Source organism: Physcomitrium patens, chromosome 11 (assembly GCF_059467195.1).
Source record: "Physcomitrium patens ecotype Gransden chromosome 11, ASM5946719v1, whole genome shotgun sequence".
NCBI classification, from domain to species: domain Eukaryota; kingdom Viridiplantae; phylum Streptophyta; class Bryopsida; order Funariales; family Funariaceae; genus Physcomitrium; species Physcomitrium patens.
In genome coordinates, this window is record NC_143420.1 from 15,390,211 (window position 1) to 15,460,550 (window position 70,340).

Here is a 70,340-nt window from a genome sequence, read left to right on the forward strand (position 1 = left end):
GGCAAGCCTTGTTCAATCTACTAGGCATATGACTTGCTATTTCTATAGCCTTCCATCCTCAAATAAATGGATAAATAAAGTATGAAAATTAGACCTTAGAAGATATGTTGTGGATATTTGTAGTGATTCATGATAATGATTGGGATGAATATTTGACGTACTTAAAGTTTTCTTATAATAATAGTATTCAAGTAAATATCGATCATTCACCATTTTTTTAATACGGATCAACATTTGATTATGCCAATAAGTCTCTATCATGCCATTGACACGAACAACGTGACAATGGAGGAATTTATACAATGGCTTACAATGGCCTTATAAGATACTTGGCATTGCCTCCTTATTGCATTGAATCGACAGAAGGAGTGTATGCGGATAACCATTGGTAATACAAGATCTTCTCAGAAGGCTGATCACGTATTACTCTCCAATGCCAACTTGCCACTTGCTACATCAATCCAAATCCGTAAATTAGTACCTTAGTAGCTTGGACCTTTCCATATTTTTGCAGTGATTTTTCATGTTGCATACCGCCTTGAGCTTTTGCCATATATTTAGATCCATCCAATCTTTCATGTTTTGTAACTCAAAGAATTTTATATTGAGCCAAAGCACTTTTCAGATCGATATCAACCACCACCACCAGTTGTAGTTGATGACTAACAAGGATATGAAGTGGATAATATTTTGGAGCATTGTTACATTTTTTGTGGCATTGGATGTCCACAACTTTAATACAAAGTTCTTTGGAAAGGTTATCCTATTCACAATACAATGTGGGAACCTACACAAAATCTCATCCATTGCCAAGAGACAATTTGGAGATACCATTAGGAGCAAAACAAGGACGTTTTGCATTAGTAGAGGGAGATTAACTATAATAAGATATAGATAAGGTAATTATATAGATATTCAAAACCATGGAAGTTTTTAGAATTGAAGTTAGGTTAATAAACAAGGTAGGATCCACTATAGAATATTCTAGAAAGAATTTAGAATGATTATTTAGATAGATCCCACTATAAAATCTTTTAAAAAAAGAATTTAAGATGGTTATCTAAGTAGGGTCCTCTATCTATGAACCTTCTAGAAAGTCTAGGATAATAAGACAAGGTATAAATAGGATTAACTAGGGCCTTTTGGAGCATTTGTCAAGTACAGCTTTAGATCTTTTTTTTTTTTTAATAAAGATTGGTTTTACATCTTTATGTTCAGATTTATTCTACTCTATTTTTATTTGCTCAATTTTGACTTCCATGTCTTATTTTGATTAATTTTGTTTAATTTTGTTCTAGTTTATTTTATCCTATTTTGTGATAAGGCTTTATATTGCTATGAATTAGAAGGATCTTGGATTTTTTGAGATAGTTTAGTCATGTTTTACTGTTGCTAAAAGAAAAAAAAATTAGAGACCCTTGAAAGTAGACTAAATGCAAGAAAAGAATTGATAAGAGTGAAGAAGGCTTCATTCTTGCTTCTATATATACTATGTATCTAAGAGTTGTATAGCAACATTCAATAGGCTCTCTAATACATGTCTAATTTGCAAGATACATGTCTTAACTTATAAGGAAAGTTTCTTATATGTATACCACAAGCTACCAATATAAGAAATATGTGACTAATTTATTGGCTAAATTTCTAACCTGTCAATCACCTACAAACATGTATAAAGATGAAATTGCATCTATAAAGCTTCTGGAAAGCTTTTCTAAAAGATATCATAGAATTGATTTATTTATATTTATTTATATTATTTAAATAATCATTTAAAAAAAAATATGAATCTCTAACATTACCTCATTTTTTAGAAACAAGTTATACAAAGAAAGATAATCACATGTTAATGAAGTCTAAGATGCCAGAAATTGTATTTGCCACATACTCTGATCATTGTTTCCTTTGAAGATAGTTGATAGGTCTTCTTAACCATTAATAATGTACCATTCTTGGACACAAAAGATCACCTTCTTATTTAATCATTGTTGAAGCCTTTAAAACTTCTTTTATAAAAAATATTTATTATACTATCAAGAATTATTCTTATCTCTAATAAAACCATCAAATAATAGGAATCTCTTCTAAGGTTGTGATATAAAATATATTATGTTTCATCATTTATTCAAGAAAGAATATGTTGTTCTTGAGGATCTTCATTTCAACTACATCATCTTGAAGGCTATAAAAATTACAATGTCTCATTTAGTAAGCCAATAAACAATGGCTCTTAAGTTGAACTTGTTAATTGTAGATTTTTTATCTTGTTAACATTATAAAATATAAAGAATTTATAATAAATTATAGAAGATAGAATGTAATCTTTATTGAACATCTTTTATTTTATAACAAGAAATTGCTTGCTTTTTATCTTGGTTTTGATAGATGTTAATGAAAAAAATTAACCTTCTCAACTACATTTGCAAGATTCATTGCTAATTCTCATATATATTCAATAATATCATAGTTTCACCAATGAACAAGATATTTCAACCTATTTTTGTATTGCCTTGAGTCAAAGACTTCTTCTACCTCAAATTCTTCATTATTATCCATTTCTATAGGAGGTTGTGGTATTTATCTTCTTCCCAAGATATTCACTATCTTATATGGTTCAAAAAGAGATATATAGAACATGAGATAGATCTTCATAGACTTTAATAGATGTAATCAATAAGCAACTAAATTGACTTATTTATAAATAGGAAATAGTCTAAGTCTATGATAATCTAATTTGTCAAAATAACAAATAGTCTTGATATTACAACAAAGTAATCATATCTTTTTGCCAACATGGAATTGAGATTGTTTCTCACTACTTAGTACTATCCAAAAAAATATCTATTGTAAAGCAAAATAAGAGATTTGAGTAGAAAATATAAACTTTATCAAATGTTGCACAAAATTCCAACCACACAGTTTTTATTGTAACAAGACAAAATTATTTTCTAATAAATTATCTTTTTTAGTAAATATGATTTATATTTTATAATTACATTGCTTCTTTGGATAATATTAAGCAATGTATATAGATTTTTTATAATATAAGCATAATCTTTTTTGACAATATTTAGTCTTTTTTTGTTTAGGAAGAGATTTGAATTATATTATGTTAATTTTTTTAAGCTTAAGTCTTTATAAATAATTTTTTGAAAACCTAAGAATTACGATTAGGACTCAATATAATCTTCTTCATTTAAATATTTATTCTTAATGACTTTCAAAAAGTCAATTATTGCATGAATGTCTTAAAGAATAAATTATTTAAATAAGTCTACTTTTGGCATTGTTAGTAATAAATCTTTGACATTATCTTTTAATCTACATTAAAACTGATTGATAAGGGCTTTATAATTCCAATCCATATTACAAAAAAGATTTTGAAATTTAGCAACATATATAATATTTGAATTTTATCTTTGCTATAAAGATAAGAGTTTTGTCTTTATTATCTTTTCTTGATTATTTTCTCCATATGTAGCCATAAACATTTTTTTAAATGAATTTACATCATACAAGAGTCATAAATCTTTTTTTATTACATGTAAAATTTAAAAGAGAATATTTCTAAATAGAAATTTACCTGTGAATCCAACTTGAATAAACCCATTAAGATATTGAAAAAGATGCAACTTTTGATAGAATTTGACTTGTTGTAGAAATCTTTAAAATTTTGATCTTTTTCCGTCTAATTTCTTTGACATATTAATCCTTATCTCTTTTGTAGCTATAGAAAGAAGACTTTTTGAATTCAATTGAGATATTGATCCATTTGCTTCTCTAAACTGCACAACTTCTTGGCATAAACATTAGACCTAATTCTTGATTTCTTTCATATGCATAAGAATAGTACTTCTATGATTGATAATAATAATATATAAAGTTTCTATCCTAAGAATTTTAACAAGCTTGTAAAGATTTACAATAATTGTAAACCTTTGTTCATTTTTGTTTAATGCAAAATCTATAATTTTCTTTTTATATTTATAACAAATAACTTTTACAAATCTATAAGTCAAATTTAAGGAGGATAATGTATAATTCCAAATATTTGTCACGGACATACATATAATTACCTATATGAATAGATAAAAGTATGTAAAAGTAGGTTAATTGTGTAATATCTTCTAGAGAAGCTTCTTAGAAGCTTCATAGACGCTGCATTGACTTTATAGGAGTCTATAGTTGACTTTTAGGTTAGAAACTTGGTCAACAAGTTAGCCATGTGCCACGCATGTTGGAAGCTTAAAGAATAAGCTAACTACGTGGTCTATCCATAGAAAACTTGCCTTGCAAGCAAAGGCATGTGGCCTAGAAAGTCAACATATATTGGAGGTCTTATAGAACATCGCCACGTGGCTTCTAGTTAGATAGTATATATAGAGGCAAGAGTGAAGCCCTCTTCACTCTTGTCAACTCCTTTCTTGCTTCTAGTCTAGTTTCAAGGGTCTCTAGTTTTCTTGTATTTTGGCAATAGCCATTCCAGTTTCTTTCTTAATATACATATTTCTATTTTGTCCTATTTCTTTTTGAGAAAAGTCTGACTTACTCTTTAGCTTTCATCGAGTTCTTGTCCCTGACAGATTGACAAGAGTACACTTACAATATCAGAGCTTTGTCTTTTCTTGATTAAGAGTGGATTACCCCTTTTTCTTGATAAGACATAAGCGCATTAGAAGTTGCGGATTACCCTCTTTTAAATTGATATTGTTCTTAGTATTTTCTTTGTTATCAATTCCTCTCTTCTATTTGTTTTGAGCGTTGTTAGACATCTTCTCTTTTCTAAGTGCTACTATGGCAGAGCTTGTTGAAATGAAGAGTGCAATGGCACAGATGCAAGAACAATTCAGGGAGTTAATGCTTGCGATGCATCAACTCAATTTACCACCACAAGGAGCAACAAGAATGGTAGGAAGTGAAGATATAGAGATGATTGGGGCTGCTTCAACATCTGCACCAAACCATGTCCCTTCTCCCAGAATGGAACACCCTTCGAGTGTTAGAGAACCGAGAGTTGCCTTGCCCGAGAAGTTTGATGGTACCAGATCCAAGTTTCGAGGATTCATCAATCAGGTCCAACCAGTGATTGAACTTCAACCCCAAAGCTATCCAACTCCAGGGTCACAAGTAAGATTCATTGGTACACTTCTTTCAGGTTCAGCATTGTCATGGTTTTCATCTTTTCTTGAACGACGAGATCCAATATTGGATAATCTGGAGGCTTTTTTGGCGGAGTTTCGATCCATGTTTGGAGAACATGATGCAATTCGTGTTGCAACCAACAAGATCCGTATTTTGCGACAAGGCAATCGATCAATAACATTATATGCTTCGCAATTTCGACAACTTGCAACTGATATCAAGTGGGATGATGACGCACTTGTGAGTCAATTTCTCTACGGATTACAATATGAGGTAAAGAAATTGATGCTTAATTTACCTGATCCTCAAACATTGAGTCAAGCAATTGACTTTGCTGTGAAGTGCGACAATCGACTTTTTGAATTTCGATCCGAGAGTCGCACAAGTGGGCCTCAACGTTACTACAATTCAATGGCAACACCGACGTCTCCTCAACACATACCTTCGGAAGTAGAGGATATGCAAATTGATGCGGTACGTTTCAAACCTCTTACTGAGCAAGAAAAGTCTCGTCGTCGACAAGAAGGATTGTGCTTATATTGTGGAGAACCTAAGCACACTGCTCAACATTGTCCAAAGAAGCGACGTAACTACAAAATAAGGAGTACGGCTGTCAAAGAAGACAGTATGTCAGAAAACGAGTACGTCCAGCTACAATAGGGACCGTGCGGCTGGAATCTTGTACAACTTCTAATAAAGGTCCTATCCTCTCCTCAAAACCATCTCCTTGTTTTATAATAGATGTGCGTTTAGGACCTAATAATTACAAAGCCTCTGCCTTGGTAGATTCAGGAGCCTCATCTTGTTTTTTAGATGAAGAATTTGCTAGATGTCATAGAATATCATTAATACAAAAAACTAAACTTGTACACGTAGAAGTCATAGATGGTCGTCCGTTGTCTTCTGGAGATGTAACTCACGAAACACTTCCTGTAGATGTAGTAATAAATGGTCATAGTAGTTGCGTAATTTTTAATATAATTAGATCTCCCTCTAATCCAGTAATTTTAGGCTTATCATGGTTAGAAAAGTATAATCCTCGAATAGATTGGATTTCTCGTAAACTTGATTTTCCTCAGAGCATTAGTAACAGTTCTATTAACCAAGTAAAAAACCATGAGTCTAGTATAGTAAAACTCACACCTATAGGTGCAAAAGCATTTATACACGCAGCAAAAGAAGGATCAACTTTTGCTATTTATGCTGCACCTATTTCTGGAAGCGTAAAGACTTCAAGTGGCATTCCAAGTCAATATCAGGATTATCAAGACGTTTTTGAGAAAAAGAATGCAGATATTCTTCCTGAGCATCGCCCATACGATTGTTCAATCGATCTCAAGGAAGGAACTCAGCCACCATTTGGACCAATTTACAGTTTATCGCAAGATGAGTTGGCTGAACTCAAGACATATATTGACGAGAATTTAGCGAAGAATTTCATACGCCATTCAAAATCTCCAGCAGGAGCTCCAATTTTATTTGTAAAGAAAAAAGATGGATCTTTACGAATGTGTGTTGACTATCGAGGACTCAACAAGATCACAATCAAGAACAGGTATCCATTACCTTTGATATCAGGACTCCTTGATCAGTTGAATCAAACTAAGATCTATACAAAAATAGATCTAAGAGGAGCATATAATCTAGTACGGATCAAAGAAGGAGATGAATGGAAGACTGCGTTTCGAACCAAGTACGGGCATTTTGAATATAATATCATGCCTTTTGGACTCACGAATGCACCAGCTGCTTTTCAACATCTCATGAATGATGTATTTCGTGAATTCTTAGACAATTTTGTCGTCTGCTACCTAGACGATATCCTGATTTATTCTAAGAATGTTGAAGAACATGAAATACATGTTCGTCAAGTATTACAAAAACTCAGAGATGCAGGATTGTACGCCAAGATGGAAAAGTGTGTATTTCACACTACTCAAGTTGACTTTTTAGGATACATCATTTCAAATGATGGTCTTATGATGGATTCTAAGAAAGTCCAAACAATCATGGATTGGAAGATTCCAAAGACTGTGAGAGATGTCCAATGTTTCTTGGGATTTGCCAATTACTATCGGATCTTCATCAAAGACTTCTCACGAGTTGCAGCTCCACTTACACGCTTGACTAGTAAAGATAAATTCCAATGGAATCAAAAAGCGGAAGCAGCATTTGAAGCCTTGAAGACATCGTTTGTCTCTGCACCAGTCTTATATCGTGTTGATTTTTCCAAGGCATTTTTTATGGAAACAGACGCATCGGATTTTGCCTTGGGTGCAGTTTTATCACAAATGGGAACAGATGACAAACTTCATCCGATAGCTTTTCATTCAAGAAAATTCTCAGCAGCCGAGATCAATTATGAAATCCACGATAAAGAACTTCTTGCGATCGTGGATTCTTTTCAAGAATGGCGTCATTATCTAGAAGGTGCTTCTAGTCCAGTCACTGTGTATACATATCACAAGAACCTCGAGTATTTCATGTCAGCACGCGTGTTGAATCGTCGTCAAGCTCATTGGAGTATGTCTTTGTTAAGATTCGAGTTCATTATCACTTATCGGCCAGGAAAACAACAAGGTTTGTCTGATGCCCTATCTAGACGTTCTTATTTTGCACCAAAAGAAGGAGATGCAGCTTTTGAGCAATAAAGAACGGTCCTCTTGAAACCAGAGCAATTTCATCTCCGAGCAATGAAATCAACATTGACTGTTAATTCAACTTTTCTCAAGCAAATCCAGTCCAGTATGTCCTCAGACCCTCTTGTTTATGATATCGAGAATAATTCTTCCAAGTCTCATGATCCTTCTAAGTTCGAGTTCAAGAATAATCTATTATATTTTGAAGGACGCCTATATGTTCCAGAAGGAGAAGCACGTTTACGTGTTCTTCAAGCACGTCATGACTTTCCAGCAGCAGGGCACTTTGGATATAATAAGACTTTGGAACTCATATCAAGAGATTTTTGGTGGCCACAAATGTGGAAGTCAGTCAAAGACTTTGTACAATCATGTGATATTTGTTCAAGATCAAAAATTCTTGTCATCGACCTTACGGACTTCTTCAGCCATTACCTATACCAGAACAACCATAGTCTTCTGTTTCTATGGATTTCATCACAGATCTTCCAAGCTCAAGATCTTATGATTCTATATTTCTGATAGTAGATCGTTTCACCAAGATGGCACATTTTGTGCCATGTACAAAATCTATCACAGGTGAAGAAACAGCTAAGCTTTTCATTGATAATATCTATCGCTATCATGGATTACCTAAAGATATCATATCGGATAGGGGAACTCAATTTGTGTCAAGATTTTGGAGGACCCTTTTCAAGATTTTAAAAGTGGACATAAAGCTATCTTCGGCTTTCCATTCTCAAACTAATGGACAAACAGAGCGCGTAAACCAAGTCTTGGAGCAATATTTAAGGTGTACTATCAACTACCAACAAGATGATTGGACAACCCTTCTGCCATTGGCAGAGTTTGCTTATAATAATACGGTACATTCTTCCACGCAACAAACACCTTTCTTTGCCAATTATGGCTATCATCCACGACTTGATACTTTTGATTTTTCAAAAGTTGATAATCCTGCAGCAGAAGATATGGCAAATCGGTTGTCAGAGTTACATGCAGTAATGAAGGCGCAGTTGAAGAAAGCTCAAGAACGACAAAAGATAAATGCAGATGTATATCGTAAAGAGCAACCACAACTCAACGTGGGTGATAAGGTATGGCTACTTCGTCGCAATATCAAGACCACTCGACCTTGTGACAAATTGGACTATCGTAGGCTTGGCTCCTTTTCTGTTTCTGAACAGATCAACCTAGTTGCATATCGGTTACATCTACCGGAGTCAATGAAGATCCATCCTGTATTCCACGTGTCTCTTCTTGAACCATATAAGACAGTGGATATACAAGGAAGAAGACAAATACCACCGCCTCCTATAGAAGTAGATAATAATGAAGAATTTGAGGTGGAAGAGATATTAGACTCAAGGCGGCGCCAAAATAAGCTGGAATATCTTGTTCATTGGTGCGGATATGATATTAGTGAGCGCACATAGGAGCCATCCAGGAATCTAGCAAATGCATCAGCTAAAGTCAAAGTTTTTCATCAACGACATCCATCAAAACCAAGATGAAAACCTCTCTTATAAAAGAGACAAGATTGAGGCAAGATAACATTCAATTTCCTATCCTTGTTTGTAACTTCTTTGCATTTTGTGACGCTAATTAGATGGAGAGCCAACAACCAGCGGATTCAACTCAAGAACCTTCGTTTGCTGACTTACCGGATGAAACATTGTGATTGTCACAACCTTCAAGACGACGCAACCGAAATGAAGACCCTCAAGAACGACATGTTCTTCCTCGAATAGATGGTGAGATACAACGCGTTTGGTATCACGACCTTGGAAGAGATTCTCGATGTTTGGTGATATTATTGGAGATAGGAACGACTCCTGATGGTGTTTCAAATGTATTATTTGAAGGAAGTTATGAAGGCCTCAACAGTGATCAAATAACAGGGTGGTCTTCTCGCCCTGGAATGGGACACTATCGATGGCTAAGAGGACCCATCAACTATCTTCGAAGAGAACAAAGATCAGAGTATGTAGCAAATACAATTCGCCGCATATTAGATTTTCTCAATATATAATCACCGCTCCTCGTGGAACTCGTCCCTAGAAGGGGGGGTAATGTCACGGACATACATATAATTACCTATATGAATAGATAAAAGTATGTAAAAGTAGGTTAATTGTGTAATATCTTCTAGAGAAGCTTCTTAGAAGCTTCATAGACGCTGCTTTGACTTTATAGGAGTCTATAGTTGACTTTTAGGTTAGAAACTTGGTCAACAAGTTAGCCATGTGCCACGCATGTTGGAAGCTTAAAGAACAAGCTAACTACGTGGTCTATCCATAGAAAACTTGCCTTGCAAGCAAAGGCATGTGGCCTAGAAAGTCAACATATATTGGAGGTCTTATAGAACATCGCCACGTGGCTTCTAGTTAGATAGTATATATAGAGGCAAGAGTGAAGCCCTCTTCACTCTTGTCAACTCCTTTCTTGCTTCTAGTCTAGTTTCAAGGGTCTCTAGTTTTCTTGTATTTTGGCAATAGCCATTCCAGTTTCTTTCTTAATATACATATTTCTATTTTGTCCTATTTCTTTTTGAGAAAAGTCTGACTTACTCTTTAGCTTTCATCGAGTTCTTGTCCCTGACAATATTGAATAAAAATTTCTACAAAGAAGGGTAGTCCACTTTCTTTAAAAGAAGAATTAATGTTAAAAAAACTAAAAAATGTTAGTTTAAAGGTGGATTGTCTACAACTTTTAAAGTACAACAAAAAAAAGTAGAATGATTCAATAATTTTTAAAACAAAATAAGAATGATGAATTTGCACATTTATAAAATCGTCAAGGACATAAATAATAAGAAATCAAAGAATTAATATATCCTTTTGCTATTAAAAAAATAGATATTCTTTCAAAAATATTATAATATTTAAAATAATATGGCTATTGCTAAAGACAAAAAGACTAGAAACTATTGAAATAAGACTAAGAACAAGAAAAGCATTGATAAGAATGAAGAAGATGTCACTTTTACCTCTATATATACTAACTAACTAGGAGCTACTTAATAACATTATATAAGACCTCCAACATGTGTCTAACTTGCAAGATAAGTTTTTATATGTGTGCTATATGGCCAACTTGTTGGCCAAGTTTTCAACCTATTAATGACCTATAGACATGTATAAAGTTAAATGTGTGTCTATGAAGCTTCTAACAAGCTCTTCCATAAAATATTAATAAATTTACATACTTTTACTTAATTCTATTTAATTCCTCTTATTTAAGTAATTGATAGTATTGATTATGTCCATGACAATTATTGGACATATGTGATTGTAATTTCTTTATTTAGCTTAATTTTTGTCTTTATTAGTTTTTAATATTTTTCATCTTCTTATAATTAGACTTAATTTTTTATATATTTATGTATACTATATATTTTTTAAATAAAATTATATCTTATTCTATAATGACTTCATGTCTAATATATGTTTAATTATATTTTCTACTTAGTTGTGTCATTTATTTTGTATAAAGAAGTAATAGATTTTTCTTTAGTAATATATATATATATATTTCAAAATAACTTTCTTTAAAATTTTCTTATTTTATTTATATTATTTATTTTAAAATAATTTTAATTTATTATAAAATTTGAATAATTCTCTTAAATAAGCATAATATATTTTTATGTATTTTTTTCTAATCTCTATATTTTATAAGATTAACATTGTTGCTTTCATTTTTGCAAATCTTTTGGAATTGAAAAAAAATCTTTTTTTCAATACTAATCATTATCTTTCAATTATTTGTAGATAAAATTTTCTACAAAATTCTTATTATATTTCATGTATATATATTTATTTTTATATTTAACTATAAATTTTTAGATAATGAAGTTAATCAAATTTTTGTGATATTTTTATTGTTACAATAAATAAAAATTACATTTTATAAATTTTACTAATCTTTCTATTTTATTACTCAATCTTTTTACTTATATTTAGATCAATATGTAAATAAATTGTATATATCAGTATAGTTAAATATACACATATATGTATATACCAATCCGAATTCTTAAAATATTTCTAAACTTGAGTGTTGCTAACTCAATCTTTTTGCATTTTGGTGCAAGTCAGTTTTTCATACTTGCTTTATAACTGCAGTTATAAAGATTATATTTTTACAAGTCTTTCTTGTATGTGATATTTTTATGTAATTACTACACCTACTAAACATGTGTTACAATAATTCTTATAAATAGTATCTTCTCAAAAGAAATTCATATATTTTTAAAGTGTTTTCACTCCTAACAATAAATCTAAGACATGCTGCATCTATAAAGCTTTTTATGGTCTTAACCATGCATCGAATATTTGGTATTCATTTTTGTAATACTGTTTTTTTTAATTTCATATTCTTTTATTTTGTAAATTTAAGTATTCTTGCTTTTCACATGAATTATCGTTTATGTATTTTTAATAACACAACTTAAACAGATATTATAAATCTTGATATTTTCTTTAAATTTTATTCTAAAATTTAGTAGTCGTTTGTGGTACCTTACACTTCACATGAATACCATATATCATTACATTTGATTAAAAATAAAATACCAATATTTCGAAGATGCTGTATTTACCTACAACCAAAATGAGTTTTTGCAAATGTAGTTCATGTTTTCACGTCTTCCTACATACAACTTGGCGAAGGCTTTGATGAATAACAACAAACACAAATAACAACAAAGGATGACAAGTCCTCTCCCTCAGCTATATTACCCACCAGGAGGAGAGTTGTGGAATATTACCATGTTTCCAATCAAAGCTGTTATGGGCCACAACACAACTCCAACTCAGTCAACCCATGCTTTTCTCACATTTTAGGATTATGTTTCAACTTTCTCCCTTGCTTATTGTTACATCCTCAGGATAATGATCACACACCACCTTGATAGTATTCTACGTATCACATATTGTTATCAACCTGAAAATTCTTCTAATTGAACTGGACCAGGAGCACAGAGTGGTTTCACAATATTTTGAAGAGTTCCGGCAGTAGCTGCGGAAGGACTTCCCCAAGTGTACGATGTAATTGAGAAATTTGAGTGTCTTGGTCTATACAGAGTCCACTTCATCATGTACGTTCGAAATGCGCGTTGGTTGCGGCTTGCGGTGGATTCTGGAACTCTTGACTGCAAGATGATTGTCGCTAGTCACAGTGGAGTGCAGAGACCTCGCTGAGCAGTAAAGACTGTAGAAATATACTGGTTGTGGCCAAAAGCAGGTGCGAAAGAAAGTAGGTAAAAAGTGGATTTATTCAAGAAAAAGATAATCACAGATGGATATGTACAAATTATTGAGCACCAACCACAATTGATTGAGCACCTTAAGAAATGAACAAAATACTGGACAGGATAGGCGGGTGGGCAAAGAATCCTATACAACAGCATTACAAGGTCTCAGCACGGCCATCAGCTATACTAACCTCCATTCGAGCTAAAAACTGAGTGTCATGGTGACACCAAAATCGTGAAAATTGAATTCACTAAATGCTTAAACGTCAAACCATTCTGTCCTGAACTACATAAAATGACTGCTCATACAAGCGGTCCAATAACGACACAACCGCAACTAGCGGAATACAAGCCAGTGAGATGATATGCAGTCGAAAATGATCCTACTACATTCCCATCAAAGCATTTGCCAATCATCTTCGGATGAAGGGTCTTTGGGGATCGATTCTTCCAGATCCAAGTTGCAGCTGTCTGCTGGCTTTGGAGGAGCAGACTTCTCAGCAACAGTAAACATGGGTGCGCCATTGGATTGCTTGGCCAACTCTGATGAACGTGCGCACAGGTCATCGAACTCGGCTGTTGCCGAAGGCCAACAAATTCACTTGTTTAGTACAAATCCTTCATAATGAGCAGATCGATGAAGTAGCTCTCAATTTTCTTATCACCTGAACAAAATGCTACAAAGACTAATGCAGCCCGAGGCACAAGATAACATCTTGGAAATCTAAAGTCGAAAGATCCACTTGCAATCTAACATTTGTACATCCAGAAGGAAGTCGCAGCCTTACCTCGATCCCTACAATAGAAACCAATAGCAAGAGACGGATCAATCGTATCCAATGGGAGACGCCGCACAGTACTGCACAAGAATCCACCCAAAAAACGTTGTCAAGAAATACTGTGCTGTTGCACCAAAAAGGCACAAGAGGCAGGTTCACTCCTTGGTAGATCTTACTCAGAGTAGGCATTGCGTATCTATCATCTTCAGATTTGCTTCAATGTAGGAGAATACGACTTCGGGTACTCTTCGCAAACCTTCCAATCATTCATCTTAAACTACAGATAGCAGTTTTTCATGGGATGTTGATGAATTCTCTGTGTGGGCTTCCAATCAGACGCTACTGGAATGGGTATACGAATATGCATGACTTACCTGCAATGATAGGAGCTAGTATCCAGCTCCAAATTCTCTGGTGTTACTGGCACAACCTGAAACATTACCACCGCAATCATCAGTTTCTCAATGCTTTATATCAATGCCTACACTACCTTGTGATGTTCATCAACATGCACCTACTGTGTGTTACTGTTGCCAAGGCTACTGAGTAATACCGTGTGAGGCCTACACATTTTACACGTTAAACGTTTACCTGCTGATTCTCATGGGGGTCCAAGTACATCGCCTGTTCATCTTGGACGCCTATTAAGTAAGTTGAAGCTCCTGGCTTACCACCTGCAATTCCAAGGCTTTGAGGGAAGGTAAATGTTGCCCTCAATGACGGCAAATACCTGCATAGAGTAAGGCAACTCATTAGGACTTCAAAGGATCCTAATGCAATCAGTTTCATAAACAACAGAATAAAATTCTTCAACTTGAGCTATAGGACACTTGAGCACTGGTTATGTCTACTATCCCTTGATTAATTTTATCAATATAAGTTCTTGCGAGAGTGGGAGAAAATCTCCGAATCACGAAAGTTTCCAGAAAGGTAATCCAAGGACAAGGATTAAAATTTCGCATCCCCATTGAACCGTCCGGCATACATCTAAATATTCAGAAAACCTGACAAAGCTGAGACACAAAAACTGCAAGTACCAAGCAGAATAGAGCAATGAGACAAACCTAGGGTTCACCTTGTCAAGGCCAAGGACAAGAGGCACGAGCACCAACAGGGGAGTCCATTCTTCAGTTGGCTCTCTCCACTTGGAGCACAATGTCGCAACATCTTCTACACATAGAACTGGTGCACCACCTCTCTCACCCTCTGCTTCTCCAGAAACTACATATACAGCGAAAGGCAAAGCTCGCTTGCCACCCTTCTTTTGACTCTGCTCCCTGTCTGCCCTTGCAAGCGCTTCTAGTGTCCTACAAAGAGCGTAAGGCCCAAGCCAAGATCCAGCAGCCAGACCAAAAGGATGACCTGCCTCCAGCAAATTATGTATCGAGAAGGGGCACGACTCAGAGTCACCGAAGGTTTGCAGAATTTGCAGATATGCTTGCGAACATGGCTGTACAACACACAAAATGGGTTTAAAAACAGCTTCACAGCCTGCCATACGGATAAAGATAAAAACCCAAAATAGAGCAAGAAATTAACACCCAACATCAATACAAGAAAAGCACTAAGTGAACATGTATGCAATCGTGGAAAAAGAATGTCCACCAACCTGGCCAGGCTCCCGTCGCCATGACCTGCCCAAATAGTGGCAAACAAGTGCCTGCATCACACGCCCAATTCCAGAACCCAGTTACTTGAAGAAAAACAAAAACTAAGTATAACCCAAAAGAAATTAAGTTACAAACCTCCACCTTAAGAAAAGAGATGCAAGGGTTCCTCGATACAATCATCATAAGGGCAAAGAGAACAACCTGAGCTAGAAGCATTTGACCACTGCGTAACATGCATCCCCATCCCACATCGCTAGTCAACTTTGACTGGCCCACACATTCAAAACCTGCAGGGGCAAATCACCAAAAAGAAATGATGAAATATATTTGACAAAGTAGCAGGGATGGGTCAGTCCCAAAGGTACACAATCTGTGGTTTCATTGAAATTTCGACTGATGAAGCAGCTGAAGATATGCCTCGTCAAAACTCTGAGGTCTGCCATGTGCTGTTGATGAGAGACAAAAGAAAAAACAAACCTTTTCGATAGGTGATCCAGATGCGAGAAGTGAAATCGCTGATAAACTCTTCGAAGGCTTGAACCGAAAGAGTTTCATTGTTAGGGTCTGCAGACACCTTATAACATAGTCCCAAAACCCAAATCTCACTTCCTGACGATGCGTTCGCTGCTGTGAACCTGGGCCCCAGCAGCAGCTCCTGCAGACGCCGCATGGAGCCGCACCTCACAGCTCTCCTTACTACCTCCAGCGCCCCTGCTTTCTTTACAACCAGAAAATGAAAAAGAACCCCCACTGGAGCTCCACTGCCTCACTTACTATGCCTCACTCAATATCGTGCCTGCAGACCAATAGATCCACCCATTCCAGCTGCCTCTTCAGCATTAACGTACTTGAAAACCTCCTCCAACCAAGTCAAAACACAAGAAGATACGTATGTGAATGCCTCCTGCATCAAGACATAAAGATTTCCTCAGAACATAAAAACCTAATTTATGGGTTGAAAGTAGAAAAGAAATGCGTCAGATTCGGTTTTGAATATTCCATTCGTTATTCCAACCCTATTTTGGTATATTCAAAGAGAATTTTCGCCATAATTATCCAAAGATTGAAGGGACAGCAGTTATTTCTAACAGAAAAAGAATATATGCTTGTGATAACGAAGTATTAAAATAATTTGGTTATTCAAAACACAGCTATTTCTTCAAGCCCGCAACAAAAATCCTTAGCGAGAGCCTGTACCACCCAAAATCTTGATCGCAAGCACTGAAGTAGAGGGTAGGGCGGTCTACGAAATTGTCCGCACAGAGCTCCGGGAGAAGGAGAGAGAGAGAGAGAGAGAGAGAGAGAAAAAAAAAAAAAAAAAAAAAAAAAAAAAAAAAAAATCACAGATAGCAAACCGCCTGATTAATAAATACAGATTGATAATGCGAGCGCTAAAAGATTTCGATTCAAAAGCATCAACACATCCTCACAATACGTTGTTCTCCATACTCACGTGTACGAAGAACTCCGATTCGATTCAGATCCGCTTCAGTTCACAAGCTTCAAGGTTGCTCTATTTGAATTTGCAGTCCAATAAATCCAGAATCGCTTCAACGCAAACTGCGGAAAGTAGTTTTTTCCACCTTCAGCTCTGATAAATCACTGATTCCTTTCCCGCAAAGCAAATAACCCACACAGCGACAATGCTTACGCAATGAGCCCTAAATCAAATCCTCTGCAACGAAATGCCATCGACTTCCGCTGGCCAATCTACCTTTTTCTCCCAGCCGTCCCGTTGGAGAACTGTGTTTGTCAACGCTTGGTGACCCCGACCTCTCCCCACACCTTGCCCTGGTCAAGGACCGATCCACCAATCCACACTCAATCGAAACTACAAGCTAATAAGGAAATCGGCTAGATCGATCCTACCTAAACCGATAAAAAAAGGCGCAATCATACGGAACCGAAGCCAAGCTAAACTAAACTAAACTAACCCCACCCGCTCCCGACCTCAAACCCTAGACAACTCAATTCTCCCAATCAAACCCGCTCCACTCCTCACACCAAAACGAACTCTCACAATCTTCACAAAACCACCCCAAAATTCAATTCAAACCACATTAGAAACACTTTATAAAATCCTCAAGCCCTCGGACCAAGACCACAACAACCCACGCACAATCGAACCACCACCACCACCACAAACAGAGAGAACGCCAAACCTAGCGATTCCGATCAATCGATGACAAATTCTTCAGCGGATACCTTCGGACGAAGAGCGCTGTCCGCCCGAGCAGACAGAGACGAAGGGAATCCAAACCCCTCACACCGATAGCGTGTTGAATCGATTGTGTGTAGACGAATTCCTTTAGATTGAAAACGACGCTTGCAGGATTGACGAAGAGTCAAGCTTCGTTTCGACGCCGAGAGTGACGACTCTCCCATACGATTCGTATTAGTATGTATTAGTATCTGTATTCTTGTATGCATATCTCTTGTGTGGATACAGAGACTGCCCCTACGCGATCGCGCCGTCACGCGAAGACATCTGGCAGGAACACGTGGAGGAATCTGCCAGGGTGTCATATACGGCCGAGATTCTGATCCGAAGGTGGACAGGACTCCTACTCCTTGTGCTTAAATTGGTCTTAAATTGACTTAAACTCCCCAATTAACGATGTTTGTAATTTTCTCTTGAAATTCTGGTCTTTTGCGCGTCGTGATTTTTGTTTATTTATTTATAATTGGATGTGCATATGAACACAGTATACATTCTTTTTCTGTGGAGTAAAACAGTTCAAAGAAGAGTACATTTAATCTAACATAGATTACAAAAGTTGTGTGTGAAGGGAATATAAATGTTAGATAAGTAATAGTAAATTAGTTTGTATATTTGGTCATATTCTTAGAGAAATTGAAAAAAATTAAGTGGTATTCGAGGATCTTATCTCATTAAGTAATTTATGATTAGGCAATCTATATACTTCGAAGCCCACTCTAAAAAGGAGGTCATGATCCAAAAGCTTTCTGAAAAGTCTTTTGCTTAATGAAAAAAAGTTGTTCATAAAAGCCTCATTTTTTGGAGATAGTGTTCAATATGAAGAGATCATGAAATGGACCAAATCAGTTTTTTTTTATTGTGATTTTAAACAAGACATCTAATATGTTATTTCTAAAAATTCTTAAGACAATATATAGAATTATTTATCTTTAAACTAAAATGGGTATTATGAGCAATTGTACGACACAACTACTTTAGTTTTTGTAGAAACCTGCTCTTGAGGAGGGGTCTAATGCAAGTCTTGGGAGACCATTCATGAAATGTAGATAAAAAGGAAGTATATTCCACCTCATATATATATATATATATATATATATACATCACCTGACATGTTTGTTGATTTTTTTAAGTACAAAGCCAATCACAAAACGCTTCTGGATTACAACTATCTTCATCTTCTCTCCTAATCATAAAGGCCTTTTTAATTTATGGGTTATTAACTTCACAATTTTATTTGATGTAAGTAATACAATCTTTATATTTTATGAAAGTTAAAAACAACCAAAATGAATCTTATTGTTTTAGTTTGTGGCGTGTTTTAAAATTTTGCATGCACGGAAAATATTTTATTATTGAATCAATGTTTATTAGTTTTTGATTAAATAACCAGCAAATAATTTCAATTATGCTGTCAATACACACACACACACACACAGATATATGTATATAGGATTGCATTTAAGTTAACAAGATAAATTTTAAAATGAAAATATTTCATTGAATGCAACGAGATAATAATTTTCGACTCAATCCATCAATTGAGCATCTCCAAATGATAGCAACTTAGTCCATCCGTTTCCCCAAGAAAAAAACAAATTACAGTCAACAAAAAACGTTTATTGGCCAGGCAGTAGTTGAGCACAGAAGAAGGGTCGTAGAAATCTCCTCAAAACTGTTGCAGAAACTCCACAACCTCAAATCATGCTAAAATTAAACGACAAATTGTCAATGACACACAATCAAAAACCCACGTCTTCAATTATTCTGATACTAGTTCAACACAACAAAACCGGTCGGTTTCCATCACATTTCACTCTACTCCCGTTACCAAAGATAAACACACACACACACACACACACACACATATAAATAAAGAAAATTAAGTTCGACTTACGCGTAAAACGACATAGAAACCGAACACTGAAACGGACACAGCAGAAAGAGGAGAAAAATGCGCAGGAAGAAGGAATCAAGGGTGAAAGGAGAGGCCCGAAGTTTCAACCACACCAATATTTCGGCTCAGATTCAAACACTATATTTGCCCCTCTTGCCACAGCCCCCACCCCCCACTTCCTTCCTTACTTGGCTTCGGTGTTGACTTTCATGAGATGGGGCCCCACTAGAAAAAAAAAAAAAAGGAAGGAAGGAAGGAAGGAAGGAAGTAGTTAGACGTTGGAGTTGTAGCAGTGGTGGTAGTAGTAGTAGTACAAAACACGAGGTGTATTGCTGAGAGGGCATTAACAACAACAACAACGTGGTGATGATAGTAGTAGTACAAAACACTAGTAGCATTGCTGAGAGGGCATTAACAACAACAACATCACCACCACCTTCACCACCACTACCTTCACCACCACCCCAGCACAATTGGGGCTTTTCTTTTTTCTTGCTCTGCTGCTGCTGTTACTGCGGCTGCCTTTCTGAAAGTGCTGCTCCTCTCCCTCTCGGCGCCCCCATCCTCGGAGCTTTGCTGCAACCATCGCCTTCATTTCTCTCACCCCCCCTCCCCCCCCCCCCTCCCCCGACAGCCTATATTTGTGTTGCTCTCCCCCTCCTCCTCCTCTCCCCCTCCCCCCTTTGCACCCACTCTAGACAGAACCTTGCGGTTTCGGATTCTACTTCGTTGTTGTTGGCTGTTGGTTGTTACTATCCCTGGCTCTTTGTACAGATCGAAGTGTTGAGGGTGTTTTGGAAGGATGAGAAGGAACTGCTACTAGCACCGATCAACTAGAGGCAAGCTACTAATTCCAGGTGACTGCTTCGTTGATGTCCTGGATCTATTTGGAAGGTTTGGGTGGGAGAGAGAGAGAGACGCTGGGTCGCTGTGTACTCGCTCAGGTTGGCGGAGTTTGGATTTGAGTCGGTCTTGTGCGGTGCCATGTGGGCGTGAGTTTGCGTGGGCGTGAGTTCGCTAGGGGTTTTGTCGTGTAGGCGTCTTGTTTGTTTTGTTTTGTTTTGTTTTACTTCTGATTTTTCTTTTGAGAGGTTGTTCAGTCAGTGTTGTGAATTCTGGAGGTGAGCAGGTTCTGCACTCGCCGGCAGATTCTGATGTTGTCAACATGGTCGTTTTAGGTTGTGATTACGGCATCTAGTCACTCTGAGAAGTGGCATTTTTCTTACAGCCACTGGATTGTGGCGTTTGCAGTAAGATCTTATCGGTGGATCTTGTGATTGAAATCCACTGGGAGTCGATATGATTCCCACAGTTGATGCAATATTTGTCTAAAAGTGTCGTCGTAGTTGTCCAGTTCCTTCTCTCGAACGGCGTTCGGAATCATAAATTTTCTGCTTTGTCGGTAACATGGTTACCACGTCACCCCACATGTTTGTAATTCTAACGGTGTACTGTTCATTCCTCGCAACGGACTTCTCAGGAGCTTTATCAACACAGCTAGACATTTTCAAAAATTGTACACTATGGTGTTCGACTCGGAAGGGCTCATGAGCCTGTCGGATGCGCTGCGTCAAGCGGAGAAAGTAGCCAAGAAGACGGGCGAGCCCCCTAATCTCGATTCCGCACTCATTCTCGCGAGGACGGAATCTGAGCATCCATCCGTGGCAGAAGTGTGGCGAGACTTGGAAACCAGAGGAAGCAAAGAGGATCCCTTGTACCCGAGCCACAAGCTTGCGTCGCTGGTTTTGGAGGATTCTTTTCAATCCCACGCCGTGGGGCATGCGATGGTGCAAGCGTGCCGCGGGGGCCACATTCTCTGCATTCGTCGGCTCCGGGAGATTCAGAATCAGCATCTGAGCGGAAGCATGCTCGTCGGGCTTTTCTCTGCGTTCGGAATCTTAAAAGCTGCCGAAGCTGGGCATGATGAGGTTGTGGAGGAGCTCTTGCAGCCAACGATGTCAGCGAGCACAGCGATGATGGGGTTCATGGTGGCCACCCGATGGAAAGATCAGAAAGGATCTGAGAGCTACCCATTTGTAGAAAAGCCGGGAAACACTCCAAACTCGGATTGGTTGCGCAAGATGATGAACTGCAAGTCCATGCTTCCACCTGGGAGCACTCACTTCCAGTCCGGGGGCTGGGATATCCGGGGCTTACCAGGATTGCATGAGAAGCTGCACGAATTGGTTCGCGCCTCATACCGAACTTTCTTGGTGTGGCGAACCGCCGTGATTGCAGCATCACAGTGCCACACAGACGTATTCAGGGTTTTGCTGAATAGGAGGCAAGCGGATAACGCTGCACTTGCGGAAGTGCTCCAGTCCCTCGAAACGCCTCGCGGAGATAAAAAGGGATCCAGTGGACTGGACAGCGAAGCGAAAAAAATTATGCAGGATAGAGCGAAAATGGACTCAGTTATGAATCAATTGGTGGAAGACTATAGCACGAAAAATTACCATGACGCCATGTTGTATACATTGTGGGGCCATGTCCAGCGAGGAGGGAGGGATGCTTCGGTTGGGTTGGGTGCGGGGAAGCCGAAATGTGTGGCTCAAGCGCAGAATGGGGTTTGGGAGATGCAATTAGAAGTCCCGATCCTGATGATGCCGGTGGAGTATGCTTTGGTGGATGAAGAGCCGCATCGAAGATACAAGCAATTGATGCTCTTGTATCCTCAGAGAGCGAAAGTGAATATTCAGCTTATTGCGGCGGTTGAAGCCCAGGCAAATTTCTTGCAGGTAGCTATTTTGGTTCCTCACACGTCGAACACGTCTGTTTCGATCTGCGTCGGTGATGAAAATGGCGTTTACTAATAGCGTGTTGGTTTGTGCAACCAGGTTACAGTGGGGGTGAAGCATGTGAGATTCAAAGTGGAGAATTCTAAGTGGCACGAGTCGTGCATGGGGCATTTTCCGACGGTGGTAATGTTGTCGCTGACGCCGCAGACGAAGGAAGGAACGAGCGTGACAATGACGAACTCGTCCTCCAACACGGTGTTCAAGATCGGTCATGCGGAAAATATCACCGTAGGGAGTGGGGCTGGCGATGGAGCGACGAGAGGCATAGCCGCGGGACTAAGAGCTAGTGCAGCTGTGACGATGAACTCCACAATGAAGTCGACGCCATGGAGGTTTGAGCAGCTCCCGAAGCAGGACACGGCTGATCGAGGGGGTAGCTTTGTGTGGACACTGCAGTCAATGAAAGGAATTCCTTTTGAGAGGTCTAATCCCCATCGCATGGCGGATACGAGCTCCAAGTGGAACTGGGCGCGAAGAGTCCCGGGCAACCCCTTGGACCAGCTTCCCTTCACCAGCGAAGGCGGGGTGATCTTCACTGGCGGCGACTATAGCGACACCATGATGTGGCGATTCCCAAAGACGATGGAAGGCAGGAAGTTAAGATGGAGCATTGAGGGGCAGATTCATTCCACGTTCACAACAAGCCGCTACTTCGAGACTCGCATTGCTAGCTTCTGCGGCGACATTGAGGAAAGATTGAAACTCCTGGAAGAAAAGAAGGACAAGGACAAGGGCGTCGAGAATGCGGACAAACCTCCGAAAAAGGAGAAGCCAGAGAAAGCAGAGAAAGACGAGAAGAGCAAAAACGAGGAGAAAGGTGAGAAAAGCAAAAACAAGGAGACAGGTGGGGTTCCCAGTCTGGATGAAGCCAGTAGGTCTGAGTTTGAGGAGTGGTTGGAGTTCAAGAGGTTCAAGGAAGAACGGATGCGAATGATGAGTGAAGGTCAGAGCACATAGGGAGTCAGACATGAAGCAGAAGAAGAAGAAGTAGAAGAAGATTTCAAGAGAAAGACTGGATGGGGAAGAGTTGATTGACGAAATGCGATTTGTAGAATATGGGAAGCACTAACACTGGGTGCAGAGAACAACACTACGCGCTTGAAACTCGGTCCTGAGGAAGGGCAAGGCTCCCCTCAATCTCCCGCATCAAACCCAGATAGGGGATTTGTGAGGCACAACATAGGAAGACGACTTGCACCAAGTGCCTAAGTACATTAGTAGGTCGCAGAATTGAGAGTCTTTCGGTGATTTCTGTGCAGTTGATAAGGTCGTGTGATCAGCAAAGATATCAGAAGCAAAAGATATCATCGACAGGATATCACAAGATCAATTCTTAGTTACCCTTCGATTATTTTAATTCAATCGCGATCTTCAAATTGAAGATTGCATCGTGTTGTTCCATCACACACAAGCTTTTCACAGTATTTCATTCATTTGGTGCCTTCAGTTCCTGGCTCATGTTTTCGAGTTCAGTCCCGCGAGTCTCTATCTGTCGCTTGGAAGAATGTTTTTCTTTTTTCTTTTTGACACAATAAGATCCTTCAAGTCCACCGTTCAGAGTTTGCCTTTATTGTTGTCGTCTCTCTGCGTGTGTAGTGATTGGTCGTGAAGCGGCACATGTCCCGCCCCTACAACTCCGGCCTGTTTATTTTAAACCGACACCTGTTTCTAGCTGATAGATTTAGAGCTGAGTGTCCTTCCTCGGGCATTGTATATGCTTTTAGAGTCGATGAGTTGAGTTGTTGCTGCAAGTAGGCAGTGGGTGAAGTGGAAGGTATTGATTAAATTCGCCGTGATGGATGAAGAAAGGAGAGAGAACGAAGGTGGGGATGGAGTGAGGAGAGAGTTAGTGGAGGGGAATTCCGATTCAACTGCCGATGAATCTGATGAAAGGATAGATGAGAAGATCGATGGCGATGGGACTCGCAGGCGCGGAAGTGATAATTCCATTGTCGAGGGTTCGCAATTTTCTCAGCGCAAAGCCCAAGAGTCGGCACAGAGAGTGGTCGTCCGGAATGAGAATCCCTTCTTTTTCTGGCTCTGGTTCATGGGAATCATGTCGACGATCATGCTAGTTTTCGTGGTGGGAACGAGTATTTTGAACAGTAATGTCAAGATTGAGATCCTGTCAATGCCTACGGGAGTGCGGGAGCACTTCGAGGCTGGGAAACAAGTCAAAGTAGAAGTGGGTAGGGACCGTAGCCCAGTCAAGATGTTTGTGCGAGCGTCTGTGGACCCGCATGCTGGTGCTGAAACTGTACTTCTGCTTCACGGATTGGGATCAAGCTCCTTCCTTTATCGGCAGCTCCTCCCTCTTCTTGCTGCAAAGCAGCTTGCCGCGGTAGCTGTAGACCTCCCAGGGGCTGGGCTATCGGAGAAATCCTATGTCGCAAGCGAGGCGACAGATAATCTCTCCGAAGACGATCACCGAAAGGGATTCCTCCAAATTCGATTGGAGGCATTGAAGGAGCTTCTGGTTGAAGGATTTTTCCCCAAAAGTTCCGATGAGAGCTCCGAGCATGAATTTCTTAGAAAGTTGAAGGGCTCTACAAATCTCAAGGGAAAGAAGTTACTAGCGCTGGGTTCTGACGAACTTGGACATGCATTGGATCAAATCGTTGCGTCCTTAGAAGTCGCTCCTGTGCATCTTGTAATGCACGACACGGGAGTGGAAGTTGGGTTAGCTTGGGCTTCACAAAACCCGTCCAAAGTGGCGAGTCTAACCCTTGTTGATTCCGTACCTCGTCTACCTTCTTTGCCGTTTTGGCTTTTCACGATTCCGCTCGTTGGACCTGTCATAGCCCATTCTGACCTTGCATTCAGGTTCGTCACCGTTAGAATTGATCCAGTTCATACTCAATTGAGAGACATGAGAATTTCGACCATCAAAGTTTTAGGGTTTAGGGTTATTATTGGTTTTATGTTGTTAATGGGCACGAAGTCACTTGCAGGTGGGTGTTGAGGTCTTGCTGCTTACACTACGTGACTGCCGAAACCGCTAAAGATTACATATACTTGCTGCGGAGCAGCAACGGCCTGCGAGCCTTAATGAAATCCTGGACTGCGTCGAACTCCAGTATGGATGTGGCAGAGTGGGCGGGGAACTCCAATTTGGAAGACGTTCCGAAGCAGATCCTCTGGGCTAGTGGATGGTCGAAAGAGTGGCAGAAGGAGGGTGAGCAGCTTGCAAAGAATCTTCCTGGTGCGGCGTTTCGTTCTCATCATGGCAGCCGATGGCCTCAGGTATGTATGGTCCATTTCTTCTTTCGTTGAGTGTCCTTAAATGCATCACTTGTTTTCATCATCAGACTGTACTCTCTGCCATTTATGCTGCACTGGTTACATTGAGAGCAGGAGGATGCAGCTCCCGAAATAGCAGAAATGATCGCAGAGCTCGTCAAGAGTTTGCCTCCCAGCGCGGCGCAGCCCGAGATGGGTGAACTGTTAGAGGATGTGGCCCGAAAGAATGGCAACCCAGCTCCTCACCAGAGCTATTCTTCTCAAGGAGGACTTGGACATAACCATGGACATCTTCAACACAGCCATGATCATGACCTTGGCTACACGGAAAGCCTGGGGGGATCTTATGGAGCAAGTCACGGTGGGTGGGTGTTATAATATGCTTTCCTTCAGAAAAAAATGTACTGACAGTTTTGAGGAATGTGATGAGTGAGCAAATTAGTGTTTTACTTCTTAAGCTTGATGTTCATCACGTTAAGGAGAGCGCCCAGGCCCGAACGACATCAAATTTTGCATCATTGAGAAAGCATCGAAAATGATGGTTGCTAGTTTTCGAATATCATAAGCACCTACTTTGGTCATTTGACTCTCCAATGGCCAAATTCACCACGATCTTATATCATTGATAGTCCAGAGACGCACATCATCATAGGAATAGCAACCCCGAGGTGCTGACAGGTCAGGAACTACTTAAAACCTTTGAACTTCAATTTATGTTCGGATTTTTATGGTTGTGATAAATTACTCCCATCCGGGTTGTGGCTTGTATCTACCCAAGGAGCTTTTGTTCCCAACGTTAGATTTTGTCCCCGAGTTGTTCTCATCAGACCCTGCACTTATCGTTCAATTCTACGAGTATTGGAGATACTATGCAAGGACATTATGTCTGCACACTTTCGACAGTATCGGTGGTCAATGGAGGTGACATAGTCGAGGAAGTCCATACAGACTTCACAGGCGTCTCGAATGCGGATGAGCAAACTGGTAGAAAGCGGTTTAGAGCAGCGTCGCCTCTCATACTCGACATTATCAGCGATTTTCCAGGCCGTAGCATATGTCTGGCCAAAACCGTAGCCTGAGAATGATCTAAACCTCTCCTTCAGCGTTTTTTCGAAGTTTTTTTTCTCACTTTTCCAGGTTCGAGATGATCCATTGCTGCATATGGCAACTCAGAACGCAGCGACACATGCAACATCTGGTCGTTGTAAAACTCTACCTCAGGTGCTTTGTAGTGTAGCATCTCCAAGCACAGGCGATGGAAACTCCTTCAATGACAGCCGATCTCAGTGCTGCGAAAAGGCTTCGTTCGTTACAGTCCTTTGATGGAATAGTCGAGTAAACATTCCAGCACCTAGTATGAACTGACAATTAATCAAGTTTGAGCAAATACAAGTTGAGATTAGCTAAAGGAATGCGAAAACTCGTACATTCGCGGAATCGGGAGGTAAAATCATATTCAGAAAATTATGGAACACAAGGTCTTCCAAAACACATCACGGAAATAAGTGTCAATGAGCACGAATGATTATCAGAAGGTGCAAGGGATGTGTTACCTGCCCACTGCACAAAGAGCCAGCATCAATCCTTACGGCGAGAATGCCAACAGCGGATACACATCAGATCCCTGATACGATGCGGGGAATTGCACAGGCAAAGTTATAAACGCACGGAAGGCATACAGAGTAGAGCAGTAAGGATTGTGCAGTGTGAAAAAGAGAAGCATTTCTGTACAAAAGCAGGGAGATGATACGCTGATGAAGTACCTGCAGCGCGCAGTGCACATTGCAGCCTTGAGGGGACGAGAGCCGCAAAAAGCATTTTTAGCTTTTGAGAGCGAGACCCACATGGCCCAGACGCACACTGCATGCCTCAGCGATTGCTTACGCCGCTTAAACGCGGGACCCTTCACTCCCCTCCAAGTTTCATTGCATCCTTAACCTCTTCCTGGAGCATGTTCCGCTGGTTACCCAACCCTGATCATTCTATCATTGCCACCTTCTGAGCACTGGAAGCCAAATATCTTCCAGAACTCTCAGAAAATCTAGCTCAAACTATAATAAGAGACTATGCTTGCAGATTGTCCTGCACACGTACCTGCTGAGTGCTCTGCTCGTGGCATCCGGAAGGGAAACTTCTCACCAGAAAAAGGTGAGCGCCACTGGACATCGGTGTACATTGCAGCAGCATATTATTCACGGCAACTGAATCTCACACAAGGTACACACATCTATTCCTGCTCGATCTGCATCTCCTAAACAACGTCGTTAGGCACAGTACATTGACAGCGCCACAGCAGGCATATTGGTTTTAGAGAATCTTGCAATAAAAGAACAGGGAGTTCCATACGGCTGCTACTAGAAATCGTCAAGCATCGTTCATTAGAGGGATGATCGTAACCTGTTGCCGTCGTGGTGTGCTGATTCGTTTGATGCTTGGATCCACGGCGCCACAACGTCTCCCGTTTCCAAGTCGATTTGGACTTGGCACCCAATAAACCATGTTCTCTTCTAAATTTCACATGCGCCGTCTTACCGCGCATTTCGACAACTGATTATACGCACCCCTCAAATTCCTCGAATTCCTCGTCATGGTTCCGAAGATGTACTGGATACCGCGAACCTTAAACCCTGAAACAGCTCACAAATAGAATTGCTCTGCGGTCAGAAGGTGATTCAAAACGGTACAGGAAATGGTTCACTCACAGCTCGAGAAGAACCAGGAAGGCATTAAGGAATTATCCTCTAGAATAATGCCCCTGACACAACTCCTTCCTACCGAATTCTACGGCGCACCAAAACAAATCGAACTGAAGAACCTTCTGAACCCAATCCCCCTAATCAAAGCCCATCTAAAAATGTTACTAGCGAATGCATAAACGAACGCTTCGATCAAACCCACAGAAGCCTCTCTGCTACCGATTCAGCAATCTCAACCTACCAGCTCGAACGAGGGCCACGGAGACTCGAACGAAGCTCGAGGCAGAAAGGTTTAAGATGAAAATTGAGGAGCCGTTAGTCTCTTCAGCAACTTAATTGTTTGTAAATGTTTCCTACTCCACGAGGATCCGATCCGGACTGATTTAAGTCAAAAAGAGAGGGAGGATCTGCTTCTTCTTAAGCACTCCCGAAATTGACGAAGCATCACTGGAACATGCAGCCTTCAAGAAATTATTGGGATTCAGTTGCGTGATCGTTCTGGAGCTAATGGACATCGAAGAATTTTTCTCCAAGAGTTGATCATTCTCAGAGTAGAAGGACTGCATCGTCGACAAATCTGGTCTGCAGCTGCCAGCGTCGGACACTATGTCAAAATTTTGTGCGGCCGCTTCACACTAGGAATCAAAGTGGGTCTGAGGTTGAGTGAAAGATACTCCGGAGTATCTATCTGGTGACGTGAGTGGAGAAAAGCACGATACTGGAATCGATACCGTCGAAATCGCAGTCGCAAGTTTCAAGAATCGACACGGAGCATGTGTAGCTGATGTAAGTTTACTGTATGGGTGTGGAAAACTTCGTGGCTGATCCTGTAAATTAATCTTTCAGGGGAAACATTAACATGGATCAACACCAGCATTATCCTCTTAAACGCCGAGCAACTCGACATCCCACCAATGGTACTGCATGGCATGGACAGTTGAACCGCATCAAGTTTCCAACACAACACTTGGGATTAAAAGCAGAGACATTATAAAAATTTGTGCTCTACAAAAGCCCCAAGAAATATCAAGGCAAGGTGAGGATAATAGGCAACTCACCCCCTACGCCACCACAAGTGTAGGTGCACCAACTCTGCCGGATCCCGTGGGATTTAAATCTGATCCTGGACTCCGTCGCCGTATGCGAGAATTCCCAGTTCCTTCGCTTGGTCACTGGTCTAAGTTACCTCTGAGCTGCTTCACAGCTGCCTGTCCATCGCTGAGGAACGTCTTCTGTTCCCATCCATCGAGCGGACTTGATCGCAGCGCGTATATATATAACAGCGACTGACCGGTACGTGATCTCCTTCTCCATCTCCTCAAACATTCTATGTGTGACCAATTTTTGCAATTTCGCCCCGGCTTCATTTTAACTCGCGTTGCACTGCTTGCAGCGCCCAAAGTGATCTTGCCACGGTCAATTAGGCTACCACTTGGTGTATCTTTCACTTCCTTCGGCGTGTGCGGCTGACTACCTTGATCGATACTGCGGTGATTAATTCCCCAGAGTGAGTTATCATGCGCGCAGTTCTAGTAGCATGAATGAACCCACATGTAGTTAACTTGTTGTAATCAACAGGAGCAAGCGCTGCTTTTTTTTTTGCAACCAGCACCTTGAGGCTGGTTGGTTAAAATATCATGTGCAGAAACAAAATCAGACGGGTGGGTATTTAATTGCTCAAGGAGATTGTTGCTCTCGGTGGTGCAGACTCTTCAGCAGAATGCCACAGGAGACGGGAGCAGATGAAGTAGAGAAGACTAGTGCGGGGTACAGTTGCTACACAGTAAAGGAGCTTGCGGCAAGCAAGTACGTGCACACCGATCCCCTCGCCACACCAATTGAGGAATGCTTTGACTGGGCCCACGAATTGCACGACCTGGTGGCCTTCCAAGGCTCCTCGGAGTTCTACTTGGTGGTGTTCCGCTCCGTTCGCAAGTCCACCGCTGACTCCGTAATGCTCTACGAGGCCGACGCCGCTGCTCAGGAAGAAGCTCGCCTCAGCGGCGGATTGCTCAAGGTGGGGTGCATGATTTCTTCAGAATGTGACAACATGGCCATTACGTGGAGGAGTAATAGCCTCGATCGGAGGTTTCATGTCACACCCAATGAAAAATCAGACTTGAATACAAAAAAAAGCAATCAAAATAAATTCATGCACTGAGAAACACAAACCCCGCTTCATGTTTTCTCCTCTATGAAAATCTGGTTAAATTTTTTCAAGGCACATCACGAGAGCAAGACGTCTGGCGTTGTGTTGGATTGATTCAACTCTGCATATTCACGTGTTGGGATTCTTACGCTATTGTTGTTGTTTTTCCAATGGTGCAGTACTGGTATGGAATCATGAACGAGAGGCGTGAATGCCTGGCGATGTGCATCTGGACTAGTCGCGAGGACGCGAAGAAGGCGATCTACAAGCCGGCACACCGTGTGGCTATGAAGCTGGCATCATCCATGTATGACATGTACCGGCTGGAGCGCTACTCCCTCCAGATCGACGAGAATATGGTCCCTACTTTCACTCTCCTCGGACGTTGCATGTCCTCCTGACATTCTTCTCGAGAACCACCCCGCTCGTCCCACACGCTCCCACATATCCTCCTCTGCTCTAGTGCGCACCCTCGGCCAGCTCCGAGGAAGATTCGATCTGATCACCAGAATCTCTACATTATTAGTATTCTCTTGTGCGTTCACAAGTAGGTAGTTTACTAAGACTTGATGGAATTATTATTGTATTGACGTTATCCTTCATTACGTGAAATTTCATCATATCATCCCTTATTCTGTGCACCCCTCGCGCTGAACACTGATTCAGATCCTTGTCTGAATATTCTCCATGTCTTGACATTTAATAATCGCACATCTAAAAGCGCAACCAGAAAAGCTCCGGACAAAGCTCAAAAGTACTGGTCTACAAAGAAGTTGCTTCAATATAATAATTTTCAGATACATGCAATGGTGTTCCTGTATGGGAATCTGTTCCAGAGAGGAGGTAGAACCGGCAACTCCACTACTACTTGCCGGCCGCACTGTGATAAGTTATTCTACTGTGATAGCTGATGTTGGATTTAGAAAATAGAGTCGAATGATAGAAATACGTGTTCATAATACAGACTGGTAGCCGTGTGCGATGTACCGATTGTCGCCATGGTGTTGGGTCCACCATGAGCCTGTCCTTCCACTTGGCGCGTGAGTGTCCAGATTCTGTGTGCATCCAGTCATCGTAGGATTCATCTCTGGCCTTTCTGAACCAGCAACACATGGATTGGGAGCTGAAAAAAATTCCATCGATACTGCAGTCCACACCGGAGTTAGCAGTGACAGGGAGTTGCACAGCCTCAGAAGTGCACCCCGTCGTCGCCGTCTTGCGTCGGTGTAGGCCCATCGCTTGAGGTCACCGAGTCGAAAGTCACTGCAACCGGAGACTTTCAACTCAGTGAGTCGAATGTCTCATGCCTTAATGCCAAATCTAAGTTTCTGGAAGCTAGGGTGGCATTGTCGGCATTTTGGATCTGGAGGATGGAGGTTTATCGATGGAGGAGCGGAGGACGGGGAGTGTTCATCGTCATACACAGGTTTTTTTGAGAAGAACCTTTTGGTTCAACGACGGAGTTGTCAAGGTCGGAAATTTTCTCTTGAAGATGAGGATGAGGATGTTTCAATGTCAGTGCAGGGGGGAGTTGATTGCTCATTGCTGGGAAACTCATTTACTGTTGCATGTTCGCGTTCATGGAGGCCGCTGCGACTACTGTGTCGAGGAATCGTCGCCCAGGTAAAGTGTCACAGCTTACCAAGTCTGGTCAAGCGTAAGTTTTAATAAGAAGTCAGCTTTCTCCATCTCCAATGAGATCATCCAGGTAAAAACTCGGTAAGCATCTCAGCCCTCAAAGGCAGAAGAGGTTGTGGGGATCCCGACACAGGTGCTGTGGGTTACTGCCGATTTCATGCTCACCAGCTTCCGTGCTCATGCTCATGCCAAAGACGGTGACGGTTGCACAGGCACAATTTGTGAACATCCAAGGTTGTTGCAGTATTTTTCCTTTTACCGTCTCATCCTCAGCTGTAGTACAGTGTATCGATCCGGTAGGCGCTTCCCTAAGTTAACGAAGATCGTTCTTAGCAGCAAAAGTATCCAAGTCGTCAAAGCGAATACGATGCCATCGATCACCAAGGAATCGGTAGGAGGGCCTCGCAAATTCAGATGCCATCCAGGGAGATGTTTGCCAAGGGCACGAAAGAAGCGTCCGGTGGGTCATGATCTCCGACAGTCGCCCCTCCATTTCCGAGACCGGATGGCAACCTCTTTCCTTCCTCTCCCACAACACACCTTCAGCAAACCGTCTCTGAAACCCCAAAAGTTCTGATCCTTCAGAGTGGTTGTTGCTTTGGGAGGTCAAGAACTGCTTGTGGGAAATCTGCACCAGTTGATGCCAAACGGACCAAACGGCGAGCGAAATTAGTGAGAGCGACGATTTCCGGGTCCTTGGACTGCAATGGCTAGAGGACGCCTTGACGGCCCCCCCCGGCATATTCGGGTAATACATGTTGTTGTAGCTAGTCGCAGTTGCCGGTGCGAGATCCGATTCCTAATGGATCTTCAGATCCGAAGCGGACGAATCCACAGTGAAAAGGCGCTCAGGTGGCTGTTCCGTCCACTGCAAAATGTGCGCCGGCGTGGGTTTCTATGGATGATCATCCCTTCGATGCACTCGCCGTGTGTCCCACCCAACTGATCACTACTACTAGCATCATATCTCCATTCTGGCCACAACATCGTCTCCTTCTTCTCCTTCTTCCAAGTAAATAAACTGCGGCGTTGAATGTGGATCCAGCACGCATTCAAGGCAAGCTTTTAGTCAGTGTTGCCGTGATAACCCATCGCACATGATCCCACAACCGTAGTGCATGCGATTCTGATGCCGCCTGCAGAAAAACCAGTACGAATTTCATTCTGATTTTTTTTAAATCATTTTTTCTTTTTCTTTATTTTTCTTTGGGTATAAAACAGTTCTATACCTCAATGATTGATGGGCTTCTTCTTGTTTCCTTCCTGTTTCAATTGCATTCAATCATCCCAAAAGCTGCTGATACTTGTGGATTCATTTAATTTAATTTATTTTAATTTTTCTTTTTTCTTAATTTGATAAAAATGATAATAATAGCTTAACATATTGATAGCAACACAAGTAGGTGGACGTGAAGGGGACTTTTGCAGTTTTTGTAAAATTGGTTTTGAGTTCTTTTCATGAACTAGGTTGGTTTGTATAAAATTTGCACAAGGTATTGTCAGAGGACAGTATATATATATATATATATATATATATATATATTCACTTCTATGAATCATGATGAAGCGACTACACAGTCGAGAAGTGGTGTAGCTATTGTTGGGGCTTCATCTCGAGTGACTTATGAGCCACTGGGGTAGTGGGATAGTGTGCTTGTAATGGATGATCAAGGGAAGTCATTGAACCACAATGGGTGGTGAATGGTGGAGTGGTGATGTTTCCGAGTAAGCTTAGGGTCACAAGATAATATAGCACCATTCTGGGACTTCGGGTGTACATGGAATCTTGCCCCATAGCTTTAGGCAAACTAGTCGGTGGTGTTGGAACATTAAATTATGTTAAATGACAAACAAAAAACATTTTGAAATGTTTGTTGGATACCAACCTTTGCATGGAATGTATGGAAATGTATAGAATTGGTGATGAATAAAAAATATTGAAATTTGGTAACGATACTAATCAAAACTTGAAACAAAACAAAACAAAACAAAAAATCATTAAGTAATACAAATTGTAAAACTGTGAATTGGCGGAGCTTGTGATGCCTCTAAACTTTCAGTGCAAATGATGATCAATTTGAAAGGATTGTTTCCCGGACTCGGTACTCTTCGATGCGGTCATTCTGTCTATGTCATGGAGTTTAGGAGGTTGAGGTGAAAATTTACGCGCACCTGCTGCAGTAGTAGGATTCCGTGGAGTATACATCCATTCGTTAAGATCCCCTGGAGCACCCCATCTTCTGTAATTTGCAATTTAAGAATTGCCAACATGCAGATGTGTGGGAGGCGAGCTCCAGAAATTTCGAGAGTTGATGGTGCTAAGATTACACGATGCTTCCAGCTTCATCCCAACGACACCTTGGATACCCTAAATTAATGGACGGCATTCATCTCTGCTACGACTGTTGAAGTAAACCAAATGTATTCACGTGAATTTATGTCAGATTCGCAAAATTGGAGGAGGATGATGCTGTGCTTCAAAGTTTGACCAGGGGAAGGTGCTGGAAAATCATACACGTAAGGTTCGTTTGCAGCGATGCAGGGGTACACCAGGTAAGTATGTTGAAATCTTCTTCAGTTTCTCCCCCTGGAAATGTGTACGAAACAGGTTAGTTACTCCGCTCAATTGCCTATTCTAGCATGTCTACTATCCGCAGCAGAAGGTCGCTTTCAATTTCAATGTCAATTCAACATATACTCTATCTGCCGACTTAAGCTGGACTTAACATACGTGCAGAGAGCACCCACTCTCAAGTCGAATCAATCCCATTGCTTGTTCAACGCTACCGGAATCGCATTTTAAACATGCAAAATATTGGCTTGGTAGCCTACTGCAGTACCCTTACATTCAATGTTAGTTCCTTTCTAATTCGACTTGATATAGCACTAAGACATCATCGATTACACAATCAACTCCTAACTAGATTCCAGTACTTTTACTACCCTACTTATTTATTGGTTCAAATTGGATAATTGCCATGGTTCGGCACGAAGCGTACCGCTCTCTTACATAGTTTGCACGTCTGGGGCAAGACCTTAGAGGCTGATGTAGAGATTATCGTAAATCTTGAAGATGCGCAGAAAATCGCACGCAATCGTTTGAAAATTTACACCTAGACGACGATCACTAGCAATGGCTAAGCAATTCTTTTCTACCATGGCAATCAATGCGCTTCCATTGTAGCTGGTGATATGAAACACCCCCCATATCACCCCAACAATGAATTATGTATCCAAGTCCTAGGTGGTCACTGACCACACATCCAAGAGTTCACAAAAAAACGGATACATGCCGAACCCTAATTCCTCCAAATCAATGAAAACAACAGCGCGAGACCAACATGAGAAACATAATCGGAGTAAGAGCGGTGGCTTGACTTACCAACATGAGGGCAAGATCCCAAGCTCGTCCGTTATCAGGTAAAGTACTGAAGTCCGAAGTAAAACTTATGAAGGAACTTAACCCAGAAAGGCAACGAAATCTACCACGGAAACAAAAATAAACACAGCTGGAGAAATTTTTGTTCAGCAAAGATCAGCATAGATCATTCAAAAAATGAAAAATTATCCGTTTCAAACATGATACTACTCCCTATTACAGAATTATGGAAAACTACGGTGTCGTATGCAAGAGACATGGAAAGCCAACTGCATAATAAACATGCAAACACGCCAATGTACATTCAATATTTCATACCAAACTCGTTCCTAAAAGGAAGCTACTAAACCATTTTCGAAAGTACTCACAACGATTTTCAGAGAAATTTCCAATGACAATGCCCAGGAACGACCAAAATTTCTTCAACTCAATCCCAGATATTCCCCTGCTGTGCTGATCCTTCTGAGGACTGGGATCAAAAGGTTTACGAATCGTAAGTCTGACAACGCAATTTCTAGCATTGGAAATTTAAGGTCAGAGAATATCTATATATATATATATATATATATATAAATCTGTGTGTGTGTGATGACGCATCAACGCCTCCCAGCCCCTCCCTCATGTTCCTCGCAAAAAAGAAAAAAAAAAGAAAAAAAAAAAGAAAACATACAAACAAACAAAAAAGAAAAAGAAGAAGAAGAAGAGAAGTAAAGACTGAAGCGATGATAGGAGAAAATTAAAACGAAGAATAGAAATGTTGCAGTAGAGGTAGTAGGGCGAAGTGCTCACCAGAGGTAAATCTAGCTTAAACCATGAGCTATGGCGAACAACGACGACAACATCAACAGCAACAACATCAACGCAGCAACAGGCAACTTGGAGAAAACTTGACGAGAATCAGAGTTGAGCCCCTGTATTGAGGCCCTGGGTCGACATCTTCGGTTGAGACCCGTAACGATGTTGTGTTGGCCCGATCCGGGTACGGGAGCGAATATATATCCGATTGTTTTTCATCCACGGGGCTCGAGCTGCTCACTTTCTGAATAGTTGGCTGAGATGACCCATGCCATTCAGTTTCAATATTTTGACGAAGTCAATTCTTCAATACTCAAAACAGTGAATTCTATGAAATTTCTCAAAGAATATATATATAAGAAAAAAATAAGGACATTCTTTTCTTATTTATTTATTTATTTATTTATTTTCAAATACCCAAATCTTTAATGTTATCAAGAAAATTTTCTAAGCTTGGAATTATTTTCTTCACATGGTAAAACGAAGCTAATTTAATGATTAAATTTGGAAACACATTTCACAGAAAGTCCTTGCAAATAAAACAATACTAATGATGAGTACTATTAATAACCAAGTTTGATTAGAAAGTAGTAGATATTAAAATAAAATAAAATAAAAATCCTCCTCCCTTGTAAAAGTCCTTTCTGAATTGCCCTAACTTATTATTTGGCATTCAAAGATTATGGACATAATAATGACAAACTAAAATACTATTTATAAATATGTAGAAGTTTGAAATTTCACAAAAAAAACATATATAATTGAAGTATGCGTAGAATAAGAAGAAGAAAACAAATAATATGAGACATATTTTTAATACATGTCTAATTAAAAGTAAGTTTTTAAAAATAAAATAAAAATAGATAATCTATAATATTAAAGGATTTTTGGAAATATGAAAATTAAATATGAATATTCATAATTATAAAGAGTTAATATAAAAAATACCATAAACTTCTCCATATAATTAAAAATTAAACTATCAAATAAAAAATAAATTCTAAAAGTCAAAAAGTAAACACTCTTCTTGTATATATTTACATACAATAAAAAAAAATATTATTAATACAATATAATGAAAAATATTATAATAGAGATTATTAGTATAGTTGAATAAGAGAATAATGTACGAAGTAATGGGAATCAGGAGGAGCTAAGAGAAGGAAAAGATGACATGAATGTCAAGAACTAAGTATATTATGTATTAAGATTTATGTCCTTAATATTCTTTATATATATATATATATATTATCTCTCTTCTAGAGATAAGATCCACAATAAGTAGTTATTATATATTGAAGATGTCTAAGATATTGTAAATTGTATTTGCTACATATTCTAATCTTTTTTTTATAGCAAAGATTTGTTACTTTTCATCTTGATTTTGATGGATGTCATCCATGAAAAGCATCAACCTTCTTTATTGCATTTGCAAGATTCTTAGCTAGCTTCTATATAGGTTCACTAATATCATATCCGCATTAATGAACAAGATATTCCAACATATTTTAGCATCGCATTGAGTTCAAGATTCCTTCTACATCAAATTTTTGATTATTAGTTAATTCTATATGAAGAAGTGGTATTTGGCTTCTTTTTAAGATATCCATTGTTTTATATGGCTTAAAAAGATATATTTAGAATATCAAATGGATCTTTTTAGATTCTAGTAGATGTAGTCAATAAGCAACTAGATGTCATGGACATACACATGTAAATCAATAATTACTTATATGATTAGATAAAAGTAAGTAAAAGTAGGTTATTTCTATAATATCTTCTATAAAAGCTTTCTAGAAGCTTTATAGATGCTGCTTTGACTTTATAGGTATCTATAATTGATTTTTTAGATTAAAAATGTGGTCAACAAGTTATCTATGTACCACACAGGTTGGTAGCTTGAAAGACAAGCTAACTATGTGGTGTACACATAAAAAAATTGCCTTGTAAGCTAAAGCATATGTCCTACAAAGTAAACACATATAAAAAGTCCTATAGAATATTGCCACATAGCTCTTAGTTAGATAGTATATATAGAAACAAGAGTGAAGTCCTCTTCATTCTTATCAGCTTTTTTCTTACTTCTAGTCTAGATTCAAGAGTCTCTAGTTTCTTTGTCTTCTAGCAATAACCATTTCAGTTTCTTTTTAATATACATACTTCTTTATTTCAATTTTTTTATACTTGTTTATTTACTTTTATCAAATTCTTGTCCTTGACAGATTGACAAGAGTATACTTACAATATCAAAGCCTTGTCTTTTTTTGATTAAGAATAAGTTATCATTTTTTTTTGATAAGACATAGGCATATTAGAAGTTACAGATTACCATCTTTTAAATTAATATTATTCTTAGTATCTTCTTTGATGTCCAATCTTCTCTTCTATAAGACTTGAGTAAAATTAGATATGTATATATTTTAAGTATTATCATGGCAATCAATGAAGAATGTAATTGCACAAATACAAGAGCAATTGAGGGAGTTAATTCTTGCGATACATCAACTCAATTTAACACCATAAGCAGCAACAAAAATAGCATGAAGTGAAGATTTAGATATGATTGAAGTTGCTTCAACATCAGTATCAAATCATGTCTCTTTTCCTACAAAGGAACATGCTTTTGATACTAGAAAACCAAGAGTTGCCTTACTTAAGAAGTTTGATTGAACAAGATTCAAGTTTTGAAGATTTATCAATCAAGTATAACTTATGATTGAACTTCAATCTCAAAGCTATCCAACTCTAAGATCACAAGTTAGATTCATTCGTATACTTCTTTTAAGTTCAGCATTATTGTGGTTTTTATCTTTTTTTGAACAACAAGATACAATACTTGATAATTTAGAGGATTTTTTGGAAAAGTTTTGATCTATGTATGCAGATAATGATATAACTCATGTTGCAACCGAGAAGATCTATATTTTATGATAAAATAATTAATCCATAACATTATATGTTTGACAATTTAGACAACTTGCAATTAATATCAAGTAGGATGATACTGCAATTATTAGCCAAATTCTCTATAAATTAAAGTATGAGGTAAAGAAATTGATGCTCAACTTACCTGATCTTCAAACATTGAGTCAAGTAATTGACTTTGTTAAATGTGTAATAATCAACTTTTTGAATTTTGATCTGAAAGTCAAATAAGTTGGCTTCAATATTATTATAATTCAATAGCAATACCAATGCCTCTTCAATACATATATTTGAAAGTAGACGATATGTAAATTGATATGGTACATTTGAAACCTCTTACTAAGCAAGAAAAGATTCATTGCTATTTGAAAGGATTGTGCTTATATTATAGAAAACCTAAGCACACTAATCAATATTGTCTAAAGAAGTGATATAATTATAAAATGACAAGTACAAATATCAAAAAAGATAATATATCAAAAAACAAGTTTGTTCAGCTACAATAGGGATTGTGTGGCTTGAACCTTGTACGATACTTAATGAAGATCCTATTCTCTCCTCAGAACCTTCTCCTTGTTTTATATTTTATATTACTTTAGGACCTAAACATTACAAAGTTTATGCCTTGTTAGATATAGGAGCCTCATCATGTTTCTTAGATGAAGAATATGCTAAAAACTTAGCATATCTTTAGTGAAGAAAATTAAACATATTCATGTAGAAATCATAGATGGTTTTCTATTGTCTTTTAGACATGTTACTTACAAAACTCTTCCTATAGAACTAATAATCAATAGTCATAATAGCTTTGTAGTATTAAATATTATTAAATCTTCTATTAATCTAATCATTATAGGCTTATTGTGGTTAAAAAAATACAACCCTTGAGTAGATTTGATTTATTGTACTCTTGACTTTTTTAAAGGTATAATTAAGAGTATAGTTAATCAAGTAAAAAATCATAAGTCTAGTATAATTAAACTTGTGTTTGTAAGTGCAAGAGCTTCCTTACATGCTATAAAAGAAAGATTGTCTTATGTCATTTATGCCACACCCATTTCTAATGGTACAAAGACTTCAAGTGGCATTCCAAGCCAATATTAAGAATTTTAAGATGTATTTGAGAAAAAGAATACAGATATTCTTTCAAAACAATGTCCCTATGAATGCTGAATTGATATTCAAGAAAGAACACAACCGTCATTTGGATCAATCTATAATTTATCATAAAATGAGTTGGTTGAATTCAAAGAGTATATTGAAGAGAATGTAACTAATAACTTCATATGCCATTCCAAATCTCTGATAGCAGCGTCAATTCTATTTGTGAAGAAAAAAGATGATTCATTGTAGATGTATATTAATTATTGAAGACTCAATAAGACCACCATCAAAAATAGGTACCCACTACTTTTAATATCTTGATTTCTTGATTAATTGAATCAAGCTAAGATCAATATAAAAATAGATCTACAAAGAGCATATAATCTAGTACGTATCAAAAAAAGAAATAAATGGAAGATTACCTTTTGAACTAGGTACAAATATTTTGAATATAATGTCATGCCTTTTGGACTTATAAATGCACCAACAACTTTTCAACATCTTATGAATGATATTTTTGAAGAATTTTTGGACAATTTTGTTGTGTTTTATTTAGATGACATCTTCATCTATTCTAAGAATATAAAAGAATATGAACTTCATGTTCATCATATGCTATAAAAATTAAGAGATACATGACTTTATACCAAGATAGAAAAGTATGTATTCTATACTATTCAAGTCAACTTCTTAGGTTACATCATTTCAAATGATAGACTTATGATGGATCTTAAGAAAGTTCAAACTATTATGTATTAGAAGATCCCAAAAGTGGTACGAGATGTCGAATATTTTTTGGAATTTGTGAATTATAATCAGAACTTCATCAAGGACTTCTCTCAAGTTAGAGCTTCATTTACTTGTTTGATTTGTAAAGATAAATTTCAATAGAATGAAGAAGAAAAAGTAACATTTGAAGCTTTAAAGACAACCTTTGTTTCTATACTAAACTTGTATTGCATTGACTTCTCTAAGGTATTCTTTATAGAAACATATGCATCAATTTTTGCTTTGAGTGCCCTATTATCATAAATTGGAACAAATGATAAACTTCACTCAATAGCTTTTCATTCCAAAAAAATTTCAATAGCTAAGTTTAACTATGAAATATATGACAAAGAACTTCTTGCAATTGTAGATTCTTTTCAAGAATGGCATCATTATTTAGGAGGCGCTTCTAATCCAACCACGTATATATAGATCATAAGAATCTTGAATATTTTATATCAAGACATATTTTGAATTGTCACCAAGTCCATTAGAGTATGTTTTTATCAATATTTGATTTCAAGATTACATATTGACTTGAAAAATATCAAGGTTTGTTAGATGCCCTTTCTAGATGTTCTCATCTTGTATCAAAAGAAGTAAATGCATCTTTTGATCAACAAAGAATGATTCTCTTGAAGCTCGAGTATTTTCATCTTCAAGTAATGAAATCAACATTGAATATTGATTCAATCTTTGTCAAAAAAATTCAATCAAGTATTTCTTTTGATTCTATTATTCATGATATCAAGAATCCTTCTTTCTACTCTTGTGATGTTTTCAAATTCGAATTGAAAAATAACTTACTATATTTTGAAGGATGCCTATATGTTCTAAAAGAAGAAATACATTGTTGTATTACATGGCGTTTGGCTTGAGAATGCACCAAGTACTTGGCTATGGAAGATAAAAGAAAAATTGCAACAACAAGTCCTAACAACTCTAATAGATTCTTAAATAAATTACAATTAAAGATTAGCAAATATAATCAAACATCAAATCAAATTCAATCAAAATTTCAAAGGAATTATATAAGAAATACAAAGTATTTTTAAATAATATTTAAAAAAATATAAAGAAATAATATAGAATTTAAAAATATACTAAAATATAAATCTTAATAAAATATTAAAATAGAAACCTTAATTAAATCCTAATAAAATCCTAATCAAATCTTAATAAATCCTAATCAAATTCTAATCAAACTCTAAACAAACTTTAACCAAAGCTTAGTCAAATCTTAAATAAATCTTAATCAAATCCTAATCAAATCGCAAATAAATCTTAAACAAATCCTAATCAAATCCTAAATAAATCCTAATCAAATCCTAAATAAATCCTAATCAAATCCTAATAAAATTCTAAATAAATCCTAATCAAATCCTAAATAATTCTAATCAAATTTTAGTCAAATCCTAACAAATCTTAACCAAACCCTATTCAAATCCTAAATAAATATTAATCAAATTATAGTCAAATCCTAAACAAATCCTAACCAAACTCTAGTCAAATTCTAATCAAATCCTAGTCAACTCTAAATAAATCCTAATCAAATCCTAAAAAAATCGTAACCAAATCCTAGTCAAATCTTAATCAAATCTTAGTTAATCCTAAATAAATCCTAATCAAATACTAACCAAATCTTAACCAAATCATAGTCAAACTCTAAATAAATTCTAAATAAATGCTAATCAAATCCTAAATAAATCCTAATAAATCCTAATCAAATCTTAATAAAAATCTAAACAAACTTTAACCAAAACTTAGTCAAATCCTAAACAAACTTTAACCAAATCCTAGTCAAATCCTAAACAAATCCTAAATAAATCCTAATCAAATCTTAATCAAACTCTAAATAAATCCTAGTCAAATCCTAAAAAAATCCTAATCAAATCCTAAAAAAATCCTAGTCAAATCTTAAACAATTCTAATCAAATCTTATACAAATTCTAAACAAATCTTAAAAAAATCTTAAACAAATTCCAATCAAATCTTAAATAAATTCTAATCAATTTCTAAACAAATCCTAATAAAATCCTAGTCAAACCTTAATCAAATCCTAGTCAATCTTAAATAAATTTTAATCAAATCCTAAAAAAACTCTAATCAATTCTTAACCATATCCTAATCAAATCCTAAAAAAATTCTAAACAAATCCTAATTAAATCCTAAATAAATCCTAGTCAAATCCTAAACAAACTTAAACAAACTTTAATCAAACTCTAATCAAATCCTAAATAATTCCAAGTAATTTCTACAGTAAATTTAAACCTTAATAACTAATGAATGAACCATCAATTTAAACTCAAATTATACACACCTTTTCACAATTAAGTTTAAATAAGTAAAATATTTTTGAAGAAGATCGAACTCACCAAAAAAATATCTCTCCTAATATTTGCTTGGATGTTTACTAGCCTTCTTCTTTAATCTAAATGTTGAATTTTCAACATCAATATTTTCTTATCAAACCATTTGATTGATTTCAAATTTCTTACATACATAGGAAAATAATTCTACTACCCACATACATAATTTTTACTCCAATCCAATAAATAGATTGCAAGAAATCTTAGAAGCCTTTATTAGATCTAAAACTCTATTTTCCAAGATTCCAACCTACTTAAACCTCAATAATCCTCAAACCAATCTTTCGATCTAACTCAAAGTCATAACATATATTGAAGACATATAAATCAATAAACCATCAAAATTTTATCCATAGATCTTTTGCCAAACTTACAATTTTTTTTAATAAGTATCACCCACTTTATTTAACAAATCTAGAGTCACTCAAAACAAACTTTAATTTTGCAAAGCTCTTATAAAATCAATAAAAATCCAAATAACCCAAAATTAATACTCATTAAAAATTTATTAAGTTTGCTCTCTAATTTCTTCCTTTGATTTACCAAAGAACCTCCAAATTATCACTGAGGCTTGGTTTTGTACCTCAGGGTTCGATTTCAACTCTGATTCATAATTGGCCCTTGCTAGGTATCAATATCTAGCTTTTCTAGATAATTTTTACTAGAATTTACTCTCAACTTCTTCTTAAAGATGCTTATATTATTTATTTGTCCACTCTACTTTGATTTGCCTTATTTATGGTCCTATAAAGTAAGTAGAAGTCACCTTTTTAAAAAGGCAACATTACTACTAAAAGTTTTATTACCTTCCTATCTTTTATCTATATTTTTTTACTTTTTCTTTTAACTTGGTTCTTCTATAATAAAGTAGAAAAATATTATTATCATCTTTCACCATATAGTCATGTTAAAACATGACAATGTTTACGTGTTCTTTAAGCATGCCACGATTTTGTAGTAGCTGGACATTTTTTATACAATAAGACTTTAAAATTGGTATCTAGAGTTTTTTGGTGGCTGCAAATGTAGAAGTTAGTCAAAGATTTCATTCAATCATGTGATATTTTCTCAAGATCAAAAATTCTTTGTTATTGACCTTACCGACTTTTCAGCCATTACATATTCTAAAACAACTATGATCTTTTGTTTCTATAGATTTTATTATGGATCTTTCAATCTTAGATTTGTATGATTTTATATTTGTGATAGTAGATCATTTTACAAAGATGGTACATTTTGTACCATATATAAAATTTCTTGTAAGTGTAAAAATAGCCAAGTTTTTTTTTGACAATATCTATTGATATTATGAATTGTCCTTGGACATTATATCAGCTAGGAGGATTCAATTTATATCAAGATTTTATAGAATCCTTTTCAAGATTTTAAAGATAGACATAAAGCTATCTTTGGCCTTTTATCTTCAAATTGATGGATAGATATAATGTATAAACTAAGTTTTGGAGCAGTATTTAAGGTATATAATTAATTACCAATAAGACAATTGGATAACTCTTTCGCCATAGGCAAAGTTTGCTTATAATAATATGATGCATTTTTTTATACAATAAACATCTTTCTTTGCCAATTATGGTTATCATCTATAACTTGATTCTTTTGACTGTTTAATAGTTGATAATTCTATGACAAAAGATTTGTCAAAATTTTTATTAGAGTTACATGCAATAATAAAGGTGCAATTAAAGGAAGCTCAAGAACAACAAAAGATCAATGGAGATGTCTATTAGAAAGAATAATCATAATTCAATGTAGGTAATAAGGTATAATTAGTTCATCGCAATATCAAGATTACTTGTGCTTGTCATAAGTTGAACTATCATAAGCTTGGACCTTTTTTTTATTTCTGAACAAATCAATCCAATTGCATATCAATTACATCTACCTAAACCAATGAAGATCCATCTTGTATTCAACGTATCTTTTCTTGAACTATATAAAATAGTGAATATACTAAGAAAAAGACAAGTGCCACTTCTTCCTATAGAAATAGACAATAATAAAGAACTTGAAGTGAAAGAAGTTTTAGATTCAAGGTGACGTCAAAATAAGTTAGAATATCTTATTCATTGGCATAGATATGATATTAATGAATGCACATAAGAGCCAACAAAGAATCTTGCAAATGTAATAAAGAAGTTGGAAGCTTTTCATCAATGACATCCATCAAAACTAAAATGAAGATCTTCCCTATAAAAGAAACAAGATCTATGTAAGATAACATTCTACTTTCTATCCTTATTCTAGCTTCTTTGTATTTATGATCTAAAGTGATGGAGAATCAATAACTAATGGATTTGACGCAAGAACCTTTATTTATTAACCTACAAAACAAGACATTGTGATTGTCATAATCTTCAAGATGACGCAATTGAGATGAAGATCTTCAAAAACGACATGTTCTTCCTTAAATAGATGGTGAGATACAATGCATTTGATATCACAACTTTGAAAAGGACTTTTGATATTTCGTGATTTTACTAAAGATAAAAGCAATCTCTAAGAATATTCTAAATATATTATTTGAAGAAAATTATGAAGGCTTCAACAACAATCAAATAACTAGGTAGTCTTCCTACCTTGATATAAGATACTATTGATGGTTGAGAGGTCATATCAACCATCTTCAAAGCAAACAAAGATCAGAGTATGTAGCAAATATAATTCACTACATCTTAAATTTCCTCAATATATAATGATTGCCTTTCATGGAATTTGTGCCTAGAAGTGAAGATAATGTTATGAATATATACATCTAAATCAATAATTATCTATACGATTAGATAAAAATAGATAAAAATAGATTAATTCCATAATATCTTCTATAGAAGCTTTTAAAAAGCTTTATAGACATTGCTTTGACTTTATAGGTATCTATAATTGACTTTTTAGATTAGAAACATAGTCAACAAGTTAGTCATGTGCTATACTTATTGGGAGCTTTAAGAACATACCAACTATATGGCACACATAAAAAACTTGCCTTGTAAGCTAATAAATATGTCTTTCAAAGCCAACACATATTAGAAGTACTATAGAGCATTGCCATGAAGCTCCTAGTTAGATAGTATATATAGAGGCAAGAATAAAGTCCTATTTACTCTTATCAATTCCTTTCTTGCTTCTAGTCTAGATTCAAGAGTCTCTAATTTCATTGTCTTTTGGTAATAGTCATTTTAGTTTTTTTTTTTTAATATACATACTTCTTCATTTCTATTTTTTTATACTTATTTATTTACTTTCATTAAGTTATTGTCTTTGACAATAGATTGATTTGTTGACAAATAAGAAATGGTTTAAGCCTATAATAATCTAACTTTTCATAAAGCTGACTAGTCTTGATATTGCTACAAAGTAATCATACTTTATTGCCAACATCGAATTGAAGTTGATTCTTTTGATAGGCATCGGTATTGGTCTTTTGTTGTTCTTGAACTTTTTTTAGTTGTGCTTTCATTGTTGTATGTAGCTCAAATAAATATTTTTAAAATCTTCTATTATAGGATTATTAACTTTTGAGAAGACAAAAGCATTAAATTGTGATTGATAACCATAATTAATAAAAAAAACCTTTGTTTTATAAAAAAAATATATCATGTTATTATAAGTAATTTTTTTTAATGATAACAAACTTGTCCAATTATCTTGTTGATAGTTGATGGTATATTTCAAATATTATTTTAAAACTTAATTTATTTATTCTATTTATCTATTGATTAGAGAATAAAAAATCTAAGATAGCTTTATGCCTATCTTTAAAATCTTAAAAAAAAATTTCTAAAATCTTGATATAAATTGAATCTATCTATTTAATATAATACTCTACAGCAATCCATGATAGTGATAGATGTTATCAAGAAAAAGCTTAATTATTTTTTTTTACATGTGATAAATTTTGTATATGATACAAAATATGTTGAAGTAAGTCACTTAGTAAAAAGTATTACCTTAGATAAGTTATTAGTAATCTAAAGGTAGCAAAAGAGCATAAGGAAGTTACTATGGTAGCTTGTAGGATTTGTAGGTGGTGGCTTGGTTAAAAAAGAACCTAGGGTTTAGTTGGATGAAGTAGAAATAGATGTAACATCGATGGAAGTTGCCTCGTTGGTTGGCAACCACCACCTATAAGTAACAAGTATCGGAAGTAAGAGCTATCTTACTCCATACTCCCTTTTGTGTACACCCTTGTTTATGCTAAGTGTCGTGACTTTAAAGTGCTTATTCTTCAATAGGTTATGGGCCCACACACCTTTAGTTGTGAGTTTTGAAGTTCTTTGAAGTCTTTGTTGGTGTTAAGAGTAGATCTTATGATTGTTGCTGATGTTAGGATTTGATATCTTCTAAATCTCCTTTTACATCTACTTGTTCATGTTGTTATGCTCTTACTTGTTGTTAAGTGCATTCATAATCTTGGAGGTTGTTAGATACCTTAGTTTGATGTTTAAAGATACTTGTATTGTGTTTTCTTACTCAGTTTCATCATTGGTACTCTAACTTTGTGCTTTTATGTATTAATCTCCTTAAGAGACCCACTTATTGTGATTAGAAGTGGTTTGTGAGGTTAGAAGTGTTTTGTGAAAGAAGAGGTGATTAAAAAGAGGTAAATTTTATTCAAGAGGTTATCAGACTTGTGAAAAGTCTTATAAGTAAAGTTGAGAGTGATTGAAGAGTGTAAATAATAGTTTACTCATTAAGAGGGTATTCTAGGTTTTTAAGGCAGCAACATCTTCTTGTTGATTTTGAGAGTTCATTCTTCCCTTTTCTTAATTTTTTTTAATACACCCCTTCTTTAGACATGACTGTAAGTAAAGGTGAGGGTTTGAGAGTAATTGAGAAGTTTAGGGGTAACAACTTCTACTATTGGAAGAAGAAAATGGAGCTCTTTTTGGCTTCATTAAACCTTTGGAACATTGTTGATGAAAGTGAAGACCCTCCAAGTAATGATGTTGATGTGAAGGTAAAGAAGGAGTATAAACAACTTAAAAGGAAGACTTTTGGCATGATTGCAACAAATCTTAATGATGCCAATTTTTTACATGTAATTGCTTGTACTGGATCAACAAAAACATAGAAGAATCTTTGCAACATCTATGCGAGTTGAAACCTTACTAATATTCTATGGACAAGAAGGAAGTTCTTAACAATTAAGATGGAAGAAGGAGATGACCTCATGGCTCATGTCAACAAGGTAAAAGTACTTGCAAACCAACTAACAGTTGTTGACACACCAGTTGATGATAGAGAAGTTGTGTTGACATTACTCATGAGCCTTCTCAAGTCCTACAACTACCTCATTGTAACATTGGAGTCTATCAATATGAAGGAGCTTACTTTGAACTATGTCACATCAAGACTTGTCCATGAAGTAATCAAGAGAAAAAAAAAAAAAAAAAAACATCAAAGTGAAGATTTGGATTTATTCTCAAGACAAAACAAAGGTAGCTATTCTCATCAATGTGATACTTTAAAGAGCAACATGAAAAATTACTATATTTATAAAAAACTAGGTTACTTTACTAAAAATTGCTACAAAGCAAAGAAAGAAGATAGAAAGAATGCAAACAATGCTTGTAATAACTTAGGTAAAGATGACTATGCTTTCATGGCAAGTGAAAGAGCCTCTATAGCTACAATGTCTAAATGGATTATAGATTCAAGTGCTACTAAGCACATGACACCATATAAGTGTTCATTTGATTCTTATGAAGAAATTCTAGCAACCAAAGTTTGGTTGGGAGACAATGACATGGTACAAGCCATTAGAATTGGCTTAATTGTTGTAGAAATCATTGTGAAGGACCAAATCAAGAGGATCAGATTGGAGAAAGTCTTATTTGTACCGAAGATGAAAAAGAATCTTTTTTCGGTGAGCAAACTTGTATCACATAGTTGTAAGGTTCAATTTGACATGAATGGATACTTTGTGAAGACAATGGATAGACAATATGTTGCCAAAGGCCTAAGAGATGGAAATCTCTACTTCATCAATTATAAGAAGGTGAATGGAGTTGAAGTGGCTGTATTTACTGATTTTCCACAAAATCAAGACAAGTTTGGAATCTAGCATCAACAACTTAGTCATTTAAATGCCAAATACATAAAAGAGCTTCAATCCATAGTAAGTGGCTTGGATCTTGGTCATTTCAGCTATAATACAATGATACTTGCTTGTGAAGATTGTATACAAGACAAACAACAAAGGAGCTCATTTCCAAATGGAATTACAATACGTGCAACCAAATTATTAGAGATTGTGCATTCTAATGTTTGTGGACCAATGAAGACACCATGAATTGGAGGAGCAATATACTTTGTCACATTCATTGATGATTTTTCAAGAAAAGTGTGGATTTATATTATTAAAGCTAAGAATGAGTACTTTTCAAGGTTTAAAGAGTTTAAAGCTCTTGTAGAGAAATAATATGAGTGTAAGATCAAAGTATTGTGCACGAATAATAGATGTGAATATATGTCAAAGCATTTTGATGAATTCTTGAAGATTCAAGATATTGCAAGACAAATCTCTACTCCTTATACTCCACAACAAAATGGAGTTGCTGAAAGAGCAAATCATACCATTGTGGAGATGGCAAGGAGTATGCTTCATGCACAATATCTTGGCCATGAGTATTGGGCTGAAGCCGTGGTTACTTCAATGTACACAAGGAATAGCTGCCCTACAAGTGCATTCATATCAATGACACCACAAGAAGCTTTGAGTGGCAAGAAACCTTATGTTTCACACATAAGGATCTTTGGGTGCATTGCTTATACAAAGATATTAGATTACATGAGGTCCAAACTTGATACAAAGAGTACAAAATGTGTATTTGTTAGATATTATGAAAGTACAAAGGTATAAAAGCTAATGTGTTTAAAAACCAAGAAGATCATCAAAAGTCGTGATGTTGAATTTTTAGAGTATAAGAGTTCTTTTGAGCATTTGGAGATATGTACAAGTAGGAGTACTGGTGTATTTTTGGACACATCATCAATTTTAGCAAAGAAAGAAGAAGAAGATGATAGTGACAATGAAGATGGAAGAAATGAAAATCAACGTGAAGTACCAAAGAAGGTAGACCATAGTATGCCTTCAATTATTAGAACAAGCAATGAATACAATGAAGATTTTGATGATAATGATGATGATGAGGAATATCAACCTTTAAGTGAGAAAAGATAAGCTTTAAGGAAGAAGAAGCTTGAAAGAGAGCATGAAGTGCAAGAAGATGAAGCCTCCCCAAATGAAAAAAGATATTTCTTGAGAGAAAGAAAACCACTTGATGAATGGTGGAAGGACGAAATATTTCCTCAAGTAAGTGAAGAACATGCCAATGTTGCTCTTCTTGCTGATCCATTAAGTTTGTGTGATGTAATGAAGTCCATAGATACTATGAAGTGGGAGAATACTATGGAAGAAGAATATAAATCACTCATGGATAATGGAACATGGAAATTGACTCAACTTCCACCAAATCGATCTTCAATTGGTTGTAAGTGTGTATGTAGAACAAAAATGGATATAAGGCAAGATTGGTTGCCAAAGACTACTCACAAGTTGGTCAATATTGTGAGATACAAGGCAAGATTGGTTGCCAAAGACTACTTACAAGTTGTTGGTATTGATTTTAATGAAATATTTGCTCATGTGGCCAAATTCACCATCATTAGAACCATTGTGGCAATTGAGGCAACAATGGACTTGGAGATGCATCAAATAGATGTGAAGACAACATTCTTAAATAGAAGCTTGAAAGAAGACATCTACATGGATCAACCTCAAGGTTTTGTATAAGAAGGCAATCAACATCTTGTTTGTAAGTTGAAGAAATCTTTGTATAGACTAAAACAATCTCTAAGGACATGGTACCAACTCATTGATACTTTCTTTGTGATTGAAGGATTTATAAGGAGTGAGGCTGATCATTCATTGTATGTCATGTAATCAAATGAATTCATATTGATTATCATCTTATATGTTGATGATCTAATTATCTTAATCAATATTATGAAGATGATGGATTAGTTGAAGGTAAAGTTAAAAAGAGAGCCAAAGTAGGTATATTGAAGAGGTATTGAAAGAATTCAACATAGAGGAATGTAAGTCTATTGGAACACCTTTGGAGGCCAATTTGAAGTTGATGAAGCTCACGGATGAAGAATTTACTAAAGTTGAAGGTCAAATGCAAAGAATTTCATACAAGGCAACAGTGGGCTTACTAATGTATGCAATGGTTGATACAAGGGTGGATCTTACATATGCGGTGAGTGTTGTGAGCCAACACATGTCAAAGGCTAGACCAATCCATTAAGCAACCATCAAAAGGATCATGAGGTACTTAAAAGGTACTTTGAACTTCAAATTGTGCCTTAGAGGTGATAACATTACTTTGCATGGTTATTGTGATTCGGATTGGGTTGGAGATGCAAATGATAGAAGATTAATAATGGGATATGTATTTTTTATTGGAGTGGGAGCTATATCATGGAATTGCAAGAGACAACCAGCAATTGAAAGGTCAACAATGGAGGCGGAGTACATGACAGCAAGCTATGGTATAATGGAGGCAATATGGCAAAGACAACTTTTGGAGGATATTGGAGATGTGCAAATAGAAGCAATTCCAATGGAGTGTGACAATCAAGGATGTCTTGCATTTACAAAGAATCCCAAGCATCATTCAAGGACAAAAGACATTTACATTCAATATCACTTCATAAGAGAGAAGATAGAAATGGAAGTGATTGATATGAAGTATTGTGCAACCAAAAACATACTTGCTGATTTGTTGACAAAGGCATTAGTAAAGGATAGACATCATATGTTGACAAAGGCTTTAGGATTGAAAGCCCTTTGAAAAATAGCAAAGTGGGAGTGTTGAAGTAAGTCACTTAGTAAAAAAATATTATCTTAAGTAAGTTGCTAATGGTCAAAAGGTAGCAAAAGAGTATAGAAAAGTTACTATGGTGGCTTGTAGGATTTGTAGGTGGCGGCTAGGTTAAGAAAGAACCTAAAGTTTATTTGGATGAGGTAGAAATCGATGTAATGTCGATGGAAGTTGTCTCGTTGGTTGGCAACCACTATCTATAAGTAATAAGTGTTGGAAGTAAGAGCTATCTTATTGCATACTCTTTTTTATGTGCAACCTTAGTGATACTAAGTGTTGTGACTACAAAGTGCTTGTTCTTCAATAAAATGTGCCATCCTCGTAAAAAAATCTATTATCACAAATATAAAATTATGCAATTTTGAGATTGAAAGATTTATGATAAAATCGACAAAAATAAAAGATCATGGTTGTTTCAAAATAGATAATAGCTAAAAAAGTCTATAAAATTGATAACAAGGAGTTTTTGATCTTGAACAAATGTTACATGATTGTAAAAAATCTTTGATTGCCTTTCACATTTGAAGCCACTAAAAATCTCTTAATATTAGCTCCAAAGACTTGTTATATCCAAAATATCTTACTATTAGAAAGCTATGACAAACTTGAAGACTAAGTAATTATGCTTTGTCTTCTAGAATATATAATTGTCTCTCAAAATTGAATAGATTATTTTTGAATTTGAATTGAAAAGTCTCATGAAATTCAAAATAATTATTTTGAATATAATAAATAAGAAGATTAAAAACTATATTCAATTGAACTTACTTGAAAAAGGTTGAATCAATAATTAATGTTGATTTTATTACTTAATGGTGAAAATACTTCAGCTTCAAGAAGAAAAAAAAAATTGATTAAAAGTTATATTTTTTTTGGTACAAGATAACAATATCTAAAAAGGGTATTTGACTAAACTTATTATTTTTTGAATTTATAAGTGATTTTGAAATCAAATCTTCATAAAAACATACTACAATAGGCTTAATGATGATTCAAAATACGTGCCAATATGAATTACTTGAAGTTCTTATGATTTCTATATATAATGATGAGACTAGAAGCACCTTCTAAATAATGACGTTACTTTTGAAATGAATCTACAATTGCAAGAAATTCTTTGTTGTTGATCTCATAGTTAATTTTAACTATTGAAAATTTCTTGGAATGAAAACCTACGTGGAGCTTGTCATTTGCTCCGATTTGTGACAAAATCACACCTATATTAAAGTTTGATGCATCCATTTTTAAGAAGAATTTCCTAAAAAATTCAATACAATATAAGATTGGTACGAAAAGAAACGTTATCTTTAAGACCTCAAAACATGCTTCAGCTTCTTTACTCAATTCAAATTTGTCTTTATATGTTAGATATGTAAAAAAAGCTGCTATCACAGACATATATATTTACCTCAATAGTTACTTATATGATCAAATAGAAGTAGATAAATATAAAATAATTTCATAAAGTTTTCTAGAAAAGCTTCATAGAAGCTTGATAGATACGGTTTTGACTTTAGATGTGTTTGTAGGTTAGAAACTTGGCCAAAAAGCTAACCATGTATTGGTAGCTTGTAGAACAAGTTATCTCCATATAGTAGCTTGTGGAACAAACCAACTATGTGGCACATACATAGATAACTTGCCTTACAAGATAAGACATGTGGCTAGCAAAGTCAACATATGTCGGAGGTACTATAGGACATTGCCATGTAGCTCTTAGTTAGATAGTATATATGGAGGCAAGAGCGAAGCCTTCTTTACTCTAATCAATGCATTTTTAGTCTTTAGTCTTATTCAAAGACTTTCTAGTCTTCTTGTCTTTGGCAATAGCTATTCTAGTTCAATAATATATGATTTTTGAATGACTTTCTAGTTCTTTTTAGTGACACAAGAGTGCATTAAGGATTTTCTTTCTTTGAGATTCATGTCCTTAACAGTTTGACAAGAATGCTAACATACTGTTTCCGTCTTGTTTTAGAAGTGAGTGGATTACTCCATTCCTATTGTTGTGTTTTAAAGGTTGCAGACTATCGACCTTTAAACAAAAAAAATTATTTTCTAACTCTAATCTTTTTCTTAAAGAGAGTAGATTATCCCTCTTTGTGGGATTTGTTTTTAGAGGTTGCGGATTACCCTCTTCTTATTTAACTTTTGAATTTGTGTGAGTTGTCTACGGAAGGAAAGATTATAGTTATTACTTTCAACAAAAGTTAGAATAGATTTGTAACTATGGCAGATCTTAATGAGCTTGTCAACACTCTAAGAATGGAAATCTCATGTATTTCTAATGTGAATCATAGAAGTACTATGTCTATGCTTATGGAAGAAGTTTAGAGTTTGCGGCAAGAAGGTGAACAGTTGAAAGAAGCAAATAGATCAACATCACAATCAAATCTAGGGAGTTTTGCTTCTACAAGTATGATAGGGACAAGGATTAGTATGCCTAAGAAGTTTCATGGAACAAGATCAAAATTTCAAAGATTTTTGCAACAAGTCAAGCTCTATCTAAGGTTGCACCTTTTTCAATATTTTGATGGATTTACCTAAGTTGGATTCATAGGCGCATTACTATTAAGAAGTGCTCTTTCTTGGTTTGTACCTTTAATGGAAAAAGATTCACGATTCTTTTATGATTTGAATTCATTTCTAGAAGTGTTTATGGCCACATTCAAAGAAATTGATCGAGAATGAGTAGCAGAGATTAAGCTTTTATCTTTGCGGTTAGGATCACAATCAACCACTGTATATGCTACCAAATTCCAAAACCTTGCTTGAGACATGGACTGGAACGATAAAGCACTTATCAACCAATTTTGATATGGATTGAAGGATAGTATGAAATATTTGTTATTAATAATGCCAAAAATAAAATCTTGAGAACAATTTATTATTCAAGCTATTGTATGCAACAATCATTTATTTGAAAGGCATTAAAAATAAAGATTTGGTTGAAGAGGAACAAGTCAAGTAATGGCAGCAGTTCTTAAGTTTTGTGAAACCTATTTGTTAAAGTTGGAAACAATGCAAATTAATATGATATGTTTTAAACCTCTCACAAAGCAGGAAAAGACTTGACGTTGCAAAGAGGGGTTGTGTTTATATTGTGGAGAATCTAAGCACACTGCTCAATATTGTCCAAAGAAGCAACGTAATTACAAAATGAAGAGCACAATTACTAAAGAAGATAATGTGTCAAAATACGAGTTTCTCCAGCTACAATAAAGACCGTACAGCTAAAATCATGTGCAACACCTAGTAAAGGTCCTATCCTCTCCTCAGACTCCTGACTTTATTTTATAATAGAAGTATATTTAGGACCTAATAATCACAAAGTCCTTGTCTTTATTCAGGAGCCTCAACATTTTTTATAGACAAAGATTTTTTCAAAAATCAAAAAATACCTTTAATGAAGAAAGTTAAATCCGTATTTGTATCAGTCATAGATGGTCGTTCATTTCTTTTGGAAATATTATCTATGAAACTATTCGTTTAGATGTAGCAATTAAAGATCATAACAGTATAGTAATATTTAATGTAATAAAATCTCCCTCTAATCCAATTATTTTAGGATTATCATGGCTAAAAAAATATAACCCTCAAATAAATTGGATTTCTTGTAATCTTAATTTTTTTGATAATATAATCCAAGATTGCATTAGCAAAGTAGATGTACGTAAGTCCAGTACATCCAAACCTTTACTAGTAGGTGCAAAAAAAGGATCATCTTTTGTTATATATGCTACACCCATTTCTAATAGTGAAACTACTTCGAGTGATATTCCTAACCAATATGAAGAATTCCAAGACTTTTTTGAAAAGAACAATGCAGATATTCTCTTCAAGCATCAACCTTATGATTGTTCAATTGATCTGCAAGAAAGAGCTCAACGACCATTCGGACCAATCTATAACTTATCATAGAGTGAGTTGGTTGCATTAAAAGAATACATTGATGAGAATTTGGCAAAGAACTTTATACACCATTTTAAATCTCTAGCCAAGGCTCCTATCTTATTTATAATGAGAAGAAGGAAGACAGATCTCTGTAAATGTGTGTGGATTATCAAAGACTCAATAAGATCACCATAAAAAATAAGTATCCTTTGCTTTAGATTTTAGGACTTCTTGACCAATTCAATCAAGCAAAGATCTATACCAAAATAGATTTACAAAGAGTATACAACTTAATTCGTATGAAAGAAGGAGATGAATGGAAGACTACTTTTTGAACTAGATATAGATATTTTGAATATAATGTCATGTCTTTTAGACTCACGAATGCACTGGCCATTTTTTGAAATCTTATGAATGATATTTTTCGTGAGTTTTTAGATGATTTTGTTATTTACTATTTAGACAAAATTCTAATCTATTCTAAGAACACAGAAGAACAAAAGCTTCATATTCATCCCATGTTACAAAAACTTAGACATGCAAGATTACATACCAAGTTAAAAAAGTGTGTATTCTACACTACTCAAGTTGACTTTTTATGGTACATCATTTCTATCGAAGGCCTTATGATAGATCCCAAGAAGATTCAAAATATTATAGATTAGAAGATTCCAAGAACAGTATGAGATGTACAATATTTTTTAGGCTTTTTAATTACTATTAAATTATCATCAAGATTTTTTCTTAAGTTGCAGCTCCACTTACACATTTGACTTGTAATGACAAATTTGAATGGAATAAAGAAACAAAAGCATCATTTGATGCTTTAAAAAAAGAATTAATTTTTGCACCAATCTTATATTGTGTTGACTTCTCTAAGATATTTTTTATGGAAACACACGTGTCAAATTTTGCTATAGATGTTGTGTTGTCACAAATGAGAATAGATGACAAATTCAACTCAATAGCTTTCCATTCGAGGAAATTTTCAGCAGCTGAGATTAATTATGAGATCCATGACAAAGAGCTCCTTGCAATTGTAGATTCATTTCAAGAATGGCATCATTATCTAGAAGGCACATTAAGTTGAATTACCCTGTATACAGACCATAAGAACCTCGAGTATTTAATGTCAATACGTGTCTTGAATCATCGTCAAGCCAGTTGGAGCATGTCTTTATTTAGATTCAATTTCAAGTTCACTTATTGACCTAAAAAAATAATAAGGTCTATTGGATGCTCTTTTTAGACATTCTTATCTTATACCAAAAGAAAGAAATGTATCTTTTGATCAACAAAGATCAATTCTCTTGAAGCTCGAGTATTTTCATCTTCAAGTTATAAAATCAACATTGATTGTTGATTCATCATTTGTGAAGAAAATTCAATCAAGCATGTCCTTTGATCCTCTTGTTCAGGATATCAAGGATACTTCTTCTAAGTCCTATGATACTTTGAAGTTTGAATTTAAGAATAATCTATTATCTTTCAAAGGATACCTATATGTTCCAAAAGGTGAAGTTCGATTACATGTTCTTCAAACTCGTCATAACTTTCCAGCAGCAGGACATTTTAGGTACAATAAAACTTAAGAAATAATATCTAGGGATTTTTGGCAGCTACAAATGTGAAAGGTAGTCAAAGATTTTGTACAATCTTGTAATATTTGCTCAAGATCAAAAACTCCTCGTCATCGATCTTACGAACTTCTTCAGCCATTATCCATTCCAAAACAACCATGGTCTTCTATTTCTATGAATTTTATCACGGATCTTCCAATCTCAAGTTCTTATGACTATATTCATGATAGTAGATTGTTTTACCAAGATGGCACATTTTGTATCATGTACAAAATCTATCACAAGTGAAGAAATAGCTAAGCTTTTCATTGACAATATCTATTGCTATCATGGATTGTCAAAGGATATTATATTAGATAAGGGGACTCAATTTGTATCAAGATTTTAAAGAATCCTATTTAAGATTCTAAAGATGTATATAAAGCTTTCTTCAGCTTTTCATCTTCAAACTGATAGACAAAGGGAATGGATAAATCAAGTTTTGGAGGAGTATTTGAGATGTATCATCAACTATCATCAAGATGATTTGAAAACTCTTTTACCATTGGCAGAGCTTGCATATAATAATTTGGTACATTCTTTCACTTAACAAACACCTTTCTTTACCAATTATAGTTATTATTCACGTCTTGATATTTTTGACTTTTTTAAAGTTGATAATCCTGCAGCAAAAGATTTAGCAAATCGCTTGTTAGAACTACATACAACAATGAAGATACAATTAAAGAAAGCTCAAGAACGACAAAAGACCAATGTCGATGCCTATTGCAAGGAGCAACCACAATATAATATGCATGATAAGGTATGGTTACTTCATCGTAATATCAAGACTACTTGTCCTTGTAATAAATTAGATTATCGTAGTCTAGGACCTTTTCCTATTTGTGAATAAATCAATCCTCTTGTCTATCGATTATATTTATTTAAGTCTATGAAGATCCATCCTGAATTTCATATGTCTCTTCTGAAGCTGTATAAGATAATGAATATCTTAGGAAGAAGACAAATGCCACCTCTTCCTATAGAAGTGGATAATAACCAAGAATTTGAGGTGGAAGAAGTCTTAGACTCAAGGTAGTACCAAAATATGTTGGAATATCTTGTTCATTGGTGTGGATATGATATTACTGAATGCACATGGGAGCCATCAAAGAATCTTACAAATACAGCAAAGAAAGTTGAAGTCTTTCATCAACGACATCCATCAGAACCGAGATGAAGAATAGCAAAACTTTGCTATAAAAGAAACAAGATCAAAGGAAAATAACATTCTACCTTCTATCTTTCATTGTGGCTTTTGTGTATTTGTGATGAAATGAAATACCAACAACCAGCAGATTCAATTCAAGAGCTTTCATTTGCGGACTTACCAGACGAGACATCGCAATTGTCACAACCTTTAAGATGACGAAATCGAGATGAAGATCCTCAAGAATAACATGTCCTTCCTCAAATACATGGTGAGATACAACGTATTTGATATCACAAGCTTGGAAGAGATTTCCGATGTTTAGTGATTTTATTAGAGGTAGAAACAACTCCTGACGATGTTCCAAATATTTTATTTGAAAGAAGTTACGAAGGCCTCAACAATGTCCATATAACAGGGTGGTCTTCTTTCTTTAGTATGAGATACTATAGATGGTTGAAAGGACCTATCAACCATCTTCAAAGAGAGCAAAGATTGGAGTATTTAGCAAATATAATTTATCGCATCTTAGACTTCCTCAACATATGAAGACCGCTCCTCGTAGAATTCATCCCTAGAAGAGAGGATAATGTCACGAATACATATATTTATAAAAATAGTTACTTATATGATTAAGTAGAAATAGATAAATATGAAATAATTTCATAAGGTCTTCTAGAAAAGCTTCTTAGAAGCTTCATAGATGCAATTTTAACTTTAGATGTATTTATAGGTTAGAAACTTGGCCAAAAAGCTAACCATGTATTGGTAGCTTGTAGAACAAGTTATGTCTCTGTAACAACTTGTGGAATAAGCCAACTATGTGGCACATACATAGATAACTTGCCTTGTAAGATAAGACATGTGGCTAGCAAAGTCAATACATGTTGGAGGTCTTATAGGACATTGCCACGTAATTCTTAGTTAGATAGTATATATGGAGGCAAGAGTGAAGCCTTCTTCACTCTTGTCAATGCATTCTTAGTCTTTAGTCTTATTCCAAGACTTTCTAGCCTTCTTGTCTTTGGCAATAACCATTCTAGTTCAATAATATATGATTTTTGAGTGACTTTTTGGTTCTTTTTAGTGACACAAGAGTACATTGAGGATTTTCTTTCTTTGAGATTCATGTCCTTGAGAGCTACATCTTAAAAAAGAACGTTTTTAATGAAGATCTTACAATTATTAATAAATGTCAAAAAATATTATATATTTTTGACTATTTTTAGAATTTTCTCATCTATGATAGTTTAGACTTTTTTAGAATCTATCATTAGGCCATTATTTAAAATGATATATATAAAGAAGTCTACATAAGTAGTGTGAAATATAAACTTTTTTTTATCTTGGCATATAATTGTATATCTCTAAATTTTTGTAGCACGTAATAAACATGAAGTTTATGCTTTTTTATGTTCTTAGAATAGATTAAAATATTGTTTAGATAATAGATAAGAAAATCATCAAGAAACTCACTATAAACATCATTCATTAGATGTATCAAAATGTAATTGGTCTGTTTGTGAATCCAAAAGATATGACATTATATTCAAAATGTTCATATGTAGTTTGAAATACAATCTTTCATTTATCTTCTTTTTTGATACATACTAGCTTGTATGTTCTTTATAGATCTATTTTTATATAAATCTTTGTCTGATTGAGTTGATTAAAAAGTCTTAAAATTAAAGATAGACAATACCTATTATTGATGGTGATCTTATTAAGGCCTTGACAATTTATACATATTTTGACAGAATTATCTTTTTTCCTAAAAAATAAGATAGGAATTTCTACTAAATATTTAGAATGGAATATAAAAATTTTAGCCAAGTTCTTGTCAATGCATTCCTTGAATGCAACCATTTTCTTTTGCAATAAACTATAGATTGGTACAAATAGTAATTGATCTCCATCTTAAAGATCAATCAAACAGTCAAAGGCATAATATTTTGAAAGAATATTAATATTTTTCTTGTAAAAAATGTCTTCATAATCTTATTATTGACTTGAAGTCTTTTCTCCATTAAAATTAGACTAAACTATAAAAAAACAACATTATGAGAAGTCTAATTTATTTCAAGGTTATATTTCTTTAATCACAATAATCTTAAAATAACTAGATTAAATAGAGATTTTATAACATAGAATATTATTAAACTATTATGATCTTTAATTGCTATATCAAAAAGAATTTTTTCATGGATAATATCTCTAGAGGACAACAAACAACCATTTATGATTTCTACATAGACATGTTTATTTTTCTTAGCTAAAAATATTTTTTAGTTTTTAATAAAAGCTTTATTTATAAAATAAGTTGCAGCTTCAAAATCTAGCAAGATAAAGACTTTGTAATTTTTTGGTCCTAAAAAAACTTCTATTGTATAATAAAGTGAGAGATTTGAGGACAAAATAGGACCTTTATTAAGTATTATGTAAGTTTCTAATCATATGGTTCTTATTATAGCTAAAACAATTTGTTTTCCAATACATTATCTTCTTTGGCAATCATGATCTTCATTTTATGATTATGTTGCTTCTTTAGACAATGTTGAGCAGTGTGCTTAAGTTCTCTATAATATAAGCATAAATCTTCTTAATAATGTTGAATTTTTTCTTGCTTGGTTAGAAATTGAAATATATTGTGTCAATTTTCATAAGTTTTAGTTTTAATGAATAAGCTTCTATGAACTCAGAGGCTATTGCTATAGCTTGATTTATATCCCTCTAACCAAATCTTTATTTTTAGCATCTTTTAAAGAATCAATTATTGTATGCAATGGCTTGAGTAATAAATTACTCTAATGAACCTACTCTTGGCATTGTTAACAATAAATCTTTGATATTATCTTTTAATTCATATTGAAATTGATGGATAAAAGTTTTATCATTCCAATCTATATTACAAGTAAGATTTTAGAATTCTACAACATATATGGTGGTTAAATGTGCTCCTTATTATCAAGATATAAATTTGAACTTTGTTACCTTTTTTTAATTATTTTTTCTAAAAATATCCATAAATATTTTTTAAAATGAATTCAAATCATAGAAGAGATGTAAATTCTTTTCTATGAAAGGTACAAACTAAGAAAGAGTACTCTTAAAAAAAATACACTTATGAATTCAACTTAAGTAAATCCATCAAAGTATTAAAAAATATATAATATTAGATAGAACTTTTCTTGTTGTAGAAATCCTTGAAATTTTGATCTTATTCTATCAAACTTTTCAAGCATACTTATCCTTGTCTCTCTCATACTTGAAATAGCAAGACTTCTTGGATTTAGTTATAAGCTTGATCTACTTCCTTCTCTCAATTGCACAACTTCTTGGCATAGATTTTAAACTTTGTTATTGGTTTCTTTTATAGATGTCAAAATACTACCTCCACAATTGATGTTAAAGATACGTGAAATTTCCACCTTTAAATTGTTGTGAAGCTTGTGAAGATAGTTACAATAGTTACAAATCTATTCTTATTTTTGCTAAGAGTAGCATCTATAATTTTTTCTTCCGTAGTTAATTCAAAAAATTTTAAAAATCAAATTAGAAGAAGGTGATCTACATCTTCTAATATCAATGAAAGTTTCTACAAAGTAGAATATATATATATATATATATATATATATATATATATATATATATATATATATATAACAATTGATATTAGAAAACTAAAAGTGGATTTAAAATTGGATAATCTGTAACCTTGAAAAAATAACAATAGAAGTGGTATAATTCACTCATTTCTAATACAAAATAAGGACAACAAGTTAGCACTCTTATAAAACTCTTAAGGACATGGATCTCAAAGAAAGAAAGTCTTAATACATTCTTATATCACTTGAAAGATTAGAAAATTATTCAAAGATGATAATATACTAAATTGGAATGGCTATTGCCAAAGTCAAGAAGATTAGAAAGTCTTAAAACAAGACTAAGGATTAGAAAAGCATTGACAAGAGTAAATAAGGCTTTACTCTTACTTCTATATATACTATCCAAATATGAGCTATGTGGCAACATCTAATATAATTTCCAACACGAGTCCAATTTGTAAGCCATGTGTCTTAACTTATAAAGTAAGTTTTTTATATATCCATCATATCGTAAGCTTATACCACAAGCTACTCACATGTGAAACACATGACTAACTTGTTGGACTAAGTTTCTAATCTATCAATTAACTATAAATATGTATAAAATCAAACGCATATCTGTAAAGCTTTTAAGAAGCTTTGTTACATAATAATATCAAATCTATTTATATTTATCTTTTATGTAGTACTCTTTATTGAAGTAAATATATATATCCATGACAATGAGCATGAAACATCATTAAGCAAAGAAAATAAAAACAAAATTAGAGATACGAGCGATTTAGAACAAAAAAGAGGATGAAACCTATATAAGCATGGATATCTATAATTATATAAGATATGTAATTCATTTCCAATAACTTAAGTATTTTAATATATTTACAGTAAGTATAAAATTAAAAGAAATATTTTCATGCATGAAAATAGAAATTATGAGGATTTTAAGTATTTTTATACAATTTGGTCCAAAAATAAAATTTATATAAATATTTTAGCTAAAGATTCTCTTAAAACCATTTTCAACATATAGACCAATATAATTCCAACTAATAGTAGGATACAAAACCAGGAATTCAACTTTTACAAAACTAAGAAGTGTGGCACCTAATCATGCTATTATTCCATTCTAACTAATCAACTATTTCCACCTCTATCCATAGTTTACATGTACGCATTCCAAATTCAATAAATTTTATTTATTACTCATAGTTTATCATCATTTAATCAACCCCAACCTATTAAGGATGTCAAACCTAGTCAACAACAGGTTGCCACACTCATAGAAATACCCCACCTTATCAGTCAAAAAATGAAGGGTGGTTGACAATGGATCAGCTACCTTATATGTTTCTTTTCAAAGCATAATAATAGCCCATTGCTCTCTACCTCCACTTTTGTAGTGTGAACTAGCTGTGTAGCCCCAACTCCTAGTGCCTCAAAACTCGTGGTTGGACATCCATCTAGGAACATTCTTCTCACAAGGATCCCAGAGAATGTCTCATCAATTTGGTGGAGTTGTGACCTACCTGTAACAATGGTTACAGGTCAATGGAACGGGCATGCATGCCATCGTGGACAATGACTACTATCCGGACGAGGGGAACTTTTCTCGATCACATTTCGTCGGTGGTGCAATTATTCGTCGGTCGGGAGCGGAGCTTCCGCCGCGCGGCACGTATTATTCATCGGGAGGTGCTCCATTTTTTCGCCGTGATCATTCTTCCAGCACTGGACGAGCTTCGCGATTGATCGCGAATCTAGCGGTTGCTTTCATGCTCGATTTCATGCTTGTCACACGACTCCTGTGCCCTTCTCCACTTCTCGTTTTTTGGTCTGTCGCTAGCACTGTTTGTCCTTGTGGCCATACTTTGTCCCCCTGATCTCCGCACCTAACCTATACTTGTATCTAACAGTTCTAGTCGATCAGATCAGTGACTCCTCCACTCTTGTCCTGCACGGTTGCTTCCGCGCTATTACCTAGATTGTGAACCAACCGACTCCTCTCCTTCGCTGCTTCTTCCATCGTGTCTGCGCTCTAATTCAGATAGTCGATCCACGCGCGCGCACCGGCAGAACGAATTGATAGGTTGATTGAACAAGGATGCGGGATGTGACGGTTTTGTGATTTTTGCACGGAGTGCTGTTTTACGAGTCTTACGAGCTGTGGAGTGTCGCGAGTGGAAGCTATTCTCGATTTGAGGTGCACTGAGCTTGGGCATTGCAAGGGAGGAATGGGAGGGCATTGTGACGAGAAACGAGTCGAAATGCTGACCTGAGGATTCACAAGGGTTAATGCTATAGACTTGAGTGTTAGGGTTTAAGATGTGAATAAAAAGAGCTTGTGATACCGTAGGCACGTGATGGCCAAGATGGCGGATGGTACGCCGCTTCTTTCCGCCTCGACGCTGCGGACTTTGGCGGATAAATTGTATGAGAAGCGGAAGAATGCTGCGCGCGAGGTACGTACTATCGTATTGTTCTGTTTTTTACTTTTAGTCTGGTTTAAGTTTTGTTATTTCTCTAGAAAATAAATGAATAGCAGAAGCTGTTGTTCTATTTTTTATTTTTTATTATTTATTTATTGGATTTTGTGATTAACGATGCTGAAAGGATCTTCTGCTTACCTTAGAACAATCGCACATTCACGGAAAGTTCTTGATTTCCCTGTGTATCGAATTCACTTGGATCAGTTCTTTGTGTTGTCACTTGGGGGATGTAGGATACGTTAGAGATAGCATATAAGAGATCGTTTCATCTGCTCTTAATATTTGGATGAAAAGAGGAAAATGAAACCTTCGTATTTGTGCTAGGTCGATGCCGTTATGCACTCACTGGCGAGGTGAAAAAAGTTGTCCGAGAGTCTTTGCTTATTATTAGTTTTGTCGAAGAATGAACTGGTTCAATGTTCCTCTGTAAGAATAACAGATCAAGCATGAAAAAATTTCTACCGCTAGTGACTATTTGAAATTGTATTATGAGCTTTATTCTATTCGTGTTTAAGTAGTATCGATGGGGTTTGTTACTGTCCCTGCCTGTACTTTCTGTGGATATCATGTTAAAGACGAAATGTAGTTTTCAATAAGTCAACGGTTCGCATATGGAGCACTTTCGATGCTTGTTTTCCTATTTCTGTCATGGATGCACTCGATCACTACGTAGGGACGACAAGATGTGCATTGATATTAGATTTTAGCATTGCAAGATATATAGAGCTTTAAACGAAGACACGCAACTTGACTTGCTGGTAAAATGAATTTGTATTTTAATGGCTAATTCAAATGCTTCGCACTCATGAGAGGTAATTATCTGTTTGCTCTACGATTATGATTGAAGATGCCTTTCACATGTCATATGTCTTCTCTTGCTTTCATGCATGGTTCTATTATTGACCAGTGGTTATTTGAGTGTGTAGGTGGAGGCAGTAATCAGGGGCCTTGTTGCTCAGCAGGATCATCAGAGGATATCCAGCCTTTTACATCTTCTTGTTCATGACTTTGCACTATCCCCGCAGTCCAATCATCGTAAGGTAGAAAGTCCTCAGGTTTTACCTTTGATTAAGGCATTATTGCTGGATCCTTCACTATGGCATTGGATTTCTCGCCTGTATATTTGGTGTGTGCAAGCGGTTAAGGGTGATAAGAAATAATTCTCTCCTTTTTTTAGCAGGGAGGCTTGATTGGGCTTGCGGCTGCAACAATGGGTTTGGGGTCTGATGCCGCTCAACATCTGGAGGTAAGTATAGCTTTTGTTGTCGATTAGATGTCATATGATAATCTGGCATCATAACCTTTATAAATTGTAGGGGGTTGAAACTAATACTTCTTGGGGAGCGGACTTTTTGATGAGTACTTAGGAAATGCCCTTTTCATGCTTCTTATCGGGCATGGTGCTATGTGCTTCAGAAAATCATTCCCCCAGTCTTGAATTCCTTCACAGACCAGGATATTCGCGTCCGATACTATGCCTGTGAAGCGCTATACAATATAGCCAAGGTGGATAATCTATTCTTACCATTCAAACTTGGAACCTTTTTTTCTTTTTTTAATTAAAAAATGCATCTAGAGCTTGGTAATTGTAGTCACAAAGTAGAAACATGGACTCTTTAATTCGCCAGTGTGGTCTCTTATGTTTGATCATGTCATTGACATATTCTTTAACGCTTCAAACGTCGTTATGTGTTCCTAAACTTTTCTTTTTTCAACTCTCGATTCTGTCATCAACTCAAAATCCTTCTTTTTTGCTTTTTGCTTTTTTTGATTTTTAGGTGGTAGAATAGCGTGATATGAATATCTCCTAGAACCTGTTTTAGTAACTTGTAAGATATCGGCATGCTTCCAGGCCACACGAGGGGATCTCGTGTTCTTTTTCAATGATATCTTTGATGCGCTCTGCAAACTCTCAGCAGATTCCGAGCCTAGTGTACAGCAGGCGGCCCACCTCCTGGATCATATAGTGAAGGTTAGGGCTTGCTTCTTTGACAAATGTTGATGATAATGCATTTGGACTCCATACATGATTTTTTTAGGGGGGTTGGCAGCCATTATTGAATTGTCATCTTACGCAGGTGTTTTATTTATTTACTTACAATAATTTTATTTCTTAAATACCTTTATTTAAGTTAGTCCTATTTTTCGTAGGGTCCTTAGCTAAATTACTGTTTGTGTGACATTGGACCAGGACATTGTAGCACAGAGTGATCAATTCAGGTCAGCTGTTGTATGCATTCTTTTTATTGCAGAGACTTGTTCATAATTGCTATGTGAAGAGTTTGCATGGAGTTGTTTATGAGTTTAAGCTGCCAGAAACAGCTGCCTTTCACTGAAAAGCTCAACCCTTTTATTGCGTTAAATTTTGTAGTGCTTGTTGGAATGTGGAACCTAAATAATGTTCATATTTAATGTTTACAGCATTGAAGAGTTCATTCCGCTTCTTAGGGAGCGTATGAATGTGTTGAATCCTTTTGTGCGACAATTCTTGGTGGGATGGATTACTGTTTTGGATAGAGAAACTGAAATCGATATGCTTGGGTTCCTACCAGATTTTCTCGACGGTGCGTTACAAATAATTAGTTCCGTCATTTTATCTTAAGAGCTCTTGTGATTCGCTTTGCAGTAGATCTAAATATCGTGTGCGTTACAATGCTTGAAGTCGAATCTATCTTCTGCCTCTTGAAACTCTGAGCTATAATAACGTGACTAATGACATTTCTTGGTGATATTAATCATTGCTGAGTCGTTATTAATTTTGTAATATCTTAGATCATTCAGTATCTTTAGTTTGCTTATTTATTCCATTAGGTAAAGAAACTTCTTGTTTGCACTGCAGGGTTATTTAATATGCTCAGCGACAGTAGCCATGAAATCCGCCAACAAGCTGACTCTGCACTTGAAGAGTTTCTTCGAGAGATCAAGGATGCTCCGGTAGGACATTAAATTTGTGGTCTTTGATGCCCATGATGCCTTGATTTTCATTTCTTGTTGGTCGGTAGATTCGTTCAATCATTTCCAGGGTTCATCTTGCTTGAATCGGGCAGCTTTTTGGACAATAATTATTTCAATCAAAGACTTTGAAAATTTGATATCATTTTGAGATAATTCTAACTGTTTTTGTTGTCATTTGTCTGCAATAGTCTGTGGATTACGGGAAGATGGCAGAGATTCTTGTGCAGAGAGCAGCGGCCCCAGATGAATTTACCAGGCTAACATCATTTTCTTGGGTAGTTAACGCCCATGCTTATCTCGTTTAAGTTACTTCGCAGACTGTGTATCATGTGTAAGTCTTCTGCAATTCAAAATGGTCAACTTTCTGTTTTTTGGTTCCTTATTTTTCTTGTATGTATTGCAGCTGAATGAATTTGTGAAACTCTCTGGTGAGCAACTAGTGCCTTATTATGCTGACATTTTGGGGGCCCTGTTACCTGCCATTTCAGACAACGAGGAAAGAATTCGAGTGGTTTGTTTTCTATACTTAGCTTCGTACTTCAAATTCCATTGGGCCTTTCTTTTTCTTTGTCTCGTATAATAGAAGTATACATTATACTAGTTGATTCTATAAACGCATTTGGAATGGATGCAATTTGGCGATAGTTTTTGCACTGGAGAAGCGAGATCTGTCACGATTTTTAGCGACGTAGCCTACCTTGTCATCATGTTTTGTTCCTATATAACGCGATTATTGTTTATCATACCTCCCTTTATGACTTATTTATCTAGGCCATGTTGTATGTTGTTCCAGGTAGCCAAAGAGACTAATGAGGAACTTCGATCTGTAAAGGCAGAACCAGCTGAAGGGTTCGATATTGGCGCGGTTCTTGTTATCGCTAGAAGGTAAACTTCAGACTTGACAATATGCTTCTAGCTCAATTTTCATTAATTGCTTCTTGTTTATGAACACAGGTTGATCTACTTTTAGAAAGCCAAATAATTTTTCGAAAGATTCTGTATATGCTGATTATTGTCCTATTGAAGTGCACTATCGCTTACTATTATACCATGATTTGTCCTTAACATGCTTGCCAAAGATCTTCAAATACTTACTGCTGTATTTTGGTTAGCAATCACTAATGATTATGATTCGTTTAAAGTGCAGATCGAGTCTCCGATTTTAGGGATCTCTGAAGCATCACTAATGGTAATTTTGATTTGCAGGGAACTGGGAAGTGATTGGGAAGCTACGCGTTTGGAAGCGTTGCGTTGGATAGCACTTCTTCTGGAGAGACATCGAACTGAGGTCACTTTTTTGCTTCATGCATCGTTCTCTAGATTTAATGATGTTGATATCCAAAATTGCTCGCAACCATGTAAACCTGTCTATGCTAAGGTCACGTCGGTAGTTCTACGTTCGTAGTGGTTATGCTTGTTATCAGAAGCAGCGAAGCTCGTAGTTGATACTTTTTGGGGCTGGGGTACAGGTTCTTTCCTTTTTGGATGATATATTCCCTGCCCTGCTATCTTCCTTAGCCGATACTTCAGATGAAGTGGGTCCTACTTAACTTTAACACATTTCTTTTTCCACTGCAAGAAGTTTTGATGAGAGAGTTTAGAAGCATATAAAAATTGTACTCAAAACATTCTGACGTTCTCAAAGTTTTTATTTTATTCTATTTATTTTTTTATTGTTTGTTCTGTTTTAATCTTGTTTCTTGTCGAGTCTAACTAAACCTGGATTAGTAGTTGAGGTAAGATTGAGTGAATATCTTTTGCAATATGCTGAACTGGCTTCTAAGCGCGTGAACCAGGTGTGGGCTCATTCGTTTCACCTTTTGTAATAGACACCTATAATTCCACACAGGCTTACGTAAATACGATGTCCTCTATTTTCCTTAACAATGGGTTGTGAAATTTATTCGCAGGTAGTTTGTCTTGTCTTGGAGGTTCAAGCCTGTATTGCTGGAGATGCTCAACATTTCCACCGGCTCATGGTCTTTCTTGTTCATAAATTCAAGATTGAGCAGACTCTTCTTGAAAAGTAAGCACTTGTATACACTCAACTCCAGAATAGAACGATCACATCTTTTTTACATCAGCCGTATGTAGCGGACGAGCATGGTTAGTATGACTTCCGTTATCTGTGCAATATCCTTCAAGAGGGGTCATTCTTAGAAGAGAATTCTGCTTGCAATTTTACGCATTGGATCTTCTGAAATATTTTGTCTGTGAATGCCATTTTGTTTTGTAATAAAAGCAAACTCAGCCTTGTTTCTTTGAAATTTGTAAGGTTTTGTAAGACTTTTAACATTACATCTACTTACAAATCACACATTT

At 35.9% G+C, this 70,340-nt stretch overlaps 6 protein-coding genes and 1 long non-coding RNA gene across 34 annotated transcripts in view; 4 read left to right on the forward strand and 3 right to left on the reverse strand.

The window, feature by feature from the left end:
• Window positions 1–13,041: 13,041 nt before the first annotated feature.
• Window positions 13,042–17,786, reverse strand: LOC112288974 (cysteine protease ATG4B). Of its 11 annotated transcripts, none has more exons than XR_016505611.1 (11): window positions 17,633–17,786; window positions 17,142–17,218; window positions 16,881–16,987; window positions 15,905–16,331; window positions 15,629–15,714; window positions 15,427–15,477; window positions 14,893–15,267; window positions 14,409–14,547; window positions 14,192–14,247; window positions 13,827–13,897; window positions 13,042–13,614 (listed from the first exon to the last, which is right to left on the reverse strand). XR_016505611.1 is itself a non-coding variant. In XM_024533789.3 (11 exons), exons 4-11 carry the CDS (start codon window positions 16,095–16,097, stop codon window positions 13,436–13,438), a joined length of 1,161 nt encoding a protein of 386 aa, XP_024389557.1. In that variant the 5' UTR covers window positions 16,098–16,331; window positions 16,881–16,987; window positions 17,142–17,218; window positions 17,590–17,785; the 3' UTR covers window positions 13,042–13,435. The 11 variants fall into 11 exon arrangements, 7 of the variants coding, with proteins under 7 accessions (XP_024389557.1, XP_024389555.1, XP_024389558.1 ...); XR_016505610.1 differs by having other exon boundaries at window positions 17,590–17,736; XM_024533789.3 differs by having other exon boundaries at window positions 14,882–15,267; window positions 17,590–17,785.
• Window positions 17,787–19,896: 2,110 nt separating this feature from the next.
• LOC112288390 (uncharacterized) lies at window positions 19,897–23,744 on the forward strand. 2 transcript variants are annotated; one of them, XM_024532514.3, is made up of 3 exons: window positions 19,897–20,381; window positions 21,023–22,280; window positions 22,380–23,744. In XM_024532514.3, exons 2-3 carry the CDS (start codon window positions 21,066–21,068, stop codon window positions 23,295–23,297), a joined length of 2,133 nt encoding a protein of 710 aa, XP_024388282.1. In that variant the 5' UTR covers window positions 19,897–20,381; window positions 21,023–21,065; the 3' UTR covers window positions 23,298–23,744. The 2 variants fall into 2 exon arrangements, with proteins under 2 accessions (XP_024388282.1, XP_024388281.1); XM_024532513.3 differs by having other exon boundaries at window positions 19,901–20,399.
• Window positions 23,745–23,858: 114 nt separating this feature from the next.
• LOC112288391 (protein AUXIN RESPONSE 4) lies at window positions 23,859–26,352 on the forward strand. Its single transcript, XM_024532515.3, has 3 exons — window positions 23,859–25,163; window positions 25,292–25,583; window positions 25,695–26,352. The coding sequence occupies exons 1-3, from the start codon at window positions 24,136–24,138 to the stop codon at window positions 25,956–25,958; spliced, it is 1,584 nt and encodes a 527-aa protein (XP_024388283.1). The 5' UTR covers window positions 23,859–24,135; the 3' UTR covers window positions 25,959–26,352.
• Window positions 26,112–29,474, reverse strand: LOC112288393 (uncharacterized). 4 transcript variants are annotated; one of them, XR_002971542.3, is made up of 7 exons: window positions 29,335–29,474; window positions 28,518–29,196; window positions 27,978–28,207; window positions 27,675–27,822; window positions 27,344–27,524; window positions 27,134–27,204; window positions 26,112–26,941 (listed from the first exon to the last, which is right to left on the reverse strand). It is a non-coding gene; the product is annotated as an uncharacterized LOC112288393 (long non-coding RNA). The 4 variants fall into 4 exon arrangements; XR_012218512.2 differs by having other exon boundaries at window positions 27,344–27,539; XR_016505615.1 differs by having other exon boundaries at window positions 27,344–27,553.
• A 111-nt stretch (window positions 29,475–29,585) lies between these two features.
• On the forward strand, window positions 29,586–31,066 carry LOC112288392 (UPF0643 protein PB2B2.08). The gene is made up of 3 exons (XM_024532516.3): window positions 29,586–29,783; window positions 29,984–30,293; window positions 30,605–31,066. The coding sequence occupies exons 2-3, from the start codon at window positions 29,997–29,999 to the stop codon at window positions 30,824–30,826; spliced, it is 519 nt and encodes a 172-aa protein (XP_024388284.1). The 5' UTR covers window positions 29,586–29,783; window positions 29,984–29,996; the 3' UTR covers window positions 30,827–31,066.
• A 1,105-nt stretch (window positions 31,067–32,171) lies between these two features.
• Window positions 32,172–36,361, reverse strand: LOC112288394 (uncharacterized). Of its 11 annotated transcripts, XM_073537228.2 has the most exons (5): window positions 36,232–36,354; window positions 35,446–35,911; window positions 35,063–35,247; window positions 34,579–34,650; window positions 32,172–34,465 (listed from the first exon to the last, which is right to left on the reverse strand). In XM_073537228.2, the coding sequence occupies exon 5, from the start codon at window positions 32,818–32,820 to the stop codon at window positions 32,377–32,379; it is 444 nt and encodes a 147-aa protein (XP_073393329.1). In that variant the 5' UTR covers window positions 32,821–34,465; window positions 34,579–34,650; window positions 35,063–35,247; window positions 35,446–35,911; window positions 36,232–36,354; the 3' UTR covers window positions 32,172–32,376. The 11 variants fall into 11 exon arrangements, with proteins under 11 accessions (XP_073393329.1, XP_073393328.1, XP_090110537.1 ...); XM_073537227.2 differs by lacking the exon at window positions 35,063–35,247 and having other exon boundaries at window positions 36,232–36,344; XM_090254411.1 differs by having other exon boundaries at window positions 32,172–34,650; window positions 35,446–35,572; window positions 36,232–36,343.
• A 27,937-nt stretch (window positions 36,362–64,298) lies between these two features.
• The window catches only part of LOC112289058 (protein VAC14 homolog), an 8,667-nt gene continuing 2,625 nt past the window's right edge, over window positions 64,299–70,340 (forward strand). The window contains exons 1-14 of one of the 4 annotated variants that reach the window (XM_024533998.3): window positions 64,299–65,036; window positions 65,990–66,103; window positions 66,244–66,309; window positions 66,480–66,569; window positions 66,916–67,035; window positions 67,255–67,283; window positions 67,485–67,627; window positions 67,903–67,997; window positions 68,207–68,293; window positions 68,422–68,529; window positions 68,812–68,903; window positions 69,225–69,306; window positions 69,488–69,553; window positions 69,929–70,044. In XM_024533998.3, coding sequence (XP_024389766.1) covers window positions 64,938–65,036; window positions 65,990–66,103; window positions 66,244–66,309; window positions 66,480–66,569; window positions 66,916–67,035; window positions 67,255–67,283; window positions 67,485–67,627; window positions 67,903–67,997; window positions 68,207–68,293; window positions 68,422–68,529; window positions 68,812–68,903; window positions 69,225–69,306; window positions 69,488–69,553; window positions 69,929–70,044 — 1,307 coding nt within the window. In that variant the 5' untranslated portion in view covers window positions 64,299–64,937. Of the gene's footprint in view, window positions 65,037–65,989; window positions 66,104–66,240; window positions 66,310–66,479; window positions 66,570–66,915; window positions 67,036–67,254; window positions 67,284–67,484; window positions 67,628–67,902; window positions 67,998–68,206; window positions 68,294–68,421; window positions 68,530–68,811; window positions 68,904–69,224; window positions 69,307–69,487; window positions 69,554–69,928; window positions 70,045–70,340 lie in introns of all 4 variants that reach the window. The other 3 variants (XM_024533997.3, XM_073537451.2, XM_024533999.3) reach the window with 3 other exon arrangements.

Bases quoted from the DNA above. Each gene is read 5' to 3' on its own strand.
- LOC112288974 (XM_024533791.3), bottom strand. From the start codon at position 16,097: ATGCGGCGTCTGCAGGAGCTGCTGCTGGGGCCCAGGTTCACAGCAGCG. The intron at 14,248-14,408 runs GTAAACGTTTAA...GTAATGTTTCAG, and splicing joins ACCCCCATGAGAATCAGCAG to GTTGTGCCAGTAACACCAGA. The intron at 13,898-14,191 runs GTAAGTCATGCA...ATTCTTGTGCAG, and splicing joins ACTAGCTCCTATCATTGCAG to TACTGTGCGGCGTCTCCCAT.
- LOC112288390 (XM_024532514.3), top strand. From the start codon at position 21,066: ATGGTGTTCGACTCGGAAGGGCTCATGAGCCTGTCGGATGCGCTGCGT. The intron at 22,281-22,379 runs GTAGCTATTTTG...TTGTGCAACCAG, and splicing joins CCCAGGCAAATTTCTTGCAG to GTTACAGTGGGGGTGAAGCA.
- LOC112288391 (XM_024532515.3), top strand. From the start codon at position 24,136: ATGGATGAAGAAAGGAGAGAGAACGAAGGTGGGGATGGAGTGAGGAGA. The intron at 25,164-25,291 runs GTTCGTCACCGT...AGTCACTTGCAG, and splicing joins CATTCTGACCTTGCATTCAG to GTGGGTGTTGAGGTCTTGCT. The intron at 25,584-25,694 runs GTATGTATGGTC...CATTGAGAGCAG, and splicing joins ATGGCAGCCGATGGCCTCAG to GAGGATGCAGCTCCCGAAAT.
- LOC112288392 (XM_024532516.3), top strand. From the start codon at position 29,997: ATGCCACAGGAGACGGGAGCAGATGAAGTAGAGAAGACTAGTGCGGGG. The intron at 30,294-30,604 runs GTGGGGTGCATG...CCAATGGTGCAG, and splicing joins TCAGCGGCGGATTGCTCAAG to TACTGGTATGGAATCATGAA.
- LOC112288394 (XM_073537230.2), bottom strand. From the start codon at position 32,820: ATGTATTACCCGAATATGCCGGGGGGGGCCGTCAAGGCGTCCTCTAGC.